This window comes from Phyllobates terribilis, unplaced genomic scaffold (genome assembly GCF_046119375.1).
Source record: "Phyllobates terribilis strain yellow unplaced genomic scaffold, ASM4611937v1 Scaffold_1__5_contigs__length_1240528914, whole genome shotgun sequence".
In the NCBI taxonomy this organism is placed as follows: domain Eukaryota; kingdom Metazoa; phylum Chordata; class Amphibia; order Anura; family Dendrobatidae; genus Phyllobates; species Phyllobates terribilis.
The window spans coordinates 1,191,535,465-1,191,607,553 of NW_027362761.1; the positions used below are offsets into that span (position 1 = coordinate 1,191,535,465).

The 72,089-nt window shown below is 42.8% G+C and overlaps 3 protein-coding genes and 1 long non-coding RNA gene across 4 annotated transcripts; 3 read left to right on the plus strand and 1 right to left on the minus strand.

The window, feature by feature from the left end:
• The first annotated feature begins 16,896 nt into the window (after nt 1-16,896).
• LOC141164028 (progonadoliberin-2) lies at nt 16,897-38,449 on the plus strand. The gene is made up of 4 exons (XM_073649198.1): nt 16,897-17,019; nt 25,550-25,722; nt 29,698-29,781; nt 38,089-38,449. The coding sequence occupies exons 2-4, from the start codon at nt 25,585-25,587 to the stop codon at nt 38,122-38,124; spliced, it is 258 nt and encodes an 85-aa protein (XP_073505299.1). The 5' UTR covers nt 16,897-17,019; nt 25,550-25,584; the 3' UTR covers nt 38,125-38,449.
• Nucleotides 27,303-38,485, minus strand: LOC141164038 (uncharacterized). The gene is made up of 3 exons (XR_012250827.1): nt 38,252-38,485; nt 33,379-36,304; nt 27,303-29,763 (listed from the first exon to the last, which is right to left on the minus strand). It is a non-coding gene; the product is annotated as an uncharacterized lncRNA (long non-coding RNA).
• A 1,224-nt stretch (nt 38,486-39,709) lies between these two features.
• UBOX5 (U-box domain containing 5) lies at nt 39,710-56,740 on the plus strand. Its single transcript, XM_073649220.1, has 5 exons — nt 39,710-39,828; nt 45,570-45,662; nt 48,687-49,854; nt 52,185-52,352; nt 53,866-56,740. The coding sequence occupies exons 2-5, from the start codon at nt 45,609-45,611 to the stop codon at nt 54,072-54,074; spliced, it is 1,599 nt and encodes a 532-aa protein (XP_073505321.1). The 5' UTR covers nt 39,710-39,828; nt 45,570-45,608; the 3' UTR covers nt 54,075-56,740.
• FASTKD5 (FAST kinase domains 5) lies at nt 39,740-45,543 on the plus strand. The gene is made up of 2 exons (XM_073649215.1): nt 39,740-39,828; nt 42,073-45,543. The coding sequence occupies exon 2, from the start codon at nt 42,102-42,104 to the stop codon at nt 44,388-44,390; it is 2,289 nt and encodes a 762-aa protein (XP_073505316.1). The 5' UTR covers nt 39,740-39,828; nt 42,073-42,101; the 3' UTR covers nt 44,391-45,543.
• Nucleotides 56,741-72,089: the final 15,349 nt, after the last annotated feature.

The window sequence follows — 72,089 nt, forward strand, 5'->3', positions numbered from 1 at the left end:
TATTATAGTAGTTATATTCTTGTACATAGCAGCAGTATTATAGTAGTTATATTCTTGTACATAGGGGGCAGTATTATAGTAGTTATATTCTTGTACATAGGGGACAGTATTATAGTAGTTATATTCTTGTACATAGGGGCAGTATTATAGTAGTTATATTCTTGTACATAGGGGCAGTATTATAGTAGTTATATTCTTGTACATAGGGGCAGTATTATAGTAGTTATATTCTTGTACATAGGGGGCAGTATTATAGTAGTTATATTCTTGTACATAGGGGACAGTATTATAGTAGTTATATTCTTGTACATAGGAGCAGTATTATAGTAGTTATATTCTTGTACATAGGGGCAGTATTATAGTAGTTATATTCCTGTACATAGGAGCAGTATTATAGTAGTTATATTCTTGTACATAGGGGGCAGTATTATAGTAGTTATATTCTTGTACATAGGAGCAGTATTATAGTAGTTATATTCTTGTACATAGGGGGCAGTATTATAGAAGTTATATTCTTGTACATAGGAGCAGTATTATAGTAGTTATATTCTTGTACACAGGGGCAGTTTTATAGTAGTTATATTCTTGTACATAGGAGCAGTATTATAGTAGATTTATTCTTGTACAAAGAGGGCAGTATTATGCTTGTTATATTCTTGTACATAGGTGCAGTATTATAGTAGTTATATTCTTGTACATAGCAGCAGTATTATAGTAGTTATATTCTTGTACATAGCAGCAGTATTATAGTAGTTATATTCTTGTACATAGGGGACAGTATTATAGTAGTTATATTCTTGTACATAGGGGCAGTATTATAGTAGTTATATTCTTGTACATAGGGGCAGTATTATAGTAGTTATATTCTTGTACATAGGGGCAGTATTATAGTAGTTATATTCTTGTACATAGGAGCAGTATTATAGTAGTTATATTCTTGTACATAGCAGCAGTATTATAGTAGCTATATTCTTGTACATAGGAGCAGTATTATAGTTGTTATATTCTTGTACATAGCAGCAGTATTATAGTAGTTATATTCTTGTACATAGCAGCAGTATTATAGTAGTTATATTCTTGTACATAGGTGCAGTATTATAGTAGTTATATTCTTGTACATAGCAGCAGTATTATAGTAGTTATATTCTTGTACATAGCAGCAGTATTATAGTAGTTATATTCTTGTACATAGGGGGCAGTATTATAGTAGTTATATTCTTGTACATAGGGGACAGTATTATAGTAGTTATATTCTTGTACATAGGGGCAGTATTATAGTAGTTATATTCTTGTACATAGGGGCAGTATTATAGTAGTTATATTCTTGTACATAGGGGCAGTATTATAGTAGTTATATTCTTGTACATAGGAGCAGTATTATAGTAGTTATATTCTTGTACATAGCAGCAGTATTATAGTAGCTATATTCTTGTACATAGGAGCAGTATTATAGTAGTTATATTCTTGTTCATAGGGGGCAGTATTATAGTAGTTATATTCTTGTACATAGCAGCAGTATTATAGTAGTTATATTCTTGTACATAGGAGCAGTATTATAGTAGTTATATTCTTGTACATAGGAGCAGTATTATAGTAGTAATATTCTTGTACATAGGAGCAGTATTATAGTAGTTATATTCTTGTACATTGGGGCAGTGTTATAGTAGTTATATTCTTGTACATAGGGGCAGTATTATAGTAGTTATATTCTTGTACATAGGGGGCAGTATTATAGTAGTTATATTCTTGTTCATAGGGGGCAGTATTATAGTAGTTATATTCTTGTACATAGGAGCAGTATTATAGTAGTTATATTCTTGTACATAGGGGCAGTATTATAGTAGTTATATTCTTGTACATAGGGACATTATTATAGTAGTTATATTCTTGTACATAGGGGCAGTATTATAGTAGTTATATTCCTGTACATAGGAGCAGTATTATAGTAGTTATATTCTTGTACATAGGGGGCAGTATTATAGTAGATATATTCTTGTACATAGGAGCAGTATTATAGTAGTTATATTCTTGTACATAGGGGGCAGTATTATAGAAGTTATATTCTTGTACATAGGAGCAGTATTATAGTAGTTATATTCTTGTACACAGGGGCAGTTTTATAGTAGTTATATTCTTGTACATAGGAGCAGTATTATAGTAGATTTATTCTTGTACAAAGAGGGCAGTATTATGCTTGTTATATTCTTGTACATAGGTGAGGTATTATAGTAGTTATATTCTTGTACATAGCAGCAGTATTATAGTAGTTATATTCTTGTACATAGCAGCAGTATTATAGTAGTTATATTCTTGTACATAGGGGACAGTATTATAGTAGTTATATTCTTGTACATAGGGGCAGTATTATAGTAGTTATATTCTTGTACATAGGGGCAGTATTATAGTAGTTATATTCTTCTACATAGGGGCAGTATTATAGTAGTTATATTCTTGTACATAGGAGCAGTATTATAGTAGTTATATTCTTGTATATAGGGGCATTATTATAGTAGTTATATTCTTGTACATAGGGGCAGTATTATAGTAGTTATATTCCTGTACACAGGGGCATTATTATAGTAGTTATATTCTTGTACATAGGGGCAGTATTATAGTAGTTATATTCCTGTACATAGGAGCAGTATTATAGTAGTTATATTCTTGTACATAGGGGGCAGTATTATAGTAGTTATATTCTTGTACATAGGAGCAGTATTATAGTAGTTATATTCTTGTACATAGGGGGCAGTATTATAGAAGTTATATTCGTGTACATAGGAGCAGTATTATAGTAGTTATATTCTTGTACACAGGGGCAGTTTTATAGTAGTTATATTCTTGTACATAGGAGCAGTATTATAGTAGATTTATTCTTGTACAAAGAGGGCAGTATTATGCTTGTTATATTCTTGTACATAGGTGCAGTATTATAGTAGTTATATTCTTGTACATAGCAGCAGTATTATAGTAGTTATATTCTTGTACATAGCAGCAGTATTATAGTAGTTATATTCTTGTACATAGGGGACAGTATTATAGTAGTTATATTCTTGTACATAGGGGCAGTATTATAGTAGTTATATTCTTGTACATAGGGGCAGTATTATAGTAGTTATATTCTTGTACATAGGGGCAGTATTATAGTAGTTATATTCTTGTACATAGGAGCAGTATTATAGTAGTTATATTCTTGTACATAGCAGCAGTATTATAGTAGCTATATTCTTGTACATAGGAGCAGTATTATAGTAGTTATATTCTTGTTCATAGGTGGCAGTATTATAGTAGTTATATTCTTGTACATAGCAGCAGTATTATAGTAGTTATATTCTTGTACATATGAGCAGTATTATAGTAGTTATATTCTTGTACATAGGAGCAGTATTATAGTAGTAATATTCTTGTACATAGGAGCAGTATTATAGTAGATTTATTCTTGTACAAAGAGGGCAGTATTATGCTTGTTATATTCTTGTACTTAGGTGCAGTATTATAGTAGTTATATTCTTGTACATAGCAGCAGTATTATAGTAGTTATATTCTTGTACATAGCAGCAGTATTATAGTAGTTATATTCTTGTACATAGGAGGCAGTATTATAGTAATTATATTCTTGTACATAGGGGACAGTATTATAGTAGTTATATTCTTGTACATAGGGGCAGTATTATAGTAGTTATATTCTTGTACATAGGGGCAGTATTATAGTAGTTATATTCTTGTACATAGGGGCAGTATTATAGTAGTTATATTCTTGTACATAGGAGCAGTATTATAGTAGTTATATTCTTGTACATAGCAGCAGTATTATAGTAGCTATATTCTTGTACATAGGAGCAGTATTATAGTAGTTATATTATTGTTCATAGGGGGCAGTATTATAGTAGTTATATTCTTGTACATAGCAGCAGTATTATAGTAGTTATATTCTTGTACATAGGAGCAGTACTATAGTAGTTATATTCTTGTACATTGGGGCAGTATTATAGTAGTTATATTCTTGTACATAGGGGCAGTATTATAGTAGTTATATTCTTGTACATAGGGGCAGTATTATAGTAGTTATATTCTTGTTCATAGGGGGCAGTATTATAGTAGTTATATTCTTGTACATAGGAGCAGTATTATAGTAGTTATATTCTTGTACATAGGGGCAGTATTATAGTAGTTATATTCTTGTACATAGGGGCAGTATTATAGTAGTTATATTCTTGTACATAGGGGCAGTATTATAGTAGTTATATTCCTGTACATAGGAGCAGTATTATAGTAGTTATATTCTTGTACATAGGGGGCAGTATTATAGTAGTTATATTCTTGTACATAGGGGGCAGTATTATAGTAGTTATATTCTTGTACATAGGGGAACTATTATAGTAGTTATATTCTTGTACATAGGGGCAGTATTATAGTAGTTATATTCCTGTACATAGGGGCAGTATTATAGTAGTTATATTCTTGTACATAGGAGCAGTATTATAGTAGTTATATTCTTGTACATAGCAGCAGTATTATAGTAGCTATATTCTTGTACATAGGAGCAGTATTATAGTAGTTATATTCTTGTTCATAGGGGGCAGTATTATAGTAGTTATATTCTTGTACATAGCAGCAGTATTATAGTAGTTATATTCTTGTACATAGGAGCAGTATTATAGTAGTTATATTCTTGTACATAGGAGCAGTATTATAGTAGTAATATTCTTGTACATAGGAGCAGTATTATAGTAGTTATATTCTTGTACATTGGGGCAGTATTATAGTAGTTATATTCTTGTACATAGGGGCAGTATTATAGTAGTTATATTCTTGTACATAGGGGTCAGTATTATAGTAGTTATATTCTTGTTCATAGGGGGCAGTATTATAATAGTTATATTCTTGTACATAGGAGCAGTATTATAGTAGTTATATTCTTGTACATAGGGGCAGTATTGTAGTAGTTATATTCTTGTACATAGGGGCAGTATTATAGTAGTTATATTCTTGTACATAGGGGCAGTATTATAGTAGTTATATTCCTGTACATAGGAGCAGTATTATAGTAGTTATATTCTTGTACATAGCAGCAGTATTATAGTAGTTATATTCTTGTACATAGGAGCAGTATTATAGTAGTTATATTCTTGTACATAGGAGCAGTATTATAGTAGTAATATTCTTGTACATAGGAGCAGTATTATAGTAGTTATATTCTTGTACATTGGGGCAGTATTATAGTAGTTATATTCTTGTACATAGGGGCAGTATTATAGTAGTTATATTCTTGTACATAGGGGGCAGTATTATAGTAGTTATATTCTTGTTCATATGGGGCAGTATTATAGTAGTTATATTCTTGTACATAGGAGCAGTATTATAGTAGTTATATTCTTGTACATAAGGGCAGTATTGTAGTAGTTATATTCTTGTACATAGGGGCAGTATTATAGTAGTTATATTCTTGTACATAGGAGCAGTATTATAGTAGTTATATTCTTGTACATAAGGGCAGTATTGTAGTAGTTATATTCTTGTACATAGGGGGCAGTATTATAGTAGTTATATTCCTGTACATAGGAGCAGTATTATAGTAGTTATATTCTTGTACATAGGGGGCAGTATTATAGTAGTTATATTCTTGTACATAGGAGCAGTATTATAGTAGTTATATTCTTGTACATAGGGGGCAGTATTATAGAAGTTATATTCTTGTACATAGGAGCAGTATTATAGTAGTTATATTCTTGTACACAGGGGCAGTTTTATAGTAGTTATATTCTTGTACATAGGAGCAGTATTATAGTAGATTTATTCTTGTACAAAGAGGGCAGTATTATGCTTGTTATATTCTTGTACATAGGTGCAGTATTATAGTAGTTATATTCTTGTACATAGCAGCAGTATTATAGTAGTTATATTCTTGTACATAGCAGCAGTATTATAGTAGTTATATTCTTGTACATAGGGGACAGTATTATAGTAGTTATATTCTTGTACATAGGGGCAGTATTATAGTAGTTATATTCTTGTACATAGGGGCAGTATTATAGTAGTTATATTCTTGTACATAGGAGCAGTATTATAGTAGTTATATTCTTGTACATAGCAGCAGTATTATAGTAGCTATATTCTTGTACATAGGAGCAGTATTATAGTAGTTATATTCTTGTTCATAGGGGGCAGTATTATAGTAGTTATATTCTTGTACATAGCAGCAGTATTATAGTAGTTATATTCTTGTACATAGGAGCAGTATTATAGTAGTTATATTCTTGTACATAGGAGCAGTATTATAGTAGTAATATTCTTGTACATAGGAGCAGTATTATAGTAGATTTATTCTTGTACAAAGAGGGCAGTATTATGCTTGTTATATTCTTGTACATAGGTGCAGTATTATAGTAGTTATATTCTTGTACATAGCAGCAGTATTATAGTAGTTATATTCTTGTACATAGCAGCAGTATTATAGTAGTTATATTCTTGTACATAGGGGACAGTATTATAGTAGTTATATTCTTGTACATAGGGGCAGTATTATAGTAGTTATATTCTTGTACATAGGGGCAGTATTATAGTAGTTATATTATTGTACATAGGGGCAGTATTATAGTAGTTATATTCTTGTACATAGGAGCAGTATTATAGTAGTTATATTCTTGTACATAGCAGCAGTATTATAGTAGCTATATTCTTGTACATAGGAGCAGTATTATAGTAGTTATATTCTTGTTCATAGGTGGCAGTATTATAGTAGTTATATTCTTGTACATAGCAGCAGTATTATAGTAGTTATATTCTTGTACATATGAGCAGTATTATAGTAGTTATATTCTTGTACATAGGAGCAGTATTATAGTAGTAATATTCTTGTACATAGGAGCAGTATTATAGTAGATTTATTCTTGTACAAAGAGGGCAGTATTATGCTTGTTATATTCTTGTACTTAGGTGCAGTATTATAGTAGTTATATTCTTGTACATAGCAGCAGTATTATAGTAGTTATATTCTTGTACATAGCAGCAGTATTATAGTAGTTATATTCTTGTACATAGGAGGCAGTATTATAGTAATTATATTCTTGTACATAGGGGACAGTATTATAGTAGTTATATTCTTGTACATAGGAGCAGTATTATAGTAGTTATATTCTTGTACATAGGAGCAGTATTATAGTAGTAATATTCTTGTACATAGGAGCAGTATTATAGTAGTTATATTCTTGTACATTGGGGCAGTATTATAGTAGTTATATTCTTGTACATAGGGGCAGTATTATAGTAGTTATATTCTTGTACATAGGGGTCAGTATTATAGTAGTTATATTCTTGTTCATAGGGGGCAGTATTATAATAGTTATATTCTTGTACATAGGAGCAGTATTATAGTAGTTATATTCTTGTACATAGGGGCAGTATTGTAGTAGTTATATTCTTGTACATAGGGGCAGTATTATAGTAGTTATATTCTTGTACATAGGGGCAGTATTATAGTAGTTATATTCCTGTACATAGGAGCAGTATTATAGTAGTTATATTCTTGTACATAGCAGCAGTATTATAGTAGTTATATTCTTGTACATAGGAGCAGTATTATAGTAGTTATATTCTTGTACATAGGAGCAGTATTATAGTAGTAATATTCTTGTACATAGGAGCAGTATTATAGTAGTTATATTCTTGTACATTGGGGCAGTATTATAGTAGTTATATTCTTGTACATAGGGGCAGTATTATAGTAGTTATATTCTTGTACATAGGGGGCAGTATTATAGTAGTTATATTCTTGTTCATATGGGGCAGTATTATAGTAGTTATATTCTTGTACATAGGAGCAGTATTATAGTAGTTATATTCTTGTACATAAGGGCAGTATTGTAGTAGTTATATTCTTGTACATAGGGGCAGTATTATAGTAGTTATATTCTTGTACATAGGAGCAGTATTATAGTAGTTATATTCTTGTACATAAGGGCAGTATTGTAGTAGTTATATTCTTGTACATAGGGGGCAGTATTATAGTAGTTATATTCCTGTACATAGGAGCAGTATTATAGTAGTTATATTCTTGTACATAGGGGGCAGTATTATAGTAGTTATATTCTTGTACATAGGAGCAGTATTATAGTAGTTATATTCTTGTACATAGGGGGCAGTATTATAGAAGTTATATTCTTGTACATAGGAGCAGTATTATAGTAGTTATATTCTTGTACACAGGGGCAGTTTTATAGTAGTTATATTCTTGTACATAAGAGCAGTATTATAGTAGATTTATTCTTGTACAAAGAGGGCAGTATTATGCTTGTTATATTCTTGTACATAGGTGCAGTATTATAGTAGTTATATTCTTGTACATAGCAGCAGTATTATAGTAGTTATATTCTTGTACATAGCAGCAGTATTATAGTAGTTATATTCTTGTACATAGGGGACAGTATTATAGTAGTTATATTCTTGTACATAGGGGCAGTATTATAGTAGTTATATTCTTGTACATAGGGGCAGTATTATAGTAGTTATATTCTTGTACATAGGAGCAGTATTATAGTAGTTATATTCTTGTACATAGCAGCAGTATTATAGTAGCTATATTCTTGTACATAGGAGCAGTATTATAGTAGTTATATTCTTGTTCATAGGGGGCAGTATTATAGTAGTTATATTCTTGTACATAGCAGCAGTATTATAGTAGTTATATTCTTGTACATAGGAGCAGTATTATAGTAGTTATATTCTTGTACATAGGAGCAGTATTATAGTAGTAATATTCTTGTACATAGGAGCAGTATTATAGTAGATTTATTCTTGTACAAAGAGGGCAGTATTATGCTTGTTATATTCTTGTACATAGGTGCAGTATTATAGTAGTTATATTCTTGTACATAGCAGCAGTATTATAGTAGTTATATTCTTGTACATAGCAGCAGTATTATAGTAGTTATATTCTTGTACATAGGGGACAGTATTATAGTAGTTATATTCTTGTACATAGGGGCAGTATTATAGTAGTTATATTCTTGTACATAGGGGCAGTATTATAGTAGTTATATTATTGTACATAGGGGCAGTATTATAGTAGTTATATTCTTGTACATAGGAGCAGTATTATAGTAGTTATATTCTTGTACATAGCAGCAGTATTATAGTAGCTATATTCTTGTACATAGGAGCAGTATTATAGTAGTTATATTCTTGTTCATAGGTGGCAGTATTATAGTAGTTATATTCTTGTACATAGCAGCAGTATTATAGTAGTTATATTCTTGTACATATGAGCAGTATTATAGTAGTTATATTCTTGTACATAGGAGCAGTATTATAGTAGTAATATTCTTGTACATAGGAGCAGTATTATAGTAGATTTATTCTTGTACAAAGAGGGCAGTATTATGCTTGTTATATTCTTGTACTTAGGTGCAGTATTATAGTAGTTATATTCTTGTACATAGCAGCAGTATTATAGTAGTTATATTCTTGTACATAGCAGCAGTATTATAGTAGTTATATTCTTGTACATAGGAGGCAGTATTATAGTAATTATATTCTTGTACATAGGGGACAGTATTATAGTAGTTATATTCTTGTACATAGGGGCAGTATTATAGTAGTTATATTCTTGTACATAGGGGCAGTATTATAGTAGTTATATTCTTGTACATAGGGGCAGTATTATAGTAGTTATATTCTTGTACATAGGAGCAGTATTATAGTAGTTATATTCTTGTACATAGCAGCAGTATTATAGTAGCTATATTCTTGTACATAGGAGCAGTATTATAGTAGTTATATTATTGTTCATAGGGGGCAGTATTATAGTAGTTATATTCTTGTACATAGCAGCAGTATTATAGTAGTTATATTCTTGTACATAGGAGCAGTATTATAGTAGTTATATTCTTGTACATTGGGGCAGTATTATAGTAGTTATATTCTTGTACATAGGGGCAGTATTATAGTAGTTATATTCTTGTACATAGGGGCAGTATTATAGTAGTTATATTCTTGTTCATAGGGGGCAGTATTATAGTAGTTATATTCTTGTACATAGGAGCAGTATTATAGTAGTTATATTCTTGTACATAGGGGCAGTATTATAGTAGTTATATTCTTGTACATAGGGGCAGTATTATAGTAGTTATATTCTTGTACATAGGGGCAGTATTATAGTAGTTATATTCCTGTACATAGGAGCAGTATTATAGTAGTTATATTCTTGTACATAGGGGGCAGTATTATAGTAGTTATATTCTTGTACATAGGGGGCAGTATTATAGTAGTTATATTCTTGTACATAGGGGAACTATTATAGTAGTTATATTCTTGTACATAGGGGCAGTATTATAGTAGTTATATTCCTGTACATAGGGGCAGTATTATAGTAGTTATATTCTTGTACATAGGAGCAGTATTATAGTAGTTATATTCTTGTACATAGCAGCAGTATTATAGTAGCTATATTCTTGTACATAGGAGCAGTATTATAGTAGTTATATTCTTGTTCATAGGGGGCAGTATTATAGTAGTTATATTCTTGTACATAGCAGCAGTATTATAGTAGTTATATTCTTGTACATAGGAGCAGTATTATAGTAGTTATATTCTTGTACATAGGAGCAGTATTATAGTAGTAATATTCTTGTACATAGGAGCAGTATTATAGTAGTTATATTCTTGTACATTGGGGCAGTATTATAGTAGTTATATTCTTGTACATAGGGGCAGTATTATAGTAGTTATATTCTTGTACATAGGGGTCAGTATTATAGTAGTTATATTCTTGTTCATAGGGGGCAGTATTATAATAGTTATATTCTTGTACATAGGAGCAGTATTATAGTAGTTATATTCTTGTACATAGGGGCAGTATTGTAGTAGTTATATTCTTGTACATAGGGGCAGTATTATAGTAGTTATATTCTTGTACATAGGGGCAGTATTATAGTAGTTATATTCCTGTACATAGGAGCAGTATTATAGTAGTTATATTCTTGTACATAGCAGCAGTATTATAGTAGTTATATTCTTGTACATAGGAGCAGTATTATAGTAGTTATATTCTTGTACATAGGAGCAGTATTATAGTAGTAATATTCTTGTACATAGGAGCAGTATTATAGTAGTTATATTCTTGTACATTGGGGCAGTATTATAGTAGTTATATTCTTGTACATAGGGGCAGTATTATAGTAGTTATATTCTTGTACATAGGGGGCAGTATTATAGTAGTTATATTCTTGTTCATAGGGGGCAGTATTATAGTAGTTATATTCTTGTACATAGGAGCAGTATTATAGTAGTTATATTCTTGTACATAGGGGCAGTATTGTAGTAGTTATATTCTTGTACATAGGGGCAGTATTATAGTAGTTATATTCTTGTACATAGGGGCAGTATTATAGTAGTTATATTCCTGTACATAGGAGCAGTATTATAGTAGTTATATTCTTGTACATAGGGGGCAGTATTATAGTAGTTATATTCTTGTACATAGGAGCAGTATTATAGTAGTTATATTCTTGTACATAGGGGGCAGTATTATAGAAGTTATATTCTTGTACATAGGAGCAGTATTATAGTAGTTATATTCTTGTACACAGGGGCAGTTTTATAGTAGTTATATTCTTGTACATAGGAGCAGTATTATAGTAGATTTATTCTTGTACAAAGAGGGCAGTATTATGCTTGTTATATTCTTGTACATAGGTGCAGTATTATAGTAGTTATATTCTTGTACATAGCAGCAGTATTATAGTAGTTATATTCTTGTACATAGCAGCAGTATTATAGTAGTTATATTCTTGTACATAGGGGACAGTATTATAGTAGTTATATTCTTGTACATAGGGGCAGTATTATAGTAGTTATATTCTTGTACATAGGGGCAGTATTATAGTAGTTATATTCTTGTACATAGGAGCAGTATTATAGTAGTTATATTCTTGTACATAGCAGCTGTATTATAGTAGCTATATTCTTGTACATAGGAGCAGTATTATAGTAGTTATATTCTTGTTCATAGGGGGCAGTATTATAGTAGTTATATTCTTGTACATAGCAGCAGTATTATAGTAGTTATATTCTTGTACATAGGAGCAGTATTATAGTAGTTATATTCTTGTACATAGGAGCAGTATTATAGTAGTAATATTCTTGTACATAGGAGCAGTATTATAGTAGATTTATTCTTGTACAAAGAGGGCAGTATTATGCTTGTTATATTCTTGTACATAGGTGCAGTATTATAGTAGTTATATTCTTGTACATAGCAGCAGTATTATAGTAGTTATATTCTTGTACATAGCAGCAGTATTATAGTAGTTATATTCTTGTACATAGGAGGCAGTATTATAGTAATTATATTCTTGTACATAGGGGACAGTATTATAGTAGTTATATTCTTGTACATAGGGGCAGTATTATAGTAGTTATATTTTTGTACATAGGGGCAGTATTATAGTAGTTATATTCTTGTACATAGGAGCAGTATTATAGTAGTTATATTCTTGTACATAGCAGCAGTATTATAGTAGCTATATTCTTGTACATAGGAGCAGTATTATAGTAGTTATATTATTGTTCATAGGGGGCAGTATTATAGTAGTTATATTCTTGTACATAGCAGCAGTATTATAGTAGTTATATTCTTGTACATAGGAGCAGTATTATAGTAGTTATATTCTTGTACATTGGGGCAGTATTATAGTAGTTATATTCTTGCACATAGGGGCAGTATTATAGTAGTTATATTCTTGTACATAGGGGCAGTATTATAGTAGTTATATTCTTGTTCATAGGGCGCAGTATTATAGTAGTTATATTCTGGTACATAGGAGCAGTATTATAGTAGTTATATTCTTGTACATAGGAGGCAGTATTATAGTAGTTATATTCTTGTACATAGGGGCAGTATTATAGTAGTTATATTTTTGTACATAGGGGCAGTATTATAGTAGTTATATTCTTGTACATAGGGGCAGTATTATATTAGTTATATTCCTGTACATAGGAGCAGTATTATAGTAGTTATATTCTTGTACATAGGGGGCAGTATTATAGTAGTTATATTCTTGTACATAGGGGGCAGTATTATAGTAGTTATATTCTTGTACATAGGGGAACTATTATTGTAGTTACATTCTTGTACATAGGGGGGCAGTATTATAGTAGTTATATTCTTGTACATAGGGGCAGTATTATAGTAGTTATATTCTTGTACATAGGAAGCAGTATTATAGTAGTTATATTCCTGTACATAGGGGCAGTATTATAGTAGTTATATTCTTGTACATAGGGAGCAGTATTATAGTAGTTATATTCTTGTACATAGCGAGCAGTATTATAGTAGTTATATTCCTGTACATAGGGGCAGTATTATAGTAGTTATATTCTTGTACATAGTGAGCAGTATTATAGTAGTTATATTCTTGTACATAGGGGCAGTATTATAGTAGTTATATTCTTGTACATAGCAGCAGTATTATAGTAGTTATATTCTTGTACATAGGAGCAGTATTATAGTAGTTATATTCTTGTACATAGGAGCAGTATTATAGTAGTAATATTCTTGTACATAGGAGCAGTATTATAGTAGATTTATTCTTGTACAAAGAGGGCAGTATTATGCTTGTTATATTCTTGTACATAGGTGCAGTATTATAGTAGTTATATTCTTGTACATAGCAGCAGTATTATAGTAGTTATATTCTTGTACATAGCAGCAGTATTATAGTAGTTATATTCTTGTACATAGGAGGCAGTATTATAGTAATTATATTCTTGTACATAGGGGACAGTATTATAGTAGTTATATTCTTGTACATAGGGGCAGTATTATAGTAGTTATATTTTTGTACATAGGGGCAGTATTATAGTAGTTATATTCTTGTACATAGGAGCAGTATTATAGTAGTTATATTCTTGTACATAGCAGCAGTATTATAGTAGCTATATTCTTGTACATAGGAGCAGTATTATAGTAGTTATATTATTGTTCATAGGGGGCAGTATTATAGTAGTTATATTCTTGTACATAGCAGCAGTATTATAGTAGTTATATTCTTGTACATAGGAGCAGTATTATAGTAGTTATATTCTTGTACATTGGGGCAGTATTATAGTAGTTATATTCTTGCACATAGGGGCAGTATTATAGTAGTTATATTCTTGTACATAGGGGCAGTATTATAGTAGTTATATTCTTGTTCATAGGGCGCAGTATTATAGTAGTTATATTCTGGTACATAGGAGCAGTATTATAGTAGTTATATTCTTGTACATAGGAGGCAGTATTATAGTAGTTATATTCTTGTACATAGGGGCAGTATTATAGTAGTTATATTTTTGTACATAGGGGCAGTATTATAGTAGTTATATTCTTGTACATAGGGGCAGTATTATATTAGTTATATTCCTGTACATAGGAGCAGTATTATAGTAGTTATATTCTTGTACATAGGGGGCAGTATTATAGTAGTTATATTCTTGTACATAGGGGGCAGTATTATAGTAGTTATATTCTTGTACATAGGGGAACTATTATTGTAGTTACATTCTTGTACATAGGGGGGCAGTATTATAGTAGTTATATTCTTGTACATAGGGGCAGTATTATAGTAGTTATATTCTTGTACATAGGAAGCAGTATTATAGTAGTTATATTCCTGTACATAGGGGCAGTATTATAGTAGTTATATTCTTGTACATAGGGAGCAGTATTATAGTAGTTATATTCTTGTACATAGCGAGCAGTATTATAGTAGTTATATTCCTGTACATAGGGGCAGTATTATAGTAGTTATATTCTTGTACATAGTGAGCAGTATTATAGTAGTTATATTCTTGTACATAGGGGCAGTATTATAGTAGTTATATTCTTGTACATAGGAGCAGTATTATAGTAGTTATATTCTTGTACATAGGGGGCAGTATTATAGTAGTTATATTCTTGTACATAGGGAGCAGTATTATAGTAGTTATATTCTTGCACATAGGGGCAGTATTATAGTAGTTATATTCTTGTACATAGGGAGCAGTATTATAGTAGTTATATTCCTGTACATAGGGGCAGTATTATAGTAGTTATATTCTTGTACATAGGGGCAGTATTATAGTAGTTATATTCTTGTACATAGGGGCAGTATTATAGTAGTTATATTCTTGTACATAGGGAGCAGTATTATAGTAGTTATATTCCTGTACATAGGGGCAGTATTATAGTAGTTATATTCCTGTACATAGGGGCAGTATTATAGTAGTTATATTCTTGTACATAGGGAGCAGTATTATAGTAGTTATATTCCTGTACATAGGGGCAGTATTATAGTTGTTATATTCTTGTACATAGGGGCAGTATTATAGTAGTTATATTCTTGTACATAGGGGGCAGTATTATAGTAGTTATATTCCTGTACATAGGGGCAGTATTATAGTAGTTATATTCTTGTACATGGGAGCAGTATTATAGTAGTTATATTCTTGTACATAGGAGCAGTATTATAGTAGTTATATTCTTGTACATAGGGGCAGTATTATAGTAGTTATATTCCTGTACATAGGGGCAGTATTATAGTAGTTATATTCTTGTACATAGGAGGCAGTATTATAGTAGCTATATTCTTGTACATAGGGGCAGTATTATAGTAGCTATATTCTTGTACATAGGGGCAGTATTATAGCAGTTATAGTCTTGTACATAGGGGCAGTATTGTAGTAATTATATTCTTGTACATAGGAGCAGTATTATAGTAGTTATATTCTTGTACATAGGGGCAGTATTATAGTAGTTATATTCTTGTACATAGGGGCAGTATTATAGTAGTTATATTCTTGTACATAGGGGCAGTATTATAGTAGCTATATTATTGTACATAGGGGCAGTATTATAGTAGTTATATTCTTGTACATAGGGGCAGTATTGTAGTAATTATATTCTTGTACATAGGAGCAGTATTATAGTAGTTATATTCTTGTACATAGGGGCAGTATTATAGTAGTTATATTCTTGTACATAGGGGCAGTATTATAGTAGTTATATTCTTGTACATAGGGGCAGTATTATAGAAGTTATATTCTTGTACATAGGGGGCAGTATTATAGTAGTTATATTCTTGTACATAGGAGCAGTATTATAGTAGTTATATTCTTGTACATAGGGGCAGTATTATAGTAGTTATATTCTTGTACATAGGGGCAGTATTATAGAAGTTATATTCTTGTACATAGGGGGCAGTATTATAGTAGTTATATTCTTGTACATAGGAGCAGTATTATAGTAGTTATATTCTTGTACATAGGGGCAGTATTATAGTAGTTATATTCTTGTACATAGGAGCAGTATTATAGTAGTTATATTTTTGTACATAGGGGCAGTATTATAGTAGTTATATTCTTGTACATAGGAGCAGTATTATAGTAGTTATATTCTTGTACATAGGAGCAGTATTATAGTAGTTATATTCTTGTACATAGGAGCAGTATTATAGTAGTAATATTCTTGTACATAGGAGCAGTATTATAGTAGTTATATTCTTGTACATAGGGGCAGTATTATAGTAGTTATATTCTTATACGTAGGATACAGTATTAAAATAGATTATATATTTGTATATGATGTGACAGAACTGTTCAGCATTGGATAATGAATCTTTATTTCGGTGCTTTGTAGAATCATCTCAATCTTTGCATTTGGACAGAATGATCTATTTCAGGGAATCAGGAGCTGTTTTTGTCTAGTGTTGCTCCATATTCACATATACAGAATTTGCAGCTTTATTTCCCAGGATTTTCTGCTCCTATTAAAATTGTTGCACACTCCAGATGTAACAGGGGGGCGCACACTGGAGCCCCCCACCAGCCAGAGATGTGATGGCATGTGCTGTGACTTAGACCTGGTGGTGTCACTAGTCAGACCCCAGACGTCAGCAGAAGGCAGATCCCGGGATGTCGTCCTCGATACCGCGCAGGGGAGGTATAAATACCCAGGGCAAGTGCTCAGCACTCAGAGAAGTCTGGAGGATCTAAGCAGACACCTGCAAGGTACGTGCCCTCTGCTGCCCCCTGCTGCCCACCTTACTGCATGTCATTGACTTCTGCCACTGCTAGATAGTATACAGATATAGCAGAGCTGAGTGTGTTACTGATCTCATCCTTTTGTTAACTGTGATACTTTATCCTATATGAAATCGCAGTTAATTCCGTGTCCTTAGGACAGAAATATGAGGCGAATTTTACAGTGACAAACTCGGCTCTGCTGCATCTTAGCGGCAAACATTTCTTATAATATTTTTCTGTTGTGATTCAAGACAATTGGTATTTTTTCCTCCATTGATTTGGAAAGATCACTAATATTGTGTAATACGACAACAGGACGGGTCCATCACAAAGTCAGCTCTGCTACATGATGTCATCATATGACCGTGATTTCTAAGTGTTTATTATTTTGAAAAGACCCAGAAAACCATCGTGTTACGTAGCAATGACAAACTCAGCTCTGCTACATATGTAATATACGGATGTGGTCGGGTCTAAACTTTTTTCTTTTTTTTGGGCATTTTGATAACTTTTAATTTTTCAGAGAACTTAGCATTCTTTTTCCTATTTCTCTAGTAGCAAAGTGCGGTAATTACCACAAACTCAGCTCTGCCGCTGTTCCGCCTATACAGTTCTGTCCATAGACTTGTATTGGACTTGCAGAAACAGCGGGTTGGGGACCCCCATTGTCCACATCAGTGGGGTCCCAGCCGTTTATTAAAGATCTGCCATGAACTTACTAGTTTTCCTAAAAAGATCCTTCCTAACAGAGTGATATCAACATGAGTTTTACATAAGGACAAACTCAGCTCTGCTACATCTCTACTTATATAGATGCCATTAAATTTTATATTTTGCACATTGTGCTAACTGTTCAGATTAATAGTTGTGCCAAGTGACAAATTCAGCTCTGCAACATCACCAGAATCATGATAGGGGCAGGAACTGAGCAGGATAACAAACTCGGCCCTACAACATCATTAGAATCATGATATGAGCAGAATAACAAACTCGGCTCTACTACATCATTAGAATCATGATATGAGCAGAATAACAAACTCGGCTCTACTACATCATTAGAATCATGATAGGAGCAGGAACTGAGCAGAATAACAAACTCGGCTCTACTACATCATTAGAATTTGAACGCACTTTTGTACACCCTGATTGTACCAAGCGACAAACTAACCTCTGCTGCATCTGCTAGAGCAGATGAAGGTGTATGATGTGGAGTGGAGGCGTCTGCACGGTATATGGGGCTCGGAGATTATAGAGTCTCTATAATCACTAGAGTCACTCACTATTCTGCTGGTGCAGTCACTGTGTACATACATTACATTACTGATCCTGAGTTACATCCTGTATTATACTCCAGAGCTGCACTCACTATTCTGCTGGTGCAGTCACTGGGTACATACATTACATTACTGATCCTGTACTGATCCTGAGTTACATCCTGTATTATACTCCAGAGCTGCACTCACTATTCTGCAGGTGCAGTCACTGCATACATTACTGATCCTGTACTGATCCTGAGTTACATCCTGTATTATACTCCAGAGCTGCACTCACTATTCTGCTGGTGCAGTCACTGTGTACATACATTACATTACTGATCCTGTACTGATCCTGAGTTATATCCTGTATTATACTCCAGAGCTGCACTCACTATTCTGCTGGTGCAGTCACTGTGTACATACATTACATTACTGATCCTGTACTGATCCTGAGTTACATCCTGTATTATACTCCAGAGCTGCACTCACTATTCTGCTGGTGCAGTCACTGTGTACATACATTACATTACTGATCCTGAGTTACATCCTGCATTATACTCCAGAGCTGCACTCACTATTCTGCTGGTGCAGTCACTGGGTACATACATTACATTACTGATCCTGTACTGATCCTGAGTTACATCCTGTATTATACTCCAGAGCTGCACTCACTATTCTGCTGGTGCAGTCACTGTGTACATACATTACATTACTGATCCTGAGTTACATCCTGCATTATACTCCAGAGCTGCACTCACTATTCTGCTGGTGCAGTCACTGGGTACATACATTACATTACTGATCCTGTACTGATCCTGAGTTACATCCTGTATTATACTCCAGAGCTGCACTCACTATTCTGCTGGTGCAGTCACTGGGTACATACATTACATTACTGATCCTGTACTGATCCTGAGTTACATCCTGTATTATACTCCAGAGCTGCACTCACTATTCTGCTGGTGCAGTCACTGTGTACATACATTACATTACTGATCCTGAATTACATCCTGTATTATGCTCCAGAGCTGCACTCACTATTCTGCTGGTGCAGTCACTGTGTACATACATTACATTACTGATCCTGAATTACATCCTGTATTATGCTCCAGAGCTGCACTCACTATTCTGCTGGTGCAGTCACTGTGTACATACATTACATTACTGATCCTGTACTGATCCTGAGTTACATCCTGTATTATGCTCCAGAGCTGCACTCACTATTCTGCTGGTGCAGTCACTGTGTACATACATTACATTACTGATCCTGAGTTATATCCTGTATTATCCTACAGAGCTGCACTCACTATTCTGCTGGTGCAGTCACTGTGTACATACATTACATTACTGATCCTGTACTGATCCTGAGTTACATCCTGTATTATACTCCAGAGCTGCACTCACTATTCGGCTGGTGCAGTCACTGTGTACATACATTACATTACTGTTCTTGTACTGATCCTGAGTTACATCCTGTATTATACTCCAGAGCTGCACTCACTATTTTGCTGGTGCAGTCACTGTGTACATACATTACATTACTGATCCTGTACTGATCCTGAGTTACATCCTGTATTATACTCCAGAGCTGCACTCACTATTCTGCTGGTGCAGTCACTGGGTACATACATTTCATTACTGATCCTGTACTGATCCTGAGTTACATCCTGTATTATACTCCAGAGCTGCACTCACTATTCTGCTGGTGCAGTCACTGGGTACATACATTACATTACTGATCCTGTACTGATCCTGAGTTACATCCTGTATTATACTCCAGAGCTGCACTCACTATTCTGCTGGTGCAGTCACTGTGTACATACATTACATTACTGATCCTGTACTGATCCTGAGTTACCTCCTGTATTATACTCCAGAGCTGCACTCACTATTCTGCTGGTGCAGTCACTGTGTACATACATTACAGTACTGATCCTGAGTTACCTCCTGTATTATACTCCAGAGCTGCACTCACTATTCTGCTGGTGCAGTCACTGGGTACATACATTACATTACTGATCCTGTACTGATCCTGAGTTACATCCTGTATTATACTCCAGAGCTGCACTCACTATTTTGCTGGTGCAGTCACTGTGTACATACATTACATTACTGATCCTGTACTGATCCTGAGTTACATCCTGTATTATACTCCAGAGCTGCACTCACTATTCTGCTGGTGCAGTCACTGTGTACATACATTACATTACTGATCCTGAATTACATCCTGTATTATGCTCCAGAGCTGCACTCACTATTCTGCTGGTGCAGTCACTGTGTACATACATTACATTACTGATCCTGAGTTACATCCTGTATTATACTCCAGAGCTGCACTCACTATTTTGCTGGTGCAGTCACTGTGTACATACATTACATTACTGATCCTGTACTGATCCTGAGTTACATCCTGTATTATACTCCAGAGCTGCACTCACTATTCTGCTGGTGCAGTCACTGTGTACATACATTACATTACTGATCCTGTACTGATCCTGAGTTACCTCCTGTATTATACCCCAGAGCTGCACTCTCTATTCTGCTGGTGCAGTCACTGTGTACATACATTACATTACTGATCCTGAGTTACATCCTGTATTATACCCCAGAGCTGCACTCACTATTCTGCTGGTGCAGTCACTGTGTACATACATTACATTACTGATCCTGTACTGATCCTGAGTTACATCCTGTATTATACTCCAGAGCTGCACTCACTATTCTGCTGGTGCAGTCACTGTGTACATACATTACATTACTGATCCTGTACTGATCCTGAGTTACCTCCTGTATTATACCCCAGAGCTGCACTCTCTATTCTGCTGGTGCAGTCACTGTGTACATACATTACATTACTGATCCTGTACTGATCCTGAGTTACATCCTGTATTATACTCCAGAGCTGCACTCACTATTCTGCTGGTGCAGTCACTGTGTACATACATTACATTACTGATCCTGAGTTACATCCTGTATTATACTCCAGAGCTGCACTCACTATTCTGCTGGTGAAACACGCTGTTTATAAAGTTGCAGATTAAAAAATTACATTGAAATCTGCATGGAATAAGCAGTGTGCGCATGAGATCTCATTCACTTTGCCAGTACTTTAAAACGCTGCATTTTTTACCCCAGAAAAAATGCAGCGTGTGAACAAGGTTTTACTCTTCACAGACTGAAACTCCGCAGAAAATGCTCAGCTGTAGACAGTATTTGGATGAGGGTTTGTTTCCATTCTGTGACAGCCGGCAGAGGTCTTGTCTCGGTGAGGATATAATACAAATTGATCAGAAAGTTGAAGAATATCCGACATATTAATAATGAACTGGTCAGATGGCCCCTGTCATTCTAATCTGCCATCCTAAGAGACCCTACAATTACCTACCCGTCCACGCCAATAGTCTTCAGAGGTGTCTGGCAGCAAGTTTCAAAAACAGCGCCACCACTGTCCACAGGTTGTGTGCGGTATTGCAGCTCGATCCCCATTTAATTTAATAGAGCAGGTTTGATGCTCTTGAAGAAGAATACATAAGCTCCCCCTAGTGGTGGCTGCAGGCAGCAATCATTTTAACCCCTTGTATATTTGTTATACATCGATCGCTGTTGTTTTACCCCCCATTTGCTGCTGATTGAAGTAGTTGGGTCCCTTTGTTTGAAATCAACAATCCCCTATGAGGACTAATAAAAAACCCTTCATGTTTGGTATCGCCGTAATCGTACTGACTGGGAGAATCACGTCACCAGGCAATTTTTAATGCACAATAAACGCTGTCAAAACTATACTCCAAAACAATGGTGAAATGGCTTTTTTTTTTCACCAGTTTTTTTAAACTTTTTCCAGTACATCTGTTCACCCAGCAGTTGTCCCCATTGAGTATCGGTGACAGGGGCCCTTTAAGGGATATAATCTCCATGTATATACCTGTCTGAGCAATGATCACATTTACAATGTGACGCCAAAACTTCCTAGGAAATAACAGAACATGAGAAGTGTTATGGAAATTGCATTAAAAAACAATCAGGGACTGAAGTGAAAATCCATAATAAAAGGTTCAAAAAAAGCGAACATAACAGGATGAAAAAAAGCTGCAAAGAACCGAAAAATAAGCGCCAGTGACACTATTGTGTAACGCAGATGCAGCAGAGCCGAGTTTGTCATTTGCAATGGAGAAATAGGTGAATAACACATTCAGCTCTGCTACATCCCCAATAGCTTTTTATTCAGTTGGTGAGATTGATATTGCAGGGACTGGATGCTTGGTAATGTGTTTGTGACAGTATTGGCACCAGATCATCAAATAATTGTCCACATTTTGTTGTATTTAGGGCTTATTTCTTTTATTTTCGTGGTTAAAACCTAATTTTTCTGATACTGATCCCGAAATCCTTTGTATAACTTCATGGTTAAATGATAAAATGATTACTACCTGTAGCCACCACCAGGGGGAGCTGGATAGAGGTATAATAATAGGCCAGTATGCTGTAAGCTCCTGAGCTCCCCCTAGTGGAGACTACACACAGTTTTAAAAGTGAGATTGTGTTAGAAGCTGGCCGTTGCCTTTCTGGCTGTACACATGGTTCCCTTTAAATATTGGGTTGTTTGTTCTGTATAATTCTATAGAACTGTCGCAGTTCTGCAGTATTAGGTCAGTGAGTTAATGATGTATTGCCCACCCCACTCCACAGCGTGATGCCGGCGCAGTCCTGGGGGGGGTCACAAGGAGACGTTCAGGCGCCAGACGTTTTAGGGAACGAATGATCGATGTCATTTGTTAGTGGAGATGATACGTGTCAGGTCAGAAGGCGACAATTAGGTAATGCTGCGCCGCGTCATCAGCTGGAGATATTAACACCCAACCTGCTGCAGGACTACAACTCACAGCATACCCTGACAGTCGGGAGTAGTAGTCATGCAGTGGCTGGAGAATCACAGCTTGGGCAATACTACATAGGGTGTCAGTTACTTGTCATCCATGATGCACAGATGTAGCAGAGTTGAGTTTGTCACGATCAGAGATGAGTGGCAGCAGGGAGAAGAAAACTTCATTATTTCCCTGTAAGCAGCTGCACAGGGTTAAAAACACGATTTCTCTGCGGATCACCACCATTTCTGCAGGGAAATAGCATTTTTTAGCAGACCGGTTTCTTGTAGTGCGATAAAGTGTTTGCTCTATCGTGTGGATCATTGCAGACGCAAATTAATAAAGGAAACAAAAGTCAGTTTTTTTTTCTTTATTTTACTTCGAATATTTTTTTCTCTAACTTTTTTTTAACCATTTTCTGTATTTCTGGATGTCATTTACTATATCAGCAGCAGGAGTGACTAACAGCAGAAGGAATAGGAGCAACGGTAGCAGCAATTGTAGCATTACAAGTAGTACTAGCAATAGTGGTCATAGCAGCAGCAGTAATAGTTGAAATAGCACGAGTAGGAGTAACAGTAGTAGCAGCAGTATTAACAGTAGCAGTGGTAACAGGAGCAGTACTAATAGCAGCAGTAGTAACAGGATCAGAACTAATAGCAGCAGTAGTAACAGGAGCAGTACTAATAGCAGCAGTAGTAACAGGAGCAGAACTAATATCAGCAGTAGTAACAGGAGCAGAACTAATAGCAGCAGTAGTAACAGGAGCAGAACTAATAGCAGCAGTAGTAACAGGAGCAGTGCTAATAGCAGCAGTAGTAACAGGAGCAGTGCTAATAGCAGCAGTAGTAACAGGAGCAGTGCTAATAGCAGCAGTAGTAACCGGAGCAGAACTAATAGCAGCAGTAGTAACAGGAGCAGTACTAATAGCAGGAGTAGTAACAGGAGCAGTACTAAAAGCAGGAGTAGTAACAGGAGCAGTACTAAAAGCAGCAGTAGTAACAGGAGCAGAACTAATAGCAGCATTAGTAACAGGAGCAGTACTAAAAGCAGCATTAGTAACATGAGCAGTACTAAAAGCAGCATTAGTAACAGGAGCAGTAGTAATAGCAGCAATAGTAACAGGAGCAGTACTAATAGCAGCAGTAGTAACATGAGCAGTACTAATAGCAGCAGTAGTAACAGGAGCAGAACTAATAGCATCAGTAGTAACAAGAGCAGTACTAATAGCAGCTGTAGTAACAGGAACAGTACTAATAGCAGCAGTAGTAACAAGAGCAGTACTAATAGCAGCATTAGTAAAAGGAGCAGTACTAATAGCAGCAGTAGTAACAGGAACAGTAGTAATAGCAGTAGTAGTAACAGGAGCAAAACTAATAGCAGCAGTAGTAACAGGAGCAGAAGTAATAGCAGCAGTAGTAACAGAGCAGTACTAATAGCAGCAGTAATAACAGGAGCAGAACTAATAGCAGCAGTATCAATAGCAGCAGTAGTAACAGGAGCAGAACTAATAGCAACAGTAGTAACAGGAGCAGAACTAATAGCAGCAGTAGTAACAGGAGCAGTACTAATAGCAGCAGTAGTAACAGGAGCAGAACTAATAGCAGCAGTATCAATAGCAGCAGTAGTAACAGGAGCAGAACTAATAGCAACAGTAGTAACAGGAGCAGAACTAATAGCAGCAGTAGTAACAGGAGCAATACTAATAGCAGCAGTAGTAACAGGAGCAGAACTAATAGCAGCAGTAGTAACAAGAGCAGAAGTAATAGCAGCAGTAGTAACAGAGCAGTACTAATAGCAGCAGTAATAACAGGAACAGAACTAATAGCAGCATTATCAATAGCAGCAGTAGTAACAGGAGCAGAACTAATAGCAACAGTAGTAACAGGAGCAGAACTAATAGCAGCAGTAGTAACAGGAGCAGTACCAATAGCAGCAGTAGTAACAGGAGCAGTACTAAAAGCAGCAGTAGTAACAGGAGCAGAACTAATAGCAGCATTAGTAACAGGAGCTGAACTAGTAGCAGCAGTATTAACAGGAGCTGAACTAGTAGCAGCAGTAGTAACAGGAGCAGTACCAATAGCAGCAGTAGTAACAGGAGCAGAACTAATAGCAGCATTAGTAACAGGAGCTGAACTAGTAGCAGCAGTAGTAACAGGAGCAGTACTAATAGCGGCAGTTCTCATAGTATTAGAACTATTAATAGTAGCACTGGTAGTAGCAACAGCAGTATTAAGAGTAGCACTAGAAGTAGCAGTATTAGTAATAGCAGCAGTGTTAATAGCAGGAGTTGCATCGGTAGTACTAATGGAAATATTTTCATAATGGCTGCCAGTATTGTATCGCCATCTTTACTGTGTAAAATGTGAACATCTTCATCATTATATTTATTCCCAGACCCAGTTCTGTGAACTGCGATCATAACCAGACCCATGGCCTTCCAGAGCCACCTGGTCCTCCTCCTCCTCGTCCTGATAGCAGTCAGTACACAGCTGTCACACGGCCAGCACTGGTCTCATGGCTGGTACCCGGGAGGCAAGAGGGAGCTGGACATGCCTGCTTCACCAGAGGTACGTCCTATATACCGCACTCCAAGCGACGTCATACAGTGGGGGAAATAAGTATTTGATCCCTTGTTGTTTTTGTAAGTTTGCCCACTGACAAAGACATGAACAGTCTATAATTTTAAGGGTAGGTTAATTTTTACATTGAGAGATAGAATATCCAAAAAAAAATCAAGAAAATCACATTGTATAAATTAGATAAAATTATTTGCATTTTGCAGTGAGAAATAAGTATTTGATCCCTCTGGCAAACAACACTTAATACTTGGTGGCAAAACCCTTGTTGGCGAGCACAGCAGTCAGACGTTTTTTGTAGTTGATGATGAGGGTTGTGCACATGTCAGGAGGAGTTTTGGTCCACTCCTCTTTGCAGATCATCTATAAATCATTCAGATTTTGAGGTTGTCGCTTGGCAACTCGGAGCTTCAACTTCCTCCATAAGTTTTCTATGAGATTAAGGTCTGGAGACTGGCTAGGCCACTCCATGACCTTACTGTGCTTCTTTTTGAGTCACTCCTTTGTTGCCTCTGCTGTATGTTTTGGGTCATTGTCTTGCTGGAAGAACCAGCCATGACTCATCTTCAATGCTCTTACTGAGGGAAGGAGGTTGTTGGCCAAAATCTCACGAAGCATGACCCCATCCATCTTCCCTTCAGTACGGTGCAGTCGTCATGTCCCCTTTGCAGAAAACAGCCCCAAAGTATAATGTTTCCCCCACCATGCTTCACGGTTGGGACGATGTTCTTAGGGTTGTACTCATCCTTCTTCCTCCAAACACGGCGAGTTGAGTTAATGCCAAAGAGCTCAATTTTTGTCTCATCTGACCACAGCACCTTCTCCCAATAACCCACAGAATCATCCAGGTGTTCATTGGTAAACTTCAGACGGGCCGGCACATGTGCCTTCTTGAGCAGGAGGACCTTGTGGGCACTGCAGGATTTTAAAACTTTAAGGCGTAATATGTTTCCAATGGTTTTCTTGGTGACTGTGGTCCCAGATGCCTTGAGATCATTGCAAGTTCCCGCTGTGTAGTTTTAGGCTGATCTCTCACCTTCCTCATGATCAAGGATACCCCACGAGGTGAGATTTTGCATGGTGCCCCAGATCGATGTCGATTGACAGTCATTTTGTATTTTTCCATTTTCTTACTATTGCACCAACAGTTGTCTCTTTCTCACCCAGCCTCTTACTTATGGTTTTGTAGCCCATTCCAGCTTTGTGCAGGTCTATGATCTTGTCCCTGACATCCTTAGAAAGCTCTTTGGTCTTGCCCATGTTGTAGAGGTTAGAGTCTGACTGATTAATGGAGTCAGTGGACAGGCGTCTTTTATACAGGTGACTATGTAAGACAGCTGTCTTTAATGCAGGTAACGAGTTGATTAGGAGCGTCTAACTGGTCTGTAGGAGCCAGAACTCATAATGGTTTGTAGGGGATCAAATACTTATTTCTCACTGCAAAATACAAATAAATGTATCAAATTTATACAAAGTGATTTTCTTGATTTTTTTGGGATATTCTATCTCTCAATGTTAAAATTAACCTACCCTTAAAATTATAGACTGTTCATGTCTTTGTCAGTGGGCAAACTTACAAAAACTGCAAGGGATCAAATACTTATTTCCCCCCACTGTATAATACCGCATCCTGAGCAACGTCTTCTATTCTGCACCCCAAGGGACATCCTATATACTGTACCCCATGCAACGTCATATATACCACACCCCGAGCAACGTGCAAGATACTGCACCCTGAGCATTAACTGTTTAAATTCAATGTTGGAATTTTGTTTGTCATTGAAATATGACTAATAATAATAATAATAATAATATATCAACTATGACCAGTAATATCTGTGACTAGTATTTTCTATATACAGTGGCGGTGTAACTAGAATTTGCTATGCTCTGATGCAACAATTGGACCTGGGCCCCCACCTGCATGTTGGTCAGATGTTTGGGTCCTTGTAGCATCCTAGATCCTATGAAGATCCTATTTGTTTTCACCCTCCATGAAATAATGTTCCATTTCTGTAATAATATCCCTCATCCTGACTCCTTTCTGTAATAATATCCTCTGTACTGGCCCCTTTCTGTAATAATGTCCCCTAACCTGACCCCTTTTTGTAATAATATTCCCCGTCCTGGCCCCTTTCTGTAATAATATCCTCTGTACTGGCCCCTTTCTGTAATAATGTCCCCCAGTCCTGACCCCTTTCTGTAATAATGTCCCCCATCCTGACCCCTTTCTGTAGTAATAGCCTCCATGCTGGCCCCCATCCTGTATTAATGTTCCCCGTCCTGACCCCTTTCTGTAATAATATCCCCCGTACTGACCCCCATCCTGTAATAATGTCCCCTGTCCTGACCCCTTTCAGTAACAATGTCCCCCGTACTGGCCCCCATCCTGTAATAATGTCACCCATCCTGACCCCTTTCTGTAATAATGTCCTCCGTCCTGACCCCTTTCTGTAATAATATCCCCCGAACTTGCCCCCATCTTTTAATAATGTCCCCCGTCCTGACCTCTTTCTGTAATATCACCTATACTGGCCCCCATCCTGTAATAATGTCCCTGTCCTGACCCCTTTCTGTAATAATATCCCCCATACTGGTCCCCATCCTGTAATAATGTCGCCTGTCCTGGCCCCTTTCTGTGATAATCTCCCTTGTCCTGGTCTCTTCTTGAATAATATCCCCCATCCAGGTAGAATGACCCCAATCCTGGGACCCATCTTGGTATAATGACCCCAATACTGGTATAATGACCCTCAAACTGTTATAATGACCCAGCTGCAATACAATTCAGCTGAATGTGCCTTCTCGGATGCACATCCAGCTGAGATAGGTGCTGGTGTCGGCGGCCCCCCTCCCACACGGGCCCAGTCGTGATCACGGCTTTTATGACAGGCATTTCGGCCTTTTGATAAATGCACATTATTTGCCTCAGCAGCAGCCGCCTGACACTGGTTGCTAACTATACAAAGCATGTGTCTAGATACAAGGGGAGTCAGGTGGAAGTGCTCTTTAAAGGGATATCCTGGTGTAAATAAATAATTCCCTCTACACTGGATAGATGACAACTGTTACATTGGTGTGCGTCCCACTGCCTGGATCCCCCCCCAGCAATGACTAGAATGGGGTGACTTGTGTTCCCCACTCTCCTGGGCTGCGAGACCTCAGCCAAGAGGAACTGAGTGGAGCCGATCTAACAATGATCGTATATCCAGTGAATGGGCGATAACTAGTCTAGATTGGAATAGCCTCTTTTTCCCTCTGAAGGTTCGATGTCTAATTCTCAGTGGTCTCTGAGCTAGTTGGGGGGTGACTCACTTCTATGATGTCTGCCATACACAGATCACACAAACATGAGGGATTCCTGCTCGCCTGTCTCTATGTTGCACGTGTACAGAAGAAGCAGCACCGTGGAGAAAATTATATATCAGTAATGAGCAGTGTAGCTGTGAATCCAGCACAGGGGTAAAACAAACAAGCAGCTCCACAGTCTGTGTGTCTGTTCTTCTCTCATTCCAATCCTCCTCTTTCAATAGGCCACTGTAAGCTGATCCCTCAGTGAGCTGGCAGTTCATCTTGTATCTATGTTGCACATGTTCAGAAGCAGCAGCAGCATGGAGGACATTATACACCACTACAGAGCAGTGTAGCTGTGAGTGCAGCTCTAGGGTGAGACAAACAAGCAGCTGCGTCTGTGTGTCAGTTCTTCTCTCATTCTGATCCTCCCATCTCAATACACAGCTGTAAGCTGATCCCTCAGTAAGCTGGCAGTTCATCTTGTCATAACGAGATGACACTAGCAATATTTCAGGGTGACTGATAAGTTCAGCAGGCAGGGAGAGAGGGGAAGAAGTGGCTCATAAGTGGAGAAAGAAGCAGATTTCTCTGAAAAGATATATGACCGCTTCAGTTATTAGGATAAATGTATGCGGGTTTTGCTTTTTGTCACTATCTCCATTTTGTCTTCAGATCTCAGAAGAAATTAAGTTGTGTGAAGGAGAGGAGTGCGCTTATCTCAGGAACTCCAGGAAAAACCTGCTAAAGAACATATTGGTGAGAATCTACCGTATGGGATACAGCAGGGATGTTGTCAAATTATTTTAACTCCTTTTTTCCTCCCCTTTTCCTGAGAGCCATAACTTTTTTAAGTGGTGAAAAAAAAATTCTAAAATTTGGAAAAATAAATAAATATACAGTATATATAAAAATAATTTTCACAATTTTCTGAGACCCATTACATTTTAATTTTTTCATCAATGGACCTGTGCGAGGGCTTGTAGTTAGCGTGGCAAGCTGATGTTTTTATTCATACCATTCTGGGTCACATATGATGTTTTTATTATATTTTTTTAGGGAATTGCGGCAACTAAAAAACTGTCATCCTGGAGTTTTAATTTTTTTTCTCTTCATGGTTCGGTCTGATTAATTTTATATTTCAATAGATTGGACTTTTTCTAGATGCGGCATTACCAAAAATGTAATTTTTTCCTCTTTTTTTTAAGGGGGAAAAAGGGAGTGCTTCAGATGTTACTATTTAAAAAATATTATATATTATTACCATATATACTCAATACATAAAATATATACTCAAGTATAAGCCGACTCGAGTATAAGCAGAGGCACCTAATTTTATCACAAAAAAATGGGAAAACTTATTGACTTGAGTAATAAGCCTAGGGTGGGAAATGCAGCAGCTACTGGTAAATTTCCCCATCCTGGTATGCATGGCCCCCTCTTGCCCAATCCTGGTATGCATGGACCCCTCTTGCCCAATCCTGGTATGCATGGACCCCTCTTGCCCAATCCTGGTATGCATGGACCCCTCTTGCCCAATCCTGGTATGCATGGACCCCTCATTCCCCAATCCTGGTATGCATGGACCCCTCATCCCCCAATCCTGGTATGCATGGACCCCTCATGCCCCAATCCTGGAATGCATGGACTCCTTATCCCCCAAACCTGGTATGCATGGACCCCTCATTCCCCAATCCTGGTATGAATAGACCCCTCATCCCCCAATCCTGGTAAGCATGGCCCCTGATGCCCAATCCTGGTATGCATGGCCCCCTCTTCCTCAATCCTGGTATGCATGGCCCCCTCATCCCCCAATCCTGGTATGCATGCCTTCTCATCCCCCAATCCTGGTATGCATTGCCCACTCATCCCCCCCCAATCCTGGTATGCATGGCCCACTCATCCCCAATCTTGGTATGCACGGACCCCTGTCTTGGTATGCACGGACCCCTGTCTTGGTATGCACGGACCCCTGTCCTGGTATGCATGGACCCCTCATACCCAATCCTGGTATGCATGGACCCATGTTCTGGTATGCATGAACCCCTGTCCTGGTATGCATGGACCCCTTATCCCCAAACCTGGTATGCATGGCCCCCCTATCCTGGTATCCATGGCCCCCTATCACTGCACACATGAAAAAAAGAAACACTTCTACTCACCTTCCTTCCCTCTGCTCCAGATCTGCGTCCTGTGCTGCCAGCAGCTGATCTCAGGATCTGAGCAGTGCATGACGTCACTGCCATGCGCCCTCAGACGCTGAGGGGACTATGGGTGTGGAGAGGAGTGAATATGCATTTTCATTAATAGCGCGCAGTGTCAGCAGCTGCCACAGCTCCTGCTGCGGTTCAGCAATCCTCTGTGCCCACTACTAAAGAGAATGAATATTCACTCTTCTCCATGCCCATGGAAATGGAGAAAAGTGAATATTCATACTCTCTAACAGCTGGCACAGAAGATCGCTGAGTCGCAGCAGGAATCGGCGGCTGTGGCTACAGTGTGCGCTATTAAAGAAAATGAATGGTGTGGAGAAGAGTGAATATTAATTATCTTTAGCAGCGGGCACACGTGGTAGCTGCAGCAGCCGGCTACTGCCTGTGCACCGCTCCTCCGCAACCCCGTCCACCACCCTCCACAGTCGATATATACTTACAGAATATATATATATACACAGTAAGTATATACTTGAGTATAAGCCGAAGGGGGCTTTTTCAGCCTAAAAAATGTGCTGAAAAAGTCGGCTTATACACACAATTATATACGGTATATACTATATTGGAAGAAAACAGCTGGCAAGATCCTGTATGGGAGATATGTATCATCGAGGTGGCTAGCCTCGGTGATGGGAAACCTGGTAAGAAGGCTCTGGCACTGATAGTGCTGAGAGGATTTTTTAATGATCCTGGATTGTGGGTCCAGGTTTTAGGAATGACTGGAAGAGCTGGGCGTGACTGGTTGTTCCAATCCTCCAATCCAGGAGGGACAGCTGATATAAAAGTGCAGCTGAGCTGCTACATAATGGTCTGGGAGTAAAGGTGGAAAGACCAATAATTTGCTGGTCAGTTTTGTCTGGATGCTGACTAGGAGTGACCTTAATTGTAACACGGGTGAGCCCGTATTGATGGACATTGTTCTGCCATGTGGATTGTTTTTGTTTCTTTGCTAACTCTGATGCTGCAGAAGAGGCTGTTTTCTGTTCATTAACTGGAGGTGTATGAACAGTAATAAGTTTTCCTGTTTCCCATAAAGACTTTGTGTCTCTGTGTACCGCTGCCAGAAAGAGCAGTCTCTTCTTAGAGACAGATTCTGGCTTGTCCCTATCTTTAGCTCCATCACAAATCCACTCTGGTCAGCTTCCCACCAGCTGACTGACTTAGATGAACATAGCCAGCCTGGCATTGCTACATACCCTCCCCCTCTGCCCAAAGCCGATGGCTGGGTGCCATCTGCCAACACATAGAGCCTACAGGGCTTTAAACTGACCCGATCGTGAGGCTCATACTTGATGACACGAGTGTGACCAAGTACCTCAAAGAACCTGCCCCTATTTTTGGGTACCGATTTTCGGCTGTGCTGATTTTTGGACGGCGGCAAAGTTCCTGTCACTTTGACACACGCAAGGTTGGCTTCTGAGCAGGCCAATTAGCAAGAGTTTCGGGTAGATCCCTACCCTTCTAAGGTTTTAGTAGGTTGCCACAATATAGGAAAGGTCTTCCTTTTCCCTGGACAGTGTACTGTATAGTTGACCTCTTCCACCTTTTCTGCCACCTAATAGGGTCCCTGTAACTGGGTAAGGAACTTGCTCTCTCTTGTGCGCACTAAATTTAAGCCTGAGGATCAGGTACTTTTTTATCTCACTTAAGCCGACCGGTTATGCCGCCTGGATTTTTCATCATGAGTCATGAGGAGGCGCCTTTTTATCTGTCCCTTCACCTGGCCCCTTGCGGAAACCGACTATCGGTACGTGGCTCCTGGGGAACCGCATTTACATTTTCCAGAGGCCTTTTACTGTTAAGTGTCTGAGCTGGGCAGTCCCAAAATTGTCTTGGGACTGCTCCGGCTCAAGGATATTCGCTTCATGTGATCTTTCCTCACTCTACTTGCCAACCAGTACCATGAATGGAAATTCTCTATTTACATTATGTGACTTTGTTACCATAGCGACTCCTGACGGCATACTGGACTATTGGGTGCTACAACTTCAGCCCATAAGTCCTAAAAAAATTCACGTCCAATAACAATAGAATGCAACAAGTCCTTGACCACTCCCACTTGGTGGGACAAGGAACCGCAGTCTGTGCGTACTTCAACCTAAGCAATGGGTTAGTTCTTGGCATCTCCATGGATAAATCTTACCTCCACCCCTTTCCCAGGGATTAGCACATGTGGTAGTGTGTCCCTTGCCAGGGTAACCAAACTCCCTGAGTCCAGAAGTCCTGTCATTTGGACACCGTTCACAGTCACCTGGCATGTCTGAGGCCCCTCTCCAGGATGAGGAACAGCATTGCAGGCAGGGTAGGCAAAGTAGGAGTAGCCCTGGCCTAGGCTGCAGTCCATCGGCTTCGAGGTCAAGGGACAAATGGCTGATCTATGACCCGGGACTCGACATCTCCAACAGATAATGGTAGGAGTTGTAACCTTTGAACCTGGTACCTGGTTCTGACCCCCCCTAAGTCTTTGTGTTCCCCTCAGACACGGCCTTGGGCTTTTTCTTTTGGGTCTCCCAGAAATGTGACCTCAGGCTTCCTTGATTGCTCAGGGAGTTCTCCATGGCCAAGTATCTTTCCACCAGGCTCACAAGATCATCTGCATTCTGGGGATCTCCTTAGGCAACCCAGCTTTGCATGGATTTAGGTAGTGAGCCGATAAACCGATCCACTACCGCTCTTTCCTCCATCTGTGCTGGAGAGTGGGTATCGGGCTTCAGACATTTTTGCAACAGGTGTAACATCTGGGTCCGGGGAGGTTTGTGTCTTTGATAGGGCCAGAGGTGCACCCGTTGTGCCTGGACTGCCAGGGTGACGCCCAAACGTGCCATAATCTCCGGCTTCAGTTTGTCGTACTCCTTGGCATCCTGAAGGCAAGGTCGTAGTACGCTTTCTGCGGTTTCCCAGTGAGGTATGGCGCTAGGACCCACGCCCATTGCTCTGGCCGCAGTTTCTCTCTGTCTGCCACCTCCTCAAAGACAGTTGGGAAAGCCTTAACATCATCCTCCAGAGTCATCTTCTGTAAGGCCTCCCGTACTGTTCACCTCACCCGGCTACCTTCACTTTGGCAGGCGGGTGGTGCCATCTCCTGGGCCTGGACAGTTTGTGCCAGGAGGGCCATCTGCTGCTGATGAACCTGCTGTAACAGCAGCAACTGCTGTATCAGGAGTTTGTTGGTTTCCTGTTGGGTCTGCTGCTGCTGCTGTATTTGCTCCTGCACCTGGTCCAGTTGGATTAACAAGCTCCTCCATGCTTTCAGACTGTATTTGCAATGCTGTAGCTGCCGATACCCAGGAGATTCAGTTTTTACACTGCAATTGCCTGTGCTCTCTGGGACTTCATGCCCGCATTCTCCACCAATTGTAGGGGTTCACTCTCTCAGGTAGGCACTAGATCCTTGCATCACAACAATGTGATGTTTATTTTTCACTGGTTGCACAGTACCAAACTAAACCATAAACATAAGTCCCGGCTTTGTCCAGGCGCTAATTAAGCAAAATAGACCCTGGCTACTCATACACGCCTGAGCTAGTCCCAATCCGGTCAGAAAAAATAACCATTGTGCATAGGAACAAGTGATACTTGCAGTTTGGTGCACACAGCCTGTGCAGTCTCTACTCAGAGAGTGATTCTGGCTTATCTCTCTCTTTAGATCCAAGACTCATCTACTCTGGTCAGCCTCCCCAGCTGACTGACTAAGGTGAACACCTAGCCTGGTTATACTCAGGGCCAGCTATGTGAAAATAATCAGAGCCAGAAGAGCTAAGATTTAACCCTAGCCTACCTGGCTTTGCTACAACACACATATATATAGAAACTTGAGAGCCAGGCTCATTATTAAATAACGTCCCCTTTAAGCCATACAAAGCCCAAAAAAAAAGGGAGGTGGGAATGACATAAATAAATGTACAGAAATCCACTCCTGCAATATCACGAACAAGGAGAACAAAGGGAGATTTTTGGAAGATGAAAAATATTAGTACAAAAACATTTAAAAATCAGTAATAGATCATAAAAATGACAGACCAAATAATGGAGTTTCCACAAGAAAGACAAAAACAAAAGAGGGAGGATTCCACTGAACGGCTGGTATCAGAATATGATACAAGAAAGACTGAAGGATTAGCCAGGAGGATTTCACTTGATAATGGTGGACGACCACTCAAACTGTAAACTGCAGGACCTCCTGTCTAAGTTAGAAGAGAATCCCTCACATCAAAAAACAATCAATCATCGCCATGTAGGCCGTAAGACCTTTGGGTGAAACTCAGCTCCCAACGCGCGTTTCTGAATCTTCATCAAGAGGGCAGTAGAGTGTGCTAATGAATGAACGCCCTGCAGGACCTTTTAAGCACATGACCAAGGTCACATGTGCATTTACGGCAAATCGATCACCGGCTGCACGGCGCATGTGCCGATACCTGCAAGCGCTGTCCGCCCGTCGCAGGCTGTCAGGATTATGCCCATGGTCGGGAGCGCAGACGCGTTGCCTAGGGGCCCTGGATATGCGCACACCCACCTAGAGATGCCAGGACGCGAGCGGGGATGCTAAGCAGGTAAAGGAGCACGCGCACACCAGATAATCGAAGCAGGTAAGTATGCCAGATCTTTAAAGGGGACAGGGCATCCATTCAAACTGGATAAAACATGAGGCTATCCATGAACTAGATCCGTGTAACCGACCTGGGTACCCACAAATAACCTACGAAAACTATAAAAATCATATGTATACAGCTCCGTGGTCCATTATCATCCAGGGTGGTGGGGAACATGATAATATGATGTCCATATCCACAAGAGTCATCCCTCTTCCTAGATCCGCTCACACAATTGTTTGTAAGATCAATGCACATGGGCACTCCAGCAGGCATGGGCACTCCCGCAGGCATGGGCACTCCAATAGGCATGGGCACTCCAGCAGGCATGGGCACTCCAGCAGGCATGGGCACTCCAATAGGCATGGGCACTCCAGCAGGCATGGGCACTCCAGCAGGCATGGGCACTCCAATAGGCATGGGCACTCCAGCAGGCATGGGCACTCCAGCAGGCATGGGCACTCCAGGTCTGAAGCAAGGCTACAAGATTAAAGAAACATAAAATAACTAACTTTGAGAGACTTTGGGGTTACAGTCATGATGCGTCAAGAAGTGGCGTGGAATTGTTTTGAGGTCTGAGATGTCGGTCGCTGTCTTGGCCGCACCAATATCCTTCACATGCTCCCGAATCCTGACGCGTAGTTCTCTAGTTGTTAACCTGACAGATTTTCGGGCATCCACATGTGGCATAATATACAACATAAATACTAATACATATTATATTGCTTGATGGAAAACCGACGCGATCCATTGGCAGAATCAAATGAGGAGCAGCGAAGGGTAATGATGCAGGAAGACAGTGATCGCACGGAAAGAAGCCTTTAGAGGGACCCTCACACCCGAAAAAATTAGTCATTGCTGGTGTATAATGACTTTTAACTAGGAGGTCCTTCAGGTTCTTAGAACGTCTCGCTGTCATCAGAGGAGTGGCAGATATACTGGGTCGTAAAGTTGCTCAGTTTTGAGAACTGTCCAATGTTTACCCAGAAAGAGGTTAGCATATGAGGGCGCGCAGGCCGTGCCCATCGCAGTGCCTCATTCTTGTAAATGAAAAGAATTGCCAGAGTTACAGCACATTTATACATATATTTTTTTGTGGTTTTATTTGACTTTTTTTTTTACATTTTTTTAGTCCCCATAGGCCTGGGGAATTGAACATGCGATTGATCGCTTGTACTAGGTGGTACAATACTACAGTATACAGGCAGAGTGAGGTTCTTCTATGAAGCTTGGCCACAGTTTGGGGCTTCATGGGAGGACAAAGATGGCAGCCATGATGAGCTTCAGCAAGCCATAGGGGGCTTCAGAAAACCCATCAGCTCTCAGTGATCGCACAGGCAAAATGCTGCTGTCAGTGATTGATAGCAGCATTTAAATGGCTAATCAGCAGCAATCGGATCTAGCTCCTGTTTCTGCAGAGGCCAGCTGTGTAACACGGGGACTGGAAATCAGATGTGCAAATACAATTCTGGGATGTATTAACAGAAGCATACAGTCTAGATCACGTGAAGTCATTATCGGTCTTTACTCCTCTTTGGTCAGACCTCATCTGGAATACTGTGTACAGTTTTGGGCACCACATTTTAAAAAAGACATCGACAAACTGGAGCAAGTTCAGAGAAGAGCGACCAGAATGGTGACTGGTCTGCAAACCATGTCCTATGAGGAACGGTTGCAGGATTTGGGAATGTTTAGCTTGCAAAAAAGAAGACTGAGAGGAGACTTAATAGCTGTCTACAAATATGTCAAGGGCTGTCACATTGTAGAAGGATCATCTTTATTCTCATTTGCACAAGGAAAGACTAGAAGCAATGGGATGAAACTAAATGGGAGGAGACACAGATTAGATATTAGAAAAAACTTTTTGACAGTTAGGGTGATTAATGAGTGGAACAGGCTGCCACGAGAGGTGGTGAGTTCCCCTTCAATGGACGTCTTCAAACAGAGGCTGGACAGACATCTGTCTGAGATGATCTAGTGAATCCTGCTTTGAGCAGGGGGTTGGACCAGATGACCCAGGAGGTCCCTTCCAACTCTACCATTCTATGATTCTATGATTCTCTGTCAGGAGGGGGTTAATTCAGCATTAGTTGGATTATTAAATATTCTGGATTATCGGATGGTCAAAGAAAATCATATAGGATTCACTCCTAACCCCTTCTTGACAGGGTGCGGGTGTATGGGGCGAGCTCGGGAGCTGCACTCCAAAAAATAAAAATGTTCCCACCCCCTGTATTCTGACCCTCCATTTTGCTTTCTTGCAGGCGGATGTGCTGGCGAGACAGCTGCAGAAGAAGTGACAGGTTATAATGTTATCACTCTCCACGTTTCGCCCCGGACTCCGGCCGCGCCTCTCTACCATCCCCTCACATCGTTCACCCTCCCGGGGGCACGGATCGCTATGTTTGATTTCCGTCTGGGACTTACGGGACATTCCTCATCCGCCGTTCTCTAGGATCCAGCATTTGTCAACATGAAGACACAGACCTCCGCTGTTTCCTCGCTCGTCGCCTTCTCCATTTTCCTGAGATTTTCCGTAAATAATTTCCGTGTTATTTTCGCTGTGGATGGCGCTGAGGGGGTTAATAACGGGACATAGGAAATAAAGTCCACATCTGGTAATAATGGTGTCATCTGTGTCTGTGCACGTCTGCTGTCTGCCAGTAGGGGGAGCCCACCGCACATATCTAACAATGGAGCTCAGTGTAGACTCCAGCGGTGGGGGGGGGGCGACCTGCTGCACTATGGGGGTCCCCAGGGATGCACATTACTAAAATCAGTTCCATTCCATCCAATTGGCAAAAAAATATTTGATTTTTTACTAAAATTAAAAGTGTCCTGTAAAGACGTTTATCTATCTACAGTCCTCAAAGAGGAAAAAAGGAGGGGAGCGAAGGGGTTAAACAATATTCTATTCACCTGGGTCTCCTCATCCTGCGCCCCCCCCAGTGATAAGGTACAAAGTGTTATGGCCCCTCCATCCGCTGTGCCATGCTGCCACCTGCTGGACGCATGAGGTATGTCAGCGCTCAGCACTGGGCCTGCCCCTGAGGGTCACTTGTACGAGCAGCGCCACCCAGTGGTGGTCGTGGGCACTTTTTACACAATTTTCGGTCCCATCTGTGAATCTTCAATAAAACTTTATTTAGAAATGAAGCGAAACATCTTCATCGCATTGGTGTCAAAAGTGCTCTCCTGAAATCCTCTGTGCTGCTGGTAACAATCTGCTCCCACGTATTTCCTCCACCCCAGTCCCCTTATACATTCCCTCCTACCTCCTCTGTACTCACATAACCGGACTGGTCAAGCGGCAGGCTCCTCTGCTGAAATCCTCTGTGCTGCTGTGGCTTGATTGGTTACATATCTTTCTATTATTCAGATCCTGCAGACAAAGCAGAAGGGAATACATATAATGGCGTCATATAACCGCTCACTCCTAGTGGTTGTGGTAACACAAGCTCCAGCTCCGGTCACTGACAGCAAGCAGCGCTGCTGAAAATGGAGAAAAACTGGCTCCACCCACAAAGCGGCGGATTCTTTTGGCCCCGCCCACATACGAGAGTAGTATTTAGAATGCCCCGCCCATATTAAGGCTATATTCTGATAGCTCCGCCCACACATTGATAACTAGCTGACGGCTGTTGCCAGATTACTAGGAGCTCCGCCCACGCACTTTAGACTGACAGATAAGTACTGACTCCTCTCACACATCGCTGGATTGGATCATAGGTAGCGGCTGGACCCGCCCATATTAGATTGACAACCTCTCCTGGCTCCGCCTCAACATTCTACACTCACGTCACGTTTACCTCAAGCTCCGCCCATTTACTGGCACTTTCAATCCTCCCACTTGCTGGCAAGGCACCGTGCTGACGTCACTTAAGTATTAACCACGCCTTCTATCCCGGCAGAGCTGTGACATTGGCTACGTCATCAGTGAGCGCCGCTGGATTGCGTCTCTTCCCAGTGCATGGATAGGCGGTGATCAGAGGAGAGCGGAGCGGGTATGTCACCAGTGTCTACCGGTGTAGACGGGGGTCACTGTGGTCACAGATGCGGCTCCTGTGTATTTATATACTGGTGACAATCTGTAGTCACGTAACGGCGACCAATGAGAGCTCAGCTTTGATTTTCCCAGAGCGGATTTTTAGATGAGAGCTGCTCTCTGATTGGTTGTGTGGTCAGGACGCTTGTGGTCTCCTGTCCTTCCTTATAGATCAAGTCGTCATAGCAACTGATGATAAATGACATTTTATTTGGTTTTCACCCTCATTAGCGCAGCATTGGCACATGACAGACGGCGAGTACAGATCAGATCTTTATCAGTGATGCATGAAGCTGCATTTTTAATTTACCTGCTGATCAGACGCCGGTCACTCCTCATGAATGTCTTCACCCCCCCCATACCCCCATAACCCGTGCCCTGCGGTTGCGTATAGTCCTTGGCCCCCCCATGTCCGTCAGCTGCGTATAGTCATTGGCCCCCCACGTCCGGCAGCCGCTTGTCGTTGGCCCCCCATTTCCGGCAGCCGCGTATAGTTGTTGGCCCCCCATGTCCGGCAGCCGCGTGTAGTCGTTAGCCCCCCTTTTCCGGCAGCCGCGAATAGTTGTTGGCCCCCCATGTCCAGCAGCCGCGTATAGTCATTGGCCCCCCATTTCCGGTAGCCGTGTATAGTCCTCGGTCCCCTCCCCCCGAGTCCGGCGGCCGCATATAGTCCTCGGCCCCCCATGTCCGGCAGCCGCATATAGTCCTCAGGCCCCCCCCCCTCCGTGTCCGGCGGCCGCGTATAGTTCTCGGCCCCCGTTATGGTATCGTTTGTGCCGCTGCAGCATTATTATTGGTGGGTGATACTTTATCATCGCCTCATTTATTTGATCTGAGGGTCAGAGAGTGAGAATCGTGATATTACAGGGGGTTTCCACATCGGACAGACTTTGTCGAAGGGGTCAGAGTAACAGACAAAAAAAGTGATTCTCTCTTCCCTGTCCCTTTTTGGTTTCCCCTCGCCTGTGTCTATACAGGAAATTACTGCTCGGTCTACCGGTAGTAAGCTGTGTGATTGACTGCAGTGGTCACATGAACCTGTGACCGAACTTCAACACTGTAGCAAAAATTAGAGACCGGCCAGGCAATATTGGTAACAGTAGCGACGAGGGGTATATTTTTTTTACAAAAAAGGGCAACCCCCCGCCCCCAAACCCTTTAAGGGTCACTGCTGTTTTATCTTACTATTCACATCTGATGACTTCACCAAGGTTGTGCTGACTTCCGCCGGCTGACTGCTGACCTCCGCCGGCTGACTGCAGACCTGGCTTGTTTCCCATCTTTCTCCACCCTTCTCTGGCTCTATGAAGCCAGAGCTGTCAATCAAAGAAGAGGGGGGTGGAGAGTGATGGAAAACAAACAGGTGATTGGCCGCGCCGTGGAGCAGCGAGTGGCAGGACTTAGTTTGAATATTCATTCTGTGCTGACAGTCCCTTAAAAATAATTTTTGTCCTACTGTTATTGGAATATGCAGTTTCCTTCACCCGTCAGATGGTGATTTATTGCAGCGGTGGTTGTCTCTAGTCTGTTGAAATTACAGGTGGAGAATGCCTGTCCCACTTAGAGGGATTGATCTAGTTGGAGGGCATATCCCTTTAAAGGGGGTTTCCAGAACTTAGATATAGGACAGATGATCCATATCAGACTGGTGAGGGTGACGGTGCCGGACTCCACTAATCAGCTACCGAATGTGGGTGCAGCACAGTAGTGGCCGTTCGCAGGTACTGCATTTTGGCTCCCATTGAAGTGAATGTAATCTGGGCTGCAGTACCGAGAATGGCCACTACACAGTGGCCTGAATTGCAGTTTCCCATCTCTGTATACATTCGGCCGGTGCTTATAACAGCTGATAGGTGGAGGTGTCGGGAGTCGGACACCAATGGTGTGATAGGTTATCACTATCTATCTTGCATTAAGTCGTCTGAGGTACTATATTTTTACTTCCCCTTTAATATGGGTGTTTCTTTCTTACAATAATTTTCTTGGAAGTTTCATTGACTCCTTTAACACCTGATATATCATGAAATGAATGGACGCGAGCCGCCTGGAGTATCTTTCTGTAGACAGAAGCCATCGTGCCACCTGTCCACGCACTTACCGGCTTCATAGCTCTTGTGGATTTTTCTTCCATCTTATTGCTTTTCTGTGCATCTTTTATATCAGGAAGACACTCATCTTCATTCTCCGTCTACCCTTTTTTCAGTACTCTTCCGATTCGGTTCCTCAAGACCCATGGCCACTGCACTACGTCGAGGATTGCAAGGAGGCGTTTTCCGCACAGCTTCATTTTCATCTTTTACTCGATGGACAAGTGTTAAAAGTACAGATAAACTTAGGAGAATCGCTGTTCAGCCCGCTTATTATTACAAGAAAGTGCGCAGCAATGCTGGAGATTTTCCCAATCCCGAAAGACCTTCAGAGTATCCCACAGCGTCCGAGAAGAGGCAACCGCAACGTGACTACCAGCAGCATAAAAATGCAACCGGACGGCCAAGAATGAAAAAATTGGACTTGCCGTCATATACCCGAGAAAAACTGTCGGAGAAATTGGCAAAGACGTATAGGAAAAGCAGAAATGAGGACTTGTACGATGATGTGGAATCGTACAATAGCATGGCTGATCCGAGGGTCTTCCAACAGAGTCGAGCTGAGTACAAGTCTCTGTGCTACAGCTCCGGACATACTGTGGACACCTCCAAGGAAGAAGGCGAGCTCCTTCTACAGAAAGTTGCTTGTAACGACCTTTCTCCTGCAGAAATTTCAGAATTTTGGGAAAAACTAAGTCACGTCCCTGGAGACCATATGGGCTTAATAAAATCCAATAAACTTTTTGAGAAATTATGTGGCCGCAGCATTGAAGCCCTGAAGCTCTACACTCATCGAGAACTCATCCATATCCTCGGAGCCTTCGTCCGACTCAAAATTCCCACGAATCATCCCTTACTGAAAGCCTACGAAAAAGAGTTCAGTGGCCGGGTTTGGTACCTGTCTACCAATGAGTTACTTCTGGTGGCAGATATGTGGAGATGTTTGTCGTTCAGCGTCCCGAAGTTTTTGGACATAATGTACAGTTATATGCACTTGCGTTGTATGGACCTAACTTTAGCTCAGGCCATCCAGTTAATATACATCACTGGTGAAGGGAGACGAGCCCCCGAAGAACTGATGGAGAAACTGGAGGCCGTGGTCTTGAGATATCTCCAGACCATCAACCTAGAAGAAATCGGGACAGTTTGTTTAGGCTTCTTTAAAACCGGTCATGGGTTATCGGAGTATCTAATGAGAAAATTTGGTGATCTGATCGTAGAAAACATGAATGACATAAGCAACTATTCTTTAGTCAACGTCCTTAAAATGTTCCGCTTCACCCGCGTCGACCATGTGGATTTTTTTAGGCAGGTTGGACAGGTGGCCTTTCAACGTATACCCAACATGGGCATTCAGGGCATCATGCATGTTACCCTGTCCTTCGCCTCAATGCATATTCTGGATGAAGATCTCATGAATACAGTCGCCTCAGTCATTCCGGATCGAGTAGGCTACTGTAGGAGCAAAGACATTGCCAAGTTGCTTTGGTCTTTTGGCATCCTGACCTATAATCCACCCAACTCCGATATTTTTTACTCTGTTTTAATTAATGAAATCTCCAAAAATCTCCAAGAATTTCAGAGCTTTCCTGAACACTTCTTGACTTGTCTGATGGCCCTCGCTTTCTGTCAGAGGTTCCCGCTGGATCTAATTAAGGTGGCCCTAAGCGAAGCATTCATCATTCAGTCCACTAAAATAAGCCTGTTCGAACTGAAGAAGGATCTCTTCACCATAGCTGGTAGCGTAGAGATCGAATGCCCAGAATACATAGGAGAAACTATCTCCCCTGAGCTACGCCAAGAAGTTACCGAAATGCTTCTAAATTTCTCCAAACTGGACATCTACGTGAAGGAAGAGGCGCTAGAAGCGGCCTCAATGTTAGAAATCTTGTTGGGAGGTCCTGAGTTTGTAAAGCACCACATGATCTTGCCACATACTCGGTCAAAAGATCTGGAGGTCCACTTCGATATCAACAACAAGCCCATCCAGATAAATGCAAGTATTGTCAAAGCTGAGCAATCGAAAAAGAAACCCATTGGCGTCCAAGTTACCGATGACCTCATGAGCCAGTTACTGAATAAAAACTTGAACCCTTCTCCTGACGATACTCAGGACGGTGCAAAAATGCAAGGTTCTGCCAGAATCACTGAAGGCCTCTTGTCCCAGTTGACCACAAGAAGGAAACTTGATAAGAAACCTGTCACTGAGGTTATTAAGCTGGCCCTTCAGGTCACCAACCGGAATCACTATTGTTACGGTCAGAAACGGCTCCTGGGTCTCCATGACATGAAAAGGAGGCAACTGCGGAAGTTGGGTTACGTGGTGGTGGAGCTGCCGTACTGGGAGTGGTATCCTCTAACCAAGTGCTCCCAGTCAGAAAAACTATCATATCTACATTACAAAGTGTTTGAGTCACTGGACCAAGCGAGGTGACGGGACAACTGGGTCTACAAATTCATGAAACACCCACCAACAGAGAACTGATCCGATCAGTTCATTGCCCCCATTTTTCATTCACGAGAAATAATAGTCTTTACACAAAGAAATTATATTTCCACCCCTCTGCTCCATGCTGTTTACTGTGAATAAAAAAAAAAAAGATTGTGGAATTTATTACTTTTATCGTGTCTTCCTTTTTCTCCTTCCTCCTCCTCCTCCTGCACCTGCACCACCTCCTGCACCTGCACCACCACCTCCTCCTCCTCCTCCTCCTGCACCTGCACCACCACCTCCTCCACCGGGAAGATGCCCTGGTGACCCTGAGAATTTCACAGACAAAATCAGATCAGACACTTGCGCCTCCTTTCTGACAAATCAAACCTTTTAATCTGAAACCTATCACATTTTGGTTCTATGGTTATGTGACCACAGGTTTCCCCTCACCATGAAATTCCCTCTGGGAGTTTAGAGGTTAGCAAGACCAGATCAGTTCTGCCAGTGACCACTTGGGACTGTTTTTTACCCTTCGTTTCCTGCCATGGTTCCAGTAGTCTATGTAGATGACTGGTCACAGGGATTCCAAGGACTGTTACCATTACTGCGGTGATCAGTGGTCTCTTGGGGGATATTGGGGGGACAGTAGGGAACGCACAGATAATAAAGATAAATAACTATAGTAAACTTTGGACTAAACGTTTTTAGATATCCTTGGAAAATCTGGTATTTGGATCTTGCTGTAGCCATCACTGACCAGCAGGTGGCGATGTCGGTCTTCAGAACGGATCTCTGCTTGTTAGATCATTTCGTGTCTGTCCATAGGGAAGAACCAAGAGTCTCTCTTCTGTCTCTCCTTGTGATGGCCGATCCGTGTGATACATATGCTGATTCCAGTCATCGGTCATGATGACAGTGTGGTAAATTCTGGGATGACTGCACAAGTTCAGCAGAGCATACATATAGAGAGGTTTGTGTTGATCTTTATTGCGAGGTCTCGCTTCTGCTGCATAGGGAAATCGAGCTTTGCCATATACAATATTTTCTGCCACTTTATTGAAATCTCCCTTTTTCTTTTTGATGGAGTGCCCACCGTTCATCAGTGATCTCACCCATCCTCATCGTCACAGTACCCTAATTTGCATCCTGTCCTTGAACGTTAACCATCTGATCTCCTAGGTGTTGCTGCGCTGAGACCTGACACTATATTGCGCCAGGATGGTCGTAAATCTCTGCCTTCCTCAGTTCAAGCCGCGGGTATTTTGCAACAAGGTAACGTTTGCTAATTACGAAACGCTGAACATAATTGTATCATTGGCTTTAAATTTTGTAGCTCAAGTGCAGGTTTTTCAATACACGACTAGGTGTCTCGTGCTTCCTAGTCCAGCCACGCTGCCAGTACTGATTGGCAGATTTTTGTCAATATACATTGTACACAAAAGATGGTGTGGGCGGGGTTATACAGGGCTCAGCATTCTGAGCACTGCTACATCCGCAGCAGAGAAAACTGTGATTATATCAAAATGACTTCAAGCAGCCCAGCAAGTGACACATCGATGGAATCAGGGTTTCAGCCTTTACGCCGTGCTGCTCTCAGATTACATACATAACCCAGTGACAGATTCCCTTTTTAGGTGTTGTCCGATTGGGTCAAATTATCACTGATCCATTGGATAGTCGATAACTTTTAGATTGCTCGGACTTGGCACCAATCGCCTGAACGTGGCACTTTTATCCCCTTTATAATGGAACGGCATAATGCAGGTTTGGCCCATTTTTTGTTTTATGAGGCTGCCGAAGAAAACCAATTACAGCTCTCCGGCAGTCCTAAAGGGAAGAAAGGAAGAAGCGGTTGAGCATACACTGTACTGCTCCATCCTAATGGCATAAAATGCCCCTTTCTGGTAAGCGATGGGGATCTTAGTGGTCGGACACCTTTCAATCTAACAGTAATAGCCTATCCTAAGGAAATATTATTTGTTCCAAACAGAACACCCCTTTAAAGGGCATAGATGAATAGTCATCTGAGATGCTAGGACAACTCGAGACCTAAAAGCACCGGAAGCTGAAACCCTGATTCCAGCGATGTATCACTTGCTGAGCTGCTTGCTGTGATTTTGAATAGAATCACAGTTCTCTATTCTGCAGAGCTCTGTATAACCCCGCCCCCAACCACTGATTGGCAGCTCCCTGTGTACACTGTACAGTGGTGGCCAAAAGTATTGGCACCCCTGCAATTCTGTCAAATAATACTCAGTTTCTTCCGGAAAATGATTGCAATCACAAATTCTTTGGTGGTATTCTCTTCATTTAATTTGCTTGCAAGGAAAAAACACAAAAGAGAATGAAGCAAAAATCAAATCATTGATCATTTCACACAAAACTCCAAAAAAGGGCCGGACAAAAGTATTGGCACCCTCAGCCTAATACTTGGTTGCACAACCTTTAGCCAAAATAACTGCGAACAACCGCTTCCGGTAACCATCAATGAGTTTCTTACAATGCTCTGCTGGAATTGTAGACCATTCTTCTTTGGCAAACTGCTCCAGGTCCCTGATATTTGAAGGGTGCCTTCTCCAAACTGCCATTTTGAGATCTCTCCACAGGTGTTCTATGGGATTCAGGTCTGGACTCATTGCTGGCCACCTTAGAAGTCTCCAGTGCTTTCTCTCAAACCATTTTATAGTGCTTTTGGAAGTGTGTTTTGGGTCATTGTCCTGCTGGAAGACCCATGACCTCTGAGGGAGACCCAGCTTTCTCACACTGGGCCCTACATTATGCTGCAAAATTTGTTGGTAGTCTTCAGACTTCATAATGCCATGCACACGGTCAAGCAGTCCAGTGCCAGAGGCAGCAAAGCAACCCCAAAACATCAGGGAACCTCCGCCATGTTTGACTGTAGGGACCGTGTTCTTTTCTTTGAATGCCTCTTTTTTTTCCTGTACACTCTATGTTGATGCTTTTTCCCAAAAAGCTCTACTTTTGTCTCATCTGACCAGAGAATATTCTTCCAAAACATTTTAGGCTTTCTCAGGTAAGTTTTGGCAAACTCCAGCCTGGCTTTTTTATGTCTCGGGGTAAGAAGTGGGGTCTTCCAGGGTATCCTACCATACAGTCCCTTTTCATTCAGACGCCGACGGATAGTACGGGTTGACACTGTTGTACCCTCGGACTGCAGGGCAGCTTGAACTTGTTTGGATGTTAGTCGAGGTTCTTTATCCACCATCCGCACAATCTTGCGTTGAAATCTCTCGTCAATTTTTCTTTTCCGTCCACATCTAGGGAGGTTAGCCACAGTGCCATGGGCTTTACACTTCTTGATGACACTGCGCACGGAAGACACAGGAACATTCAGGTCTTTGGAGATGGACTTGTAGCCTTGAGATTGCTCATGCTTCCTCAAAATTTGGTTTCTCAAGTCCTCAGACAGTTCTTTGGTCTTCTTTCTTTTCTCCATGCTCAATGTGGTACACACAAGGACACAGGACAGAGGTTGAGTCAACTTTAATCCATGTTAACTGGCTGCAAGTGTGATTTAGTTATTGCCAACACCTGTTAGGTGCCACAGGTAAGTTACAGGTGCTGTTAATTACACGAATTAGAGAAGCATCACATGATTTTTCAAACAGTGCCAATACTTTTGTCCACCCCCTTTTTTAGGTTGGGTGTGGAATTGTATCCAATTTGGCTTTAGGACAATTCTTTTTGTGTTTTTTCATTGAAGACAAATTAAATGAAGATAATAATACCAAAGAATTTGTGATTGCAATCATTTTCAGGAAGAAACTGAATATTATCTGACAGAATTGCAGGGGTGCCAATACTTTTGGCCACCACTGTACATTATCAGCCAATCAGTGGTTGGGGGCGTGGTTACACAGAGCAGGAGGACAACATGGCATGAGACACCTAGTCCTGTAGTGATGATCTCCTGTTGATAAAACACTGATTTTATTGAATCAACCACACACAGCCTAGTAAGTGACACATTGCTGGGATCAGGGTCTCTGCCCCTACAGTAAGCTGCTCTCAGATTAAATAGCAATAAAAGGATATGTTCAGCCAATGCTCTGAAAGAAAATCTGCAGCTGAAATTGGCATCGTCACGTGTCCACACGCAGATTCCATGGGGATTTCACATAGTTTCCAAACACGATCCGCCGTAGACTTTACATATCGGCTCCTTTTTTTTCCCCAAAGTGCAGAATTCAAATCCAAATCCAATCATGGAAAAATCCTCATTTTTAGGTAGAGAAATGGAAAGAATAGAACATGACATGTCTCCTCTGTTCTTAGATCAGCGCTGATGGATACGAAGTGGAGAATCTGGTCTCCGAAGATCTGGCAAAAAGGAACCGCGGCTTTCGCTGTGAATATTTCATTAAGCCTCCGATACACATCACCTTCTCCTTCCCATTTAATTTAGATATATGTAGGATAAATATTGACACCTCCTCGGGGGGGCACCAGCACTTTTCAGGAATGGACATATATACAGCTACCTCCCCCAACAAAATGTCTAGTAGTAACCACGAGGTGAACCAGCCAGCTTCGGTCGGCCAGGCGCTGGACAAAGAAGTCTTTGCTTTGGTGGGTAAAGTTGTGCTAAAAAATCAAAGCAAGGCTACGTTCAATAACCGGGGCTTCAAACCTAGACACCCGTTCCATCAGACCAATAACGTGATGTCCTACCATGGCTCGTCTTGCCAAGATCTGTGGAATAAGGGGCAGCACTCACTAAGTAACGTTACCCATCTGAAGATCTGCATAACGCATGTTGCCGGAGGGATGCCTTGTAGTATAAAGAGGGTGGAGGTGTGGGGGCAGCCGGCAAAGACTTGCCCTAAGGAACTGGTGGAGAGTGTTTACCAAATCGCTTGCCTAAGTCTTCCTCATGGCTTTGGGCAGCAGCGTCCGGCATCGCCAATGGAAAGCAACTCAGAAAACACACAGCACAGCCTGAGCGAGCTCGCCAATATTCTCCAAGATGTTCCCGAGGAGTTCCTGGACCCAATCACACTGGAGATCATGACTTTCCCCATAATCCTTCCATCGGGGAAAGTTATCGACCAAAGCACACTTGACAAATGCAACCAAAGTGAAGCGTCGTGGGGAAGGATGCCAAGCGACCCGTTTACGGGGGTGCCGTACTCTGCGCACTCCCAGCCTCTCCCGTATCCTTCACTCAAAGCTAGGATAGACTACTTCCTCCTACAGCACAATATTCCCGGCTCCAACCTCCTGGGAAGAACGCGAGTCGGCGCCCCGGTGACTGCTTCCGCCATCGCTTTGTCCTCCATGAAGAGGAAAGTGGAGTGGATGGAGGATTCGACCATCGATGGTGATAAGGTAGACACCTACTTTTCGGCAGTGAGCGGCCTCTCGTCTACCTCAGAGATGGGAACGAAAAAGATGAAAACTGAGAATGACAGTCACATGTCACAGATGGATTGCTCCAATTCAGGTATTCCCAACACTCCCTATTTCTAAAGGGTAAAGTTAGGATCAGTTATCCATACCCGATCGGTGAAGGTGCGACACTTGTCATCCGCCCCGATCAGCTGTTTCCCAATGCTGGAGGCTCCGTCAAATGTACTGCAGATCCACTATTATTCAATGGGCAGTACCTGGCCACCACAGCCGCTATACAGTTTACGGAGCTGTGCTGTTATGTTCCACAACTGATCACATCCAGGCTGATCGTCGAGTGTGCTGGGTGTCGTACCCCCCACCCCGATTTCCCAATTTGATATCCTAAATCCGCAATAAAAAAAGTGCTGAAAAACCCCTTTAAGAAAACTGCCAAAGTGCCTTAGGGAAACTAATAGCCCATGCAGTGCTCATTGGGAAATAAAATATGCAAATAGTCTCTTTACAGAGGAAGAGATTAAGGACTCTTGCGCCACCAATTGGAGAAATCCTAGAAGACTATATCAAGTTTTTTAAAGAAACCTTGTCACATGACTTGGGATATAAAGTCAAACCAGAACCTCAATTTGTATACAGCTGATACTTCGTCCTCGTCCGTTAATACAAATTATGGTTGTGTGATGGAGAGGCCTTTAATGGGGGATCTAAAAGGCAATGGACAAGCCAAGACTGAGGCACTAGCAACCCGTTGGTTTGATACTATCAAGAGAACGGTGGCGAAGACCTTGGTGAACCCATCCAGGCTTGCATAAGATCGATCTTCCTCGAGATCGTTCATCTATCAAGTTGCCATGGCTATTGACCAAGTGAAGGCCGATAATAATAAAAGTCAATGTTTCTCCTGATGGAGACCCCCATAATAGTGTAGGAAGACACATAGGCCTCGCAATGTTTCCTGGGAAATACAGTATGCAATTAAGTGGCAATTAAGTTTGAGGACCCCCTTAGAGGACGTATAATCAGGTCAAAAGTGGCCAGTTTTTGTGCCTTATTTTATTCCCGCTACTCTCCTGAGTATTATGGTTTTGTTCTGATTTTTTAATTCACCGTACAGTTCCAGAGATACGGGCCTTTTATATTTAGTGCTAATTTTTATGGTCACAGGCTCCTCGGGGGCATGGTGTTAGGCTCCTCTGCATTATTACCCAGTGAGCACCCCCCATTTTTAAAGAGCATAAAAATTGGCAGTAAATTAAAATGCCCATATCTCCAGACCTATATGGTGGATTTAAAAAAAAAAAAAAAAATATATATATATATATATATATATATATATATATATATATATATATATATATATATATATATATATATATATATATATATATATATATATATATATATATATATATATATATATATATAATACATACATATATGCCGAATACTCAGGGGAGCAGCAGGAATAAAATAAGAGTAAAAACGGTCCCCTTCTGACCTGGTGATGGGTCTCCTTTAAGGAAAAGTTTAACCCTTGTATCCCCTGTTGAAGGCCTCTCACGCTGCCAGCCATACTCTTACTTTGCACTGATGAGACCGCTGTCTGGAGAAAATTCTGGTCCGGCTTTATTTCCTAATTCTTTACAGGGTCAATATTGACTTTTAGGATTGCCGCTGCCAAAAAGTGGCACTAGAGACCCTCCTCTTTTTCTCTGTTAAAAAGGCTTCTTCTCGAGACAGGAGGAATTTTTTTGGCAAATGTCCAGTGCTGTGTTAGAAGTGGGCTGGCTGCTTATTTCAGGAGCTAAGCAAAACCCCTCATCTGTCTATGCCTCCATCTTGGCTTGGCCTGGCCTGTTGAGGTGAGCAGTCAGCCGCCAGACCCCCACACACAGCACTGGTCATATGCCAACACACAAAACTTTCTCCTGTGTCAAGAAGAACCTGAAAACGGCACTGCACCGAGTAGGGACCACCTTGAAATCTGACCATTGGGACTGCTTCACCAGTACAAGTACTATACTTTTATTTTTTTTTACTGGACCACCCTATTGAGGTTTACAAAATTACTGATGATCTCATCTGCCAGGTTTTCCAAAATAAGCAGGCTGTCCTGGATCCTTATAGAAGTGATCCCTAGATGTGCCCCATATATACACCCACAACGTCCACATAGGTGTCGAGAAGATCTCCATGATGACAGAATTTAGGAATGGGAGTGTTGTCCTTACAGACGCTCAATAGTGCAGTTTCAGGCTTTGGCCCTGAATGGTCAAGGCCTAGAAAAAGTTTTTTAAAACTTTTTTTTTTCTCCACGTTTCATGTAAACTAAAGTGGATGGGGAAGTGGGACATGGTGGATGTTAGGCTGGAAAATTTAATGTCGGGGTTTGAGATTTGTTTTAAGATTTTGGTTTGCCCACAGAGTCAATATCCCATGAGCAGAGACTGACACAAAGCCTGGACCAGGCTCTCACCTCAGCCCTGGGCTCCATGCCCTCGTACACAGCAAAGTTTTTGAAGAGTCAACAGCAAGGATTTCACATGGAGAGTGCTGGGAGCCCACCCTGGACCACAGCCCCAACCTTCACCGGTATTGTCCTAGACAAGATCACTACTGGCAATGATCTGTATATTGAGCACTGGAGGGAGGACGCGCGTCACGTCTACCCTGCATCTCCTGCCCCTCGTGTCAGATGGTCCTCCCTAAATCCATGGGGCCCTAATGGGATAGCGATGACCATTGCTGCCACCTTGGTACTCCTAAGAAGCTCAGCCATAGAATGGTCTTCATAAGAGATCTTTTTTTTTTGTATCCAATACTAGCAGTACCAAGTATTGTAATATATAGAACAAGATCCAACAATCACACCTTCTAGACTAAAAAATATTAAACGTTTTGAATCTCAAAAATTAAATATAAAAAAAACAAACATGAAGATATTCACTATTGCTGCGGCCGTAAGTCTGATCTTATGAAAATATCTAAAAAAAAATGTAATCTATAAAATAAATACTAAAAAAAAAAACAGAATTTCCATTTTTGTAAACTGCATGTCCCTTAAAAAATGCAATAGAAAACTATCAAAATGTCTCATCTACCTCATAATGGTAACATGAAAAAACAAGCCCTTATACAGGTCCATAGATTGGGGGGTGGGGGGGGGGGGGATAAAAGTTCCGGGTCTCAACAAATGTAATTATTTTTTTTTTAATTTTACACATTTAATTTTTTTTCTTTTTTAATTTTACACATTTAATTTTTATTTATTTTTTTTTAATTTTACAAATGTAAATTTTTTTTTTAAGTCACTAAAATATAAAAGAAAGTCTAGTTGTCACTGTAATCGTACTGACCTGGAGAACACCGTCACCTCCTCATTCTTATCGCACGCTGAAGGCTGTAAAAACGGAAACCCCCAAAAAACTTCAAAAGTTACGCTGACCCATTTACCCTACATTATGGTTTTGAGTCAGGAAGTTCATAGAAGTCGGGTCTAAGATATAAAGTGAAAAAAAAAAAAAAAGTTTAATAGAAATGTGACGATATTAAAAAGCACAAAACCCTTCTCTTCTACATTCGAATTTTTTTTTTTTTTAAAGAAAATAAAAATTGCTGGTTACACAAAAAAGCCAAAAATATAAACCTTATCAGAAAGGAGTAAAAAAAAATCTTTATTCATAGCGTGTCCAAAAAAAAAAAAATTCACTGAATATTACCAATAAAAAAAATGACAACTCTTTACCTCTACCCCCCCACAAAAAAAAACTAAGCCTTGTCACTGCTTTGTTGATTTAAGAAAAGTCACTTAAGTTTTTTTTTATGCCAAAGACATTAAAAATGTATTGGGGAAAAAACAAAGAAAATCTCCACTTCCTATAGGCCTCGGATTTATTACTCCTGATGGTTTTTTATGTGGCTGAGGATGTTCCCGCAGCATCAGGGGGCGGTCAGGAGGGGATACCGCATCCTTGATTATAGTCATTGTCTTTAAATAAAGGGGGGGGATTCTAATTTCTTTTCTTCACCCTTGTGTATTTGCTTTTTGGGCGTCTCGGAGTCGTTACTAATACCTTTTTGTGTGTGTGGGATCTCTCTTCCGCAGGGCGCGCGAGGAGCGGCGCGGATCAAGGCTGCACATCGTGTATGAGAACATTTTCAGCCTATTGTAAGACTGAACCCATTTACCAGCTTTCCTGCGGCCATCTCATGTGTCGCCCTTGCCTGGCCGAAACTCAGAAGGCGCTTTCCGTCGTCTGCAGGAATTGCAGTCGGACCGTCGCCACCCGCGACGTGCTGAGGGTCCACCTGTAGATGGCGCACAGACCAGCGGAGCCAATCACGTTCAGCTTCCTTCCGGGATACAACGCTTAGACGGGACACAACCTTTGCTGCTAATCTCTACAGACTTGTGCATATTAATTTAGAAAGGTCATATTAGGAGGTTTAGCCGGAGCCTCGGCCTCTCCGCTCGCTCATAGCTGTACTAGCCCAAAAAAAAAGTCTAGCTTTTGTGTTTACAATGGGATTCCACTGTGTTAAGTAACGGACCCCCGATGGAAACCTGATTTTGGAATTAAGTGCAATTGTGTATCGTGATCCTCATGCTTTCCTTCCTTGGTGCCTGGTATGTTCTCCGCGTGGTTCCAGTAATTACAGACCTCGTACCACCATCCGTTGTGCCCAGCTGGTCTCTTGAGCATTTCCGTAGTAATAAAATTGCCTTACTCGGGCACCCCTTGTGCACAGACCGCCCCCCGGTCTTCCTTCAGTTGAATAATGTGGATATTAAATTGACGCCAAATATGTTAAAGGAACGGCGCTCCCTCCATATATGTGCACTTCCTGTCACATGACATAAGTACAATTTGCAATATGGCCGTCTTTAGTTTATAATTAATCGTCTCAGGTACCTGTTCAAGGTTTCAGATCCAATTCCAGAGTCAGTGTCTACATCCTAGCAACCGTCTTAAAGATTTTCTCTAGCTGCGCTCCAATCCATGTCAGGAGATGACCGGCGCTGATGACGCCGCGTCTACTCATAGCTAGATCCCTGTCAAACGTACACTCATTTCTGGAGGTATGTGTAGACGCGTCGACTTTGTAGTCGATTGTAGAATGTTTTCTTAAAGGGTTATCATCATGTTGTCTTCAGGAGGGTATGACTCGAGGCTTCCTACTTGGAAGGAGCCATTCTCTTCTCAATGATTGACTGTTCGGACCAGTGGCTTTGCCCCTACAGCATCGGATGAGCGATGATTCTCCAGAGCAGCACTTGCAACCTCTATAGCAAAGAGCTTGTGAGCGCCGCATCCCTTGCCTAGAAGACCCATCTATCTGATAAGCTGCAGCAGTGGCCATTAGCCTTGTCAATGAAGAGGAAACAAATAATTAAAAATCCATCCACTCCCCAGAACCGAGACAATTTTTAACAAGTCAATTGCAAAGCTTCACCATTTATGATGACGTGACAACCCCTTCAATAGGACCAGAGTCATATATGAAGAGTGTAGATGCTATATAGTAGCAGAGCTTGGCTGTTCTTTCAACCATTCTACACACAGGTTTGTTTTTTTTAAACCCCACCCCGGGTGGGAAAAATGCAGAAATTTGCATTCAAAAATTGTAAAATTTTTAAAATAGGACGTCAAAAGTTCCATTCTACAGAATTGACTCTTACTGGAGGCCATCAGTGCAAAATGATACGATAACTGGTTACGGTCCTTTTATTGCAGAAAGGGGAATTTGCAATTTCTTCAGAGACCTTCGAACACTTGTACAGGACCCTCACTGTGCCGTCATTCTGAGACTGGCTGTGAATTTGTGACAATTGCAACCTTTTTCTTTATGGGAATTGTTTTTTCGGTACGTCAGTTTCGATCCGTGGGCCATTTCGTAAATCTAGGTCCTCATTGCCGACGGGGGTAACACTGTGCAGATTGCTTTTTTTGTGACCTGATTTACTCTTTACACAAAGTATTATGGATGGCCCCTCCTTAGGAAAAGATCTATTTCTTAGCCTTTTGTGTATTGGTTCAACACTTGTCTGAAACTTGGTAAAATTACACATTGTCGTAACCCGTCATGGAAAGAAATATGATTTTACTGACCTACAATTCATGCAGAAAGGAAACTTTTGAAAATAAGAAAAAAAAAATCTCTTTCCGTACAGACCATCCATGTCAGATCATCTGAGCATCCATTTTTGGAGAATTGGGCATCATTGTCAAGTCTCCTTGAAAGGTTGGCTGGGTTGAGATCATGTGCCCTGATCATGACTGCATTGGCTTTGGTCTGAATATCCGAAAAGGAGGTTTTTTTTCTGTGCCCCTCGTCAAAGCCATTCAGTAGAATGAGAGAAATGGAGTCCAAATGATCAAACTTTTGACCACTGTTTTCCAGCTACGTCCATTTTTTCAGCACAACACAATAGCATATTCTACTCCGTTATTGTCACCAGCTAAACGAGATTTCTGGAAGCCCTAAAACAATGAATAGAAGAGTCGTGGAAAATCTGCGCTATGTTAGTATACTCTTTGTTGGAAGATAATTGCTATTTGTGTCCATTGCCAACGGTACTCCATAAGATTACATGCAGTATCGAGTATCCCTTGTAATGTGAATGTTTACAGATCTCTCCATGTTATGATTGTCTTTTTTTGAAACGCAAGGTCAAGTTCGTCGATCTTACATGGCTATAAGCTTGATAGGTCTTTAAGTAAAGTTCCCAAGTGTGTTCTTCAGGATATGTGATGAACCGAAATTGCCTGTTTCTTGTGCCTTTGTGTAAGTTAAACTGTAAAATTTCAAGCCAATGTCAACACGGGCCAAATACTTTCACAAGCACCTTCTCGTCTTGCCACAATCTAAATAATCTTATGGATGGGTGTGAATAATTTGTGTAAGAACATGTAGGACGTTCTTTGGATAACAACTGCTCAATGTAATGTATGGCGCATTAAAGATTTGCTAAAATTTGTGATTGTGGTTTGCATTATTTGCCTTTTAAAATACTTTTTTGGGGTTTTGGAGTAGGACACATGCTGTGAAAACACTTCTTTTATTCTTAATTATTCCAGACATACTTTCTGATGGCCAAGAGCAATATACCTTTATTTTCATGTTGACGTTTTTAACCTGTGCTCTTCTTTGGTTGATTAACATAGACTATTGTTTGAATAATCCTGAATGTTCATACTTGAGTTAAGATGTACTACAACTTATTGTCTGCAAATCTTGCAAGATAGGGTCATGGAGAAATACTGTTTGATAATATGCTGATTGCATATTATACCAGCCCAGGGAGTTGTTGATTTGCCGAGCAATGGAGGACAAACTATGCAAGTTGATTTAAATGCTCAAACAATGAGTCTTGAGCTCCTTCCACCTTCATCTCTGACCCTTGACCTGTGAATGATGACTGCAAGGACAATTGTAATCTATAAAAAGGGTGTCTGTGCCTCTATTTGGTGTCATTCTACAGTATGTCAGCTTAGGGGACTTCGGCCCCAGCTGGAGGAATACAGCAGATCGGCTCCATTGACCATTGCTGAACCCTCAGACATCTTGAAGAATCCAGGTTGGAATAAACAGGTCACCTGGCCCCAGACCTCACTGCTCTCTGCTAGTTTCCTAAGCTTGTCGTTACCTCCTCTCTTTGGTGGCCCGCCAAAAGTGGGGTGCTACTGGTGGGGGTAGTCGGCCTTGGAAACCCCGAGATCGCAGCTACTCTATTCCCAGCGGGCCAGCGGAAGGGTGAGGACTCTGCAATTTGCACCATCTTGGGTATTTGCTGGTACTGTTCTATCTGTTTATTGTCCACTTTGTGGTTCAATCAAGTATTGCCACACTGTTTTACCCGCACCCTGTGTTGTCTGAGTAGTGTTACGCCCATGGAAGACCACTTGTCTTCATATTTTGGTGCCAACAGTGGGATACTACTCAGCCCAGCGAATCTGGGAGAGCTGCAAGGGGACTGGTGTTAGCACACACCATCCAAAGGGCTCCACAACCAGGGAGGTATGTAGACAGACCCAGCAGACCCATAGGTAAGGCATACATAGCAGGATTCGGACGCCACTGTGTCCACCCCCACCAGCCGGGCCTTGGGAAGAGGACCGGAGTGGATGTATAGCCGCAACAAGAAACGGCAACTACAAGAGCTACGCCTGTTTCGACGGATTGAATACTGGTCCACCGACACTGTTGGATTTGATCAAGGAATTGGTCCGTTAGGATGCCCAGAACGTCGTGCAGGACGAAGAAAACTCTGCTGAGATGGACCCAGAGGAATTGCCAGAGCAAGGACCCAGTGGCAGTCTGGATTCAGCCCAGTCCCCAGCAGTCCGAATCCAGGAGTTGTTGGTTGCATTAGGTCCTGGAGCCTCAAGTGGGGAAAGGGATTGTGTTATGGAATCAGTTTTAAGCGTTCCAGTATACCTACCGCCAGCACCGAGCCCTACCCCCATGATGGTTACCCACCAAGGAACTCTTCTCCGCTACAGAGACGCGCTAGTGTTTAATGAGTCCAACACCAAAGTCGATGAATATCTGCAAGATTTTGAGACTGATGCACCAGGTGCCCACAGCTGATTGGGCTAAATACCTGTGGACTAGTTTGACTGGCCTGGCACGAGATGCTGCCTGATCGCTTGGGACTCAGGAATGCCTTGACTATATAGAACTATTAAGGACACCCTGCTGGCCCTTTTTACCATCACCCCTGAGAGATATCGCACTAAGTTTCGGACATTGTCTCACCAGGGGGTCTTCTATGTAGACTTTGGCTGTCAACTCCGACGACACTGCAACCGCTGGCTAGACGGTAGAACTGCCCAATCCGCTGCTGCTTTATGGGACTTGATCGTGCTCAAGCAACTTATGGAGAACATGGCCCCAGAAACACGAGAGTGGGCAGGACTCTCCCGCTACCCAGCAGAAAACCCACCAGGACCAAGAGTCACCAACAGTACCAGTGATTTGCCCAACCCACAGCGCTGTTATACATGCGGGCGCCTTAGACACGTGGCCAAAGATTGTCCCCAGGGCTGGGACCCCTATGCCTGGAGCCCGTCTGCCAGCCCAGCCGGTCAACATCTGCCAAAAGGAGCCAGCCGGGTCTGAGGGACCCTACCCTGGGACACACCAGCAGCTGAGGAAGTGGTATATCCTGTCCATACTCTACGGCGGGTTGGCCACCCTACACCAGCCAACTTCCATCACCCTGGTTAGCCCAGATGTTGTCCCACCAGAACACTACCCGGCCGCCAAGTGACCATCTCCCTGGCTGGAGGACAGCGCTTGGACATTCCTGTAGCGCGTTTGCAGTTGGACTGGGGTACCGACCAGGGAGAGGTTGAAGTGGGACTCATGGATGGCTTCCCCACACCTGTTCTTTTGGGGAATGACCTAGGACAAGGAATGATCAGTCAATTTGTCATGGTCATCACCCGCAGCCAAGCAACTTTCTGATGTGGATCCTTCTGCCACTCCTCCCAAGGATAACCAGCACCCCAAGCTTCCATCATTCACCGGTGGCGGCTAGTACCCCTGACCAGACTGTGTCCATTGACTGGAGGGAGACAGATCGCAAGGAGTTTAGGGAAGCCCAACTCACAGACCCCACCCTAAAGCTTGCCCGTAGTGCAGCCGCTCAACCTGGGGAAAGAAATCAGGGGCAGGTGTATAGATGAGAGAATGGACTGTTATATCGTGAAAACCCACGAAAGACCCTGGTCCCGTGTACATCAACTCATGGTTCCCCAGCATTACTAACTCCTGAGCCTGGCCCATGATGTCCCTGTAGCTGGGTTTGTGTGTCAAAAAGACCCGGGCCCATCTGCTACGTAGTTTCTTTTGGCCAAGGATCGCTCGAGGTGCGGAAATACCGAGTCTCTTGTCTGGTTTGTCAACGGATGGGGGAGCACCCTGTCTTGCCCTGCTCCAATTCATCCCCTTGATAGGGGAGCCGTTCCAGAGGGTTGCCATAGATTTAGTGGACCCCTTAGCCGTCCCCAGTCGCAGCGGCAAAAGGTTTATCTTGACATTGGTCGACTTTGCTACCTGGAGGTCGTTACCCTGTCACCCATAGATGCGGAGCACGTGGCTCAAGCTGTACTGGACATTTTTAGTCGAGTAGGGTTTCCGCAGGAGGTATTGACCGATCAGGGGACTCAGTTCCAAAGCGAGCTGATTCAGATCCTCTGGGTGAAACATGGGGTTCGTCCCATGTGTACCACCCCGAAACTAACGTGTTGTGTGAGTGTTTCAATGGAACACTCAAGCAGCTCCTTAGTCGGTATATGGAGTCCGAGGGGGGAGACTGGGAAAAAAACCTGCAGCAGCTCCTGTTCTTCTACCGGGAGGTGCTGCAGGATTCTACCAGGTTCTCTCCTTTTGAATTGCTTTACGGACGAAAAGTGCGAGGGCAGTTGGAGTTAGTACGAGAGAATTGGGAGGGCATTTTCCCCACAGAAGAGGTTCCCATCCTGGAGTATGTCCAAAAATCTAGGGAAAAAATGAAGTACCTCATGGCCTTAGCCCATGGAAATTTTTGAAGTAGTTCAGGAAAGGCAACAATGATATTACAACTGTGCTGCCAGACTCAGAGAATTTACCTGTGGACAGAAGGTTCTAGTACTAGTATCAGTACGCAAAAACAAGCTGCAAGCCATGTGGGCTGGTCCTTTCACCATCACCAGGAAATGCAGGGAGACTGACTACACCGTGGCCCTGGATCTTTCAGGTGTACGTGAACGGACCCATTATGTCAACAGGCTAAAAGCTTATAAGGAAAGGGAAGTTACCAGTTTAGCAGTTTGTTGTTCCCCTTTAGTTGACTCAGATATGGACCAGATCCCCGACTTATTAGTGGAATCCAAAATGCGAATGGTGGTAACAGATGTCCCGTTGGGAGAGCGGCTTGGTCTATCACAGAGGCAACAGTTAACAAAACTGCTTAGAACATATGGCTCCCTGTTCACATGTCAGCCTGGTCAATCACCCCTGGTCCAGCATAATGTCAACACAGGGTAGCCACTCCTCTCAGACAACCCACCTACCGGGTGACACCTCCAATGTTGGCAATGATGAAGGCCGAGTTGGATGACATGTTGAATATGGGGGTCATAGTTCCATCCCATAGCCCATGGGCAGCCAGTGTAGTGTTGGTGCCCAAGAAAGACAAGAGTACTCTCTTCTGTGTGGACTATAGGCGACTCAATGAGGTCACTGTTACAGATGCCTACTGTGATGAAAGCCGGCCGGTGGGTGCAGCTCTCTGGCGCCCCCTTACCTCTCAGGTCAGTCAAGGTACTGCACCTAGAGAAAGTAGTGCCAGGTAGCTGCAACCAGCGCAGGGAACACGGTAGTGTGTTATCCCTTCAACGTCACTAAACCGTAACGTCACTACACAGCACAACTCGCTAGCGCCCTCTTAGCCTCAGGTCAGTCAAGGAACTGCACCTAGGATAAGCGGTCGCCAGAGAGACTGTCCTGTAACCTACTGGGTATCGGGGCCCTCTGTAGTGAGGGCGGTATATATATCTTCCTTGGCCGCGCCAGGAATATATATATCTGAACCTCCGACCGTCACTACCAGCCTTCCCCAATCCCCAGTTGGTATGCTGCCACCAGTCCCTATTTTAGATATACGCCCAGTCCGTGAATGGGCCTATATCGGGTCAGGAACCAACCCTGGGTAGCGTTTTTGGCTTGAGCCGAGCTCACACGGACGTGCGTTCGTTATGCAGAATAAAAGGCAGGCCCACAATTACTTGAGGTAATTGATTATAATAATACACTAGATACACGATATACAACTAAATATACACAGGTATAAGGTCAGGCTAAACTATACAACAATGGAATACAACACACAGAATCACCACAGCATATCAGTTACCGGTTTCTTGATTTTCTTGTGACGCAGGGAGAGGATTCTGCGATCGCAGGCACGGTTCTTTGTTACAGGCTGAGGCCTACCACCGCATGGTCAAACTGCTCCTCCCCTTGGTGGCCTCAGCTGGTGCTCAGATGTTCAGCACACCACTCTTGGGTCAAGACTGACTTATCTCTTGTCTGTCCTGCTATCTTACCTGCCCCGTCCCGCCCACTGCTGGTGAGGTCAGCTGGCTCAGTCTCCACCCTCAGGTCTAACTTCGATCAGAAGCCCAAATTCTATGGAACCCAATAACTTCTTCTGGGATGGTCTCATGATACCCCCAGGGGTTCCCATGGATTCGGGCCGCCGTAACCGACCTTTTGATATCAATTATGATACCATACGGTCCTCAGGAATGGCTCCGCGCTATATCTTGGCTTCCAGAGCACGTACAAACGTCTACCGCGGAGGCTTGTGTGCGCAATGGCTCCGGGACGCCGTGATATTTTTTTATTGGCCCATCCCACGCAACATGTGTGTACTATTCATGTTTCTATATCTTATGCCTCCATGCTTGTGACAGACAAAGAAACTAGTCCTATGGGACAAATGGTCAGGTACAGATAGACGAAGCACCCCCCCCTGCTGGCTGTGTTTCCTCTCGAAGTCTTTGAAGCTCCTAGCATTCAAGTGTTAAGTAGGCTTCTTATCTTACAGGAGCCTGGATGGGGGGAAACTATCTAGTTGACGTTTTAACAGAAGGTCCCAAGGGTGGGGGCTGCTGAAGGGTGGCCATCCCTGGATATGATTTATCATTACCAAGATGGCGGCTACAGGTTCATCACACCTCCCCCTATACGAGGGCGCGAGGGGGTAGCACATTCCTGTGTTCCCCCGTGCGTCCTTCTGCACCCTCCCCTTGCCGGGATAACCCGTCAGCGTTACCGTGGTCACGGCCTCTTCTGTGGCGAATGGAGAAGTGGTACTGCTGGAGAGCGAGGCTCCAGCGTAGCAACCTGCCATTCGACCCAGAGACCGTGTGTAACCAGCTGAGGGGGTTGTGGTCCGTCTCCACGGTGAAATGGCTCCCGTACAAGTAGGGCTGCAGACGCTGCAGGGCCCATACAATTGCCAGGCATTCTTTTTCCACCGTGGAGTAAGCCACCTCCCGGGGCAGTAGCTTCCTGCTCAGGTACAAGACAGGATGTTCCTGGCCTGTCGTGTTGACCTGACTTAGCACAGCACCGAGGCCAAAGTCACTGGCGTCGGTCTGTACCACAAACGGCCGGTCGAAGTCGGCAGCTTGCAGTACAGGGGAGCTACTTAGGGCGGCCTTGAGTGCCCCGAAAGCTGTCTCGCAGGCGACTGTCCAGTCGACTGCGACGGGCAGCTTCTTCTTGGTGAGGTCCGTCAGGGGCTTGGCCAGGGTGCTATAGTGTGGGACGAACCTCCTATAGTACCCGGCGGTCCCCAAGAAGGACATCACCTGCTTTTTGGTCCTAGGAGTGGGCCAGGATGCGATGGCATCCACTTTCCCCGGTTCTGGCTTCAGAACCCCCCCGCCTACCCGGTGACCCAGGTAGAGGACCTCACTCATGCCCAGCTGGCACTTTTCCGGCTTGATGGTCAAGCCTGCCCGGTGGATCCGACCGAGCACCTGCCGCAGGTGCTCTAGGTGATCCTCCCAAGTGGGACTGAAGACTGCAATATCGTCCAAGTACGCAGCCGCGTACCCTTCAAGTCCCTCAAGCAGCGTATTGACCATCCGCTGAAAAGTGGCAGGGGCATTCTTCATGCCGAATGGCATCACTGTGGACTCGTACAGTCCAAAAGGGGTGATAAAGGCAGAGCGTTCCCTTGCCGCGGGGGTCAGAGGAATCTGCCAGTACCCCCGGCTCAGATCCATGATGGTCAGGTACTTAGCCCCGGCCATCCGATCGAGCAGGTCATCGATGCGTGGTATGGGGAACGCATCGGTGGCCGTTACAGCGTTGAGCCCCCGGTAGTCCACGCAGAACCGTGTAGTTCGGTCCTTCTTTGGTACGAGGACTACAGGCGAGGCCCACGCGCTGCTGGATGCCTGGATCACCCCCAGCTTCAGCATCTCGTCTATCTCTTGGCGCATGTTTCCCTGCACCTCGAAAGAGACCCGATATGCTGAACGCCGGATCGGCGGGTGATCGCCAGTGTCCACGTCGTGGACAGCCATCTCAGTCCTTCCGGGCAGGCTGCTGAACAGCCCCCGGAAGGGGTGCAGGGTGGTCCCCAGCTGGGACCGTTGGTCCTCCGTGAGCTGGTGGCCAACCCCCACATCCTCGATGGACCCACCCGCCTTAGCTTGGGTGAGCAGATCCAGGAGGGTTTCTACCTCTCCTTCCTCGGGAAGGTTGCACACTGGGTGGGCAGTCGCTTCCCGCTCATGATGAGCCTTCATCATGTTCACGTGGAAGGCCTTCCTCCTTCCACGGGCGTGATCCAGGGTGACCAGATAGGTGACGGCGTTGAGTTTCTGGTGCACGAAGTAGGGACCTTCCCAGGCTGCCTGAAGCTTGTTCTGTGGTACGGGGACCAGTACCCACACCTTTTGACCCACCTGGTAGGTCCTCTCACAAGCATTCTGGTCGTACCACCGCTTCTGGTCGGCCTGGGCCTGGGCCATATTGTCCTGCACCAGCTTTGCCAAGGCCATCATCCTGTCCCGGTGGCGCACGACATACTCGATGACCGACACCTCGGGGGTGGCCAAATCCCCTTCCCATGCTTCCTTCACCAGAGCCAGGGGGCCCCGTACCCGTCGCCCGTACAGGAGCTCAAAGGGGGAGAACCCCGTTGAGGCCTGCGGAACCTCCCGGTAAGCAAATAGGAGGTGTGGGAGGTAACGCTCCCAGTCTCTCCCGTGGGAGTCGACCAACATCTTAAGCATCTGCTTTAAGGTGCCATTGAACCGCTCACACAGGCCATTAGTCTGTGGGTGATACGGGCTGGCCACCAGATGTTGCACCTGCATTTGCTTACAGAGGGACTCCATCAGCCGCGACATGAACTGGGTCCCTCGGTCGGTGAGCATTTCTTGGGGGAAACCCACTCTGGAGAAGATCTCCAGTAAGGCGGTAGCCACCTTGTCGGCCCGAATGGACGACAAAGCTACCGCTTCCGGGTACCGGGTGGCATAGTCCACTACCGTGAGTATGAAGCATTTCCCGGAGTGGCTGGGAGTGGACAGAGGTCCAATAAGATCCACAGCAACCCTCGAGAAAGGCTCTTCGATGATTGGCAGAGTTACCAGTGGGGCTTTGGGGCGCGGCCCCGCCTTCCCCACCCTCTGACAGGTGTCACACGAACGGCAGTAGGCACCCACCGCGGCTCCCATCCCAGGCCAGTAGAAATGCTGAGCTATCCTGGCCTTGGTTTTAGCGATCCCTAGGTGTCCGGCCATCGGAATCTCGTGTGCGATCCGCAACAATTCCGCCCTGAACGGATAGGGTACCACTAACTGTCGGTCCCTGGGCCACGCCTCCGGTGAACCCTGCTGGACCGTTACCCGGTACAGCCGTCCCTGGTCCCAGACCACACGCTCGCAGTCTGACTCCATGGGAGGCTGTGCCGCCTGTTCCTTGAGAGCTTTCAGGCTGTCGTCTGCTTCCAACGCAGCCTGAAATTCCTGACTTGATGTGGCCAGAATCGACGAAACTGCCACATCCTCTGTCAGCCCCTCCGGGCATGTCACCTGGCCGCTGTCTGACCCGGCAGACACTTGGTCAGAAGTGGGGAAGCCGTCGGACCTCTGCAAGGCTCCTTGGGCTCCGGCGCTCCCACTCCTGGTGACAGCGGCTATGACCGCTGTGACCGTGGGTAGTGCCTGCTTCCCCTCTGTTTCTGACCAAGCCGCCCGATCAGGCAGGCTTCCTAGGCCTTTGGACATCTCGGATGTGGGGAACTCCTGCCCTGGGGTCTTACCTGGCGGCTCCTCTCTTGTGACACCCCCACCTCCCATGGCCTGTTCCTCCCCCTGCAGTGGGCCTATACTCAGCAGCCTGGATACCCCTGGGAGCCCTACACTGCCGGTAGCTGCCCCCCTCTCCATCCCTGAGCTTCCCTCTACAGAATCCTGCCCGCCCCCTCCCTCACCGGAGGACAAGAGGTCACGGCACGCCGGCTGAGCACCTCTGCGGGCATCCCCACACTCCCCACCTGCTTTCACTAACCCTGTTTGTGTTGTGTCTGTGCAGGTGTTACCCTCAGGTTTCACTCCCTCCTCCTCAGCAGGACACACACTACATACAACATGGTTGGCATTAGCAGCAGACAAATCAATACACTCTTGGGGGGCCGAACTTGGGGGTTCAGAGGGTACATACTGCGATACTAGACGCCCCAAGTCGGTCCCTAATAAAACATTTGCGGGAATATTTGGCGTTACTCCCACCTCCCGCATCCCCCTTCCGGCACCCCAGTCCAAATACACCATGGCAACGGGAAGTGCCGGCTCCACGCCTCCAACCCCGGAGACGGAAAGAGTCTTTCCTGGTACCAAGTCCTGGGGGGACACCACCTCAGGCCGTACCAGTGTTTGTTCAGCGCCAGTGTCCCGCAGTCCCATGACCGCAGAACGGCCTATGGTGACGGGTTGGATGTTGTCCAGGGACCTACCACCACCCCCTCCCACACACAAAACATTGGGCGCTCTCTGGGACTGGGATGGGGTCTTTTGGCGCTGGGGACACTCAGCCCTAAAGTGTCCTGGTTTGTTGCATAGATGACAACGTCTTACGTCTGGTCCTTGCCTGGAGAGGGCAACAGGGGGATACACCCCTTGTGTTCTAGGGGCCGGGGAAACAGGGGCATGACTGGGCTTACCCCCTCTCCAGGTGCTGCTGGCAGACTTCTTCAGCTCAGGCGCCCTGTTATTGGCATACTCGTCTGCCAGGGCGGCTGTAGCAGAAGCCCCTGTTGGTTTTCGGTCACGGAGGAACTGTCGGAGGTCCTCTGGGCAGTTCCACAAGAACTGCTCCGTGACGAACAGTTCCTGGACCTCCTGGCGGGTAGTAAGCGCTAGACCCGAGGTCCAGTGCTCTGCGGCTCTCAACAGCGCCCGCATATGATCGGTCCAGGTGTCCTTGGGGCCACGCAGCAGGCTCCGGAACTTCTGGCGGTACGACTCGGGAGTGAGGTTGTACTGCCGGATCAGGGCCCGCTTGATGCAGTCGTAGTTCTGTACCTCCCCGGCAGGTAAGTCCCCCAAGGCATCCAGGGACTTACCCCTCAAACGGGGGGTCAGGTATCTGGCCCACTGATCCCGGGCCAGATGGTGCTGAAGACAGGTCCGTTCAAATGCCACCAGAAAGGAGTCCAGGTCCCCATCCTTCTCCAGTAGAGGGAAGTCCTCAGCTCGGACTTTGGACGACTTGGTCTCCTGATGGGTTGGTTGCTCTAGCGGAAGCCCCCGCTGGGCCAGGTCCAGTTGGTGCTGGCGCTCCGCAGCTCGCTCTGCACGCTCCGCAACCTCCCGGCGCTCTGCAGCTTCACGCTCCGCAGCCTCCCGGCGCTCTGCAGCTTCACGCTCCGCAGCCCGCTCCGCAGCCCGCTCCGCAGCCCGCTCTGCACGCTCCTCCTCCGCTGCCTTCTCTGATGCTGCCAGGAGGGTTTTGTAGACGGCATCGCCATGAGACTGGAGACTTGCCATAGCCGCTTGTAAAAGGGCTTGTGATCTGGACAGGCTGGGCTGGGTAGGTGGTGGGCAGCCCACTGCGGGACCGTATACTGGGGACTGGCTCCCTGAGGTGCCCGGGCTGGACTCCTCCTCGCCATGAGTAACAATGTCCTCCCCTCCTGCCACACGGACCGTAGCATTAGCCTCTTGCAGGGTCTTGCTCCTGGTGCCGTCTGCCATCTTGGTAACCGACACCGCTGCAACCCTGAGTTTGCACACACCTTGTTATACTTTTAGCCTGACCGTCTAATGTTGGGCTGACCTTAAGACTCCAGCAGTGGAAGTTACCACTGGCAGTCTTTAGTGCCTGGGAGTAGGGGTCCCACAACACTATTATTCTGCAATCCCACCGCTCTGCCACCAATGTGATGAAAGCCGGCCGGTGGGTGCAGCTCTCTGGCGCCCCCTTACCTCTCAGGTCAGTCAAGGTACTGCACCTAGAGAAAGTAGTGCCAGGTAGCTGCAACCAGCGCAGGGAACACGGTAGTGTGTTATCCCTTCAACGTCACTAAACCGTAACGTCACTACACAGCACAACTCGCTAGCGCCCTCTTAGCCTCAGGTCAGTCAAGGAACTGCACCTAGGATAAGCGGTCGCCAGAGAGACTGTCCTGTAACCTACTGGGTATCGGGGCCCTCTGTAGTGAGGGCGGTATATATATCTTCCTTGGCCGCGCCAGGAATATATATATCTGAACCTCCGACCGTCACTACCAGCCTTCCCCAATCCCCAGTTGGTATGCTGCCACCAGTCCCTATTTTAGATATACGCCCAGTCCGTGAATGGGCCTATATCGGGTCAGGAACCAACCCTGGGTAGCGTTTTTGGCTTGAGCCGAGCTCACACGGACGTGCGTTCGTTATGCAGAATAAAAGGCAGGCCCACAATTACTTGAGGTAATTGATTATAATAATACACTAGATACACGATATACAACTAAATATACACAGGTATAAGGTCAGGCTAAACTATACAACAATGGAATACAACACACAGAATCACCACAGCATATCAGTTACCGGTTTCTTGATTTTCTTGTGACGCAGGGAGAGGATTCTGCGGTCGCAGGCACGGTTCTTTGTTACAGGCTGAGGCCTACCACCGCATGGTCAAACTGCTCCTCCCCTTGGTGGCCTCAGCTGGTGCTCAGATGTTCAGCACACCACTCTTGGGTCAAGACTGACTTATCTCTTGTCTGTCCTGCTATCTTACCTGCCCCGTCCCGCCCACTGCTGGTGAGGTCAGCTGGCTCAGTCTCCACCCTCAGGTCTAACTTCGATCAGAAGCCCAAATTCTATGGAACCCAATAACTTCTTCTGGGATGGTCTCATGATACCCCCAGGGGTTCCCATGGATTCGGGCCGCCGTAACCGACCTTTTGATATCAATTATGATACCATACGGTCCTCAGGAATGGCTCCGCGCTATATCTTGGCTTCCAGAGCACGTACAAACGTCTACCGCGGAGGCTTGTGTGCGCAATGGCTCCGGGACGCCGTGATATTTTTTTATTGGCCCATCCCACGCAACATGTGTGTACTATTCATGTTTCTATATCTTATGCCTCCATGCTTGTGACAGACAAAGAAACTAGTCCTATGGGACAAATGGTCAGGTACAGATAGACGAAGCACCCCCCCCTGCTGGCTGTGTTTCCTCTCGAAGTCTTTGAAGCTCCTAGCATTCAAGTGTTAAGTAGGCTTCTTATCTTACAGGAGCCTGGATGGGGGGAAACTATCTAGTTGACGTTTTAACAGAAGGTCCCAAGGGTGGGGGCTGCTGAAGGGTGGCCATCCCTGGATATGATTTATCATTACCAAGATGGCGGCTACAGGTTCATCACACCTACCCCATACCTCGGGTGAATGAATTTGCACCATCTTGGGTACTTGTTGGGACTGTTCTTTTTATTGTCCGCTTTGTGGTTCAGTCAAGTATTGCCACACTGTTTTACCTGCACCCTGTGTTTTCTGAGTAGTGTTACGCTCACGGAAAACCCCGTGTCTTCACACATGCCAGCACTAATTGCCTTATTTTAAGTCTACTAAACCATTTCTTCACTTGTAATTCACCCAGGTCTTTCGAACCGACCTCTTAAAGTGTCTGCTACCAAACTTTGGCTATGCTGCAGTAATCACCAAACTGAACAATACTGCCTTGTTTTTTTTTAGCTTTTTATGTTTTTATTAATTTAAATAGGAAGTACCATGCAACAAATGACAAAGGAAACAAATTGCAATCTGATCTAAACCTTTCATCCCAACTCTTACTATCCCTGATTGTCGTAAAGAAAAAACAAGAAATCTTTCATAGGGATTAATAAGTTAACTCATGTTTTTCAACAAGAGACTAAACAATTCTATACTTAGGAGGATGTCCGATATTTCAAAAATTACTTTACTTGTAGCCTTAGTGTTGACAGCTTAGCCAATTTCTGCATCCAAAATACATTTAACTGGATCAAATAGAATATCATTGTGAAAGACCCAGCCAAAGTTCCAGTTTTTTCCAGAATCAAAAAAAGGTGTTTTTTTTTTTTTTTACGCCTACAGCTCGATCTTGAGCCATGTCGACTTGATGGGTGGACGATCTATAGGAAGATCGATCTTGTGCAAGCCCAGATAGGTCCACTAGGGTCTTCTCCAATATCTTGATAGTATCATGCCATTGGGTTGTTGGTCTTCCTCTTCGCCTTGTTCCTTCTATTCTTCCGACCATGATGTCGTCCAGTAATTGCTGTCTTCCTATAATGTGTTTAAAATAGGCAAGTCTTAACTTGGTGTTTTGGTGATCCTTGTTTCGAGGGACATGTCTGACTTGGTTTGTATTTATTTGTTCTTCTTGCCATCCATGGTATTGATAACTTCCTTCTCCAGCACCACTTTCGAAGACGTCGATTATTCTGTCTTGTTTCTTTATTGTTCAGGTTTCATATTCCTGTGTTACCACAGAAAAGACCAAACTACGAGTCGTGCATAAAGGTTTAGGACAATGCTAGTAATGATTACATTTTCCTTGGTTAATGTGTCTTTTATGTTTAAGAATATTGGATGAATAAATCGACTGAGACACATTTTGACCTTTTGGTTACAATCTGAAGAGACACTATTGATGATTACTCATGTGGACCTGCGATAAAAAACGAGTGCACAAAGTGTCATTTAACCAAGTATTTCAGATTTTTCTTAATACACCAAGATCTTGCATAAAGGCATCTACATATGGATAATACACCCTGGAATATTAGGTTTTTAAGTTGCTAATTGAGATAGAAATTATATCTCCAGGAGGCTAAGCAACCTGAGACAAGGTGCCAAAAATGAGCACAGGAGAACATTGGACAGGCAAGCAATCTTGATGGCCAGATCCAAGATTGCATAAACTTGTGAACTTCTAAACATGCAGGCTAGACTACCACCACCGTGTTGTCGACTTTATTGCCACTCCATTCTTGGTATTAAAATATTCTTAATGAGCCCGGGGCACCTCTACTGGACTGCCCCAAACTCCTTTATATCCTTTCCTGATGCATGGTTTGCCTTCAACAGATGGAGACTTTAGGGGAGACATGACACAGTCCTTGGATCTAAATCTATTTTGACTACACATGGGTTGAATTTATCACTTATCAAGTCAGCTATGCCTATGTCCATCTTTGCAATATGTAGAAGAGGGTTGTAAATAGAGACCATGGCAAAAGCTAGTATGAATCCGTACTCCACCATGAATGCTTCCAGCAACAAGTAACTGGCAAGACATGACTATCTTGGTCTCCATGCTGTCCCTTGCACCCATTCCTCCTTTTTGGGTTTTCAGTGGTTCATCTGGGTAGCGATGACTGCTGCTCTTTATCATTTGTTATAAAGGAGATGGGCTTCTTTAAGATATTGGGCCCTCTGGTAATTATGTCGGCTAAATCGTTTCTTCCAACTCTTACTACCCTTACTTGTCAAAGAGAAGAACATTTTTCACGATTAACAAGTTAACTCAAGATGTTCAACAAGAAACGATATCTTTCGATGTAGGATGAACTTGGCATAAAGAAGTGGACAGTTCTTAGCCCCAACCGGGATTTCTGTATAATTTATTAGTGGATCGGAGTTATTACTTTCGCAATCCAAATCTTTTCCTTTTCGTTGCAGTTTTTGCAAAGAACAAATGTTGTGTTTTGGAGAAACAAAAACTCATATATGATTCAGATATAACTGTGTCCTGAGATCACACCTAATTCTCATGAGACTGGAATAGCAATGAAAATATAATTCATATGAAGATGCTGACATGGTGAGCTGCTTTGGGAATTAACTAAGCTCTGCTGGAACAGTGTGACTTGTACCCTAATAAAACTGCCACAGAGGGAATAGTTGAGTATTGTAGTCAACTTTCAGACAGAATGCAAGCTAAGCCTGTGTCCTCCCGGTATTGAATGCTAAAACTTAAATGCCATGTAAGCCTTTGCACAGATTCTTTTTTAATTGATTTGTTTCTTCTGAAAATTTAAACAAATTTCTAATTGGTCTTAAGTAAAAAAAAAAAAAAAAAATTCTATCATTTCGCTACTGCTGACTTGTCTATAAGTCCTTTACCTGAGTGATCTGCAATTCTGATACAACAACCTTCCAACAAGACAATGACCCAAAGCATACTGATAAAGCAACACTCGAGTGGTGTAAATGTTTTGGAGTGGCCTAGTCACAGCCCAGACCTTAATCCAATGGAGAATCTGTTGTCAGACTT

Coding starts and splice junctions, on each gene's coding strand:
- UBOX5 (XM_073649220.1), top strand. CDS start 45,609: ATGGTCGTAAATCTCTGCCTTCCTCAGTTCAAGCCGCGGGTATTTTGC. Junction 45,663..48,686: donor CGCGGGTATTTTGCAACAAG/GTAACGTTTGCT, acceptor CTCTGTTCTTAG/ATCAGCGCTGATGGATACGA. Junction 49,855..52,184: donor GATGGATTGCTCCAATTCAG/GTATTCCCAACA, acceptor GTTTGCCCACAG/AGTCAATATCCCATGAGCAG.
- LOC141164028 (XM_073649198.1), top strand. CDS start 25,585: ATGGCCTTCCAGAGCCACCTGGTCCTCCTCCTCCTCGTCCTGATAGCA. Junction 25,723..29,697: donor ACATGCCTGCTTCACCAGAG/GTACGTCCTATA, acceptor TTTTGTCTTCAG/ATCTCAGAAGAAATTAAGTT. Junction 29,782..38,088: donor ACCTGCTAAAGAACATATTG/GTGAGAATCTAC, acceptor GCTTTCTTGCAG/GCGGATGTGCTGGCGAGACA.
- FASTKD5 (XM_073649215.1), top strand. CDS start 42,102: ATGGCCACTGCACTACGTCGAGGATTGCAAGGAGGCGTTTTCCGCACA.